Source organism: Lissotriton helveticus, chromosome 7 (genome assembly GCF_964261635.1).
Source record: "Lissotriton helveticus chromosome 7, aLisHel1.1, whole genome shotgun sequence".
Classification (NCBI taxonomy): Eukaryota; Metazoa; Chordata; class Amphibia; order Caudata; family Salamandridae; genus Lissotriton; species Lissotriton helveticus.
The window spans coordinates 803,388,624-803,460,712 of NC_136068.1; the positions used below are offsets into that span (position 1 = coordinate 803,388,624).

The following is a 72,089-nucleotide window of genomic DNA, read 5'->3' on the forward strand; positions in this document are numbered from 1 at the left end:
GCCACATTCTATCAATATCTGAGCACAGGCCTGCAGTACCACAGGCTGTTACTAGGTTTACAAAGCGAAAGCAGCAAAGCCTGTTTCCCCACACACTTTCACTAGCGGTCTTCAGAGTGGAGTGAGCAGCACAAGCCTGAAATCTCCTAGGTTGTTTCTACAGGTCCTGAGATTTAAAAAGAACAGCGTTAGAATGTCAAGCATTCTTTTAAAGATGAGTTCTCCATTCACTAAATAGTCGCTGAAAACAATCCAAATTAAGTATTACAATTAAAGCAGTTGCTAAGAGATGGCATGAGGCACTGAACAGCCAATAGGATGAGATGAGAAACATTTACTTCTCTGAAGCCTACAGTGTGTGCACTTTAGAAGCATAGGTATTGTTGACCTCAGTTGGACTGCTGAGCTGACAAGCCAGAGCTAAAAAGGAAATCCTGCAAACTCTCAACCACAAGTAGGTGAACTTGGCCATCAGCAAGAAATTGGATGTTGGGACAATTTAGTAGTCAATGTGCCTCTGATAAAGTGTTGAATATGAATAAAGTAAAAGGGGGACATGTTTAGAAGATGTACCCACAAGTTATGACACTACAGTGGTATTTAACCGACCACTGATCACCAGAACAAAATGGTCAAAATCGCCATTGATCTATCAAAACTGGTGAGGTGGACTTTCTTCTAAGCAGGTCAAACCTATGATAATATCCGATCAGTTCCAGGATTAAAAAGTATAAAATACAGGGAATTCAAGTGAGTTGCCATTAGAGACTCCCTAGTAATGCCCTGAAGGGATGATCAGAGAGATTTTCAGACGATTGGTTACAGTGACATAATTGTAACGAGTGAAAACGAGTTCAGACTTTTTGAATTGTTAGTGGGGAGCTTATTGAACCATTAAGGGTGCCCTCCTCCTCTTCCTCCTGCTGCCACCTCTGTTAAGTCGTTCCACTCGTTGTGACCTGCTTCTCTTTGATGAGCCTGGGTACTTGAAACAGGCCACTCTGACCTGTGGTCCAGTCCAGTCGATCTCTGTAGAACTCCACATATGATCTTCACTGCACCCATATGAATGTGTTTTCATCGTCTCACACAGACACACACTCTCTCTCCTGCTCTCTCTCTTGCAGAAGTTATTGTGGAATGCAGTTGAAGAGGTAAATTGTGTGATTTAGATGTGGTGATCTTTGTTTCTCGCTGTAACATAATTTGAGTGTGGGAAACGTGATGCTTACGGGACATTTAGTAGATATTGCTTCTACAAACATATAGTCAAGGGAGTGAGTTGCAGCACATGAGGTCTGAGCTGTGAACATCCATGTACCTGAGGCTTTGTCAAAAACTGCTGGCCCCAAAGAAGAATGGCTCAGCATTTACATGTCTGCTAAGTATGGTTTTTATATATTCCCCAACACAATGTCTATAATCCGTAATGCATATATTTTGTGTCACACACATTCGAGATCCGTCCCCGCAGACCCCTTTCCTTTCGAGAGTAGATGGGAAAATAAATATTGAACGTGCCTGCTTAATTCACCGACTGCTCACTCAGCGCCAGAAATGTCAGTTCACAGATATCACCAGAAATGTGCAATTAGCCTCCAACCATGGACATACTCGCAAATAATATGCCCTACGTCCCTAATTTCAGTTTTCGCTCCGTCAAGAAGGAACGAATAACAAAGTGCGCAGGTTGTCTATTTTACCACGTGGCGTTAATATTTGAAAGTTTATTCGGTAAACTGTTCGCGTGACGCGTCCTGGGTAGAAAATGCGACCAACGTTTGTTTTTTTAGCTCGATGGAAATCTTTGGAAAAAACTGTTAGGTCGCAGCGACCATAACTACTGTTGACTTCTTGCCCTTTGACACACTGGGCTGGACGCGCTGCTTCATATGGGGCGATGCTCTCGTGACGAAAGACAAACTAATCCTTACCAGCCCTGTGGAAATAGCTTTGTTCCTGTACAAAAGGGGGTGCCAGTTTAAATATGCCGGATATGGGATGTCCTCCTAATATGGCTCTTTGTCTAACACGGTTTTGACGCCATAAAGCAAATATGAGATATTTTCTGCTAAGTAGGTGAGTGGGCGGCTTTGTTTGATGGCCGCAGGGCACAACCGCAAATCGGCCTCTCCTAAGAACTTCAGGCTTCCACGCAATCCACAAGCTTGGCACATTCTGCCCCCTGCAGGCACAACATGAGAACACAAGTGTATACTGTGTTAAGAAGCGGGAGTGCGACTGTAAAGAAGCGCACTTTTCTGCAAGAAATATATATAGGTCGAATGAATAGACTCCTTTCAAGATTACAGAGGTGCTATGGCAGATAAGAGACGAAAAAGGTTAGCCAACAATAAAGTGTTCTGTTTTCATGGGAGGGCATTCAAAATAGTCGGGTGCGTCTTTAGTTCCCCCCTCATAAAAGATCGATGGTTTCCATTTTTATAAGTGAGTGAATTGATGGTTGCGTCACTTTTCCTCGCTTTATGAAATATTCAGCCTCGTCACGCAGTAATGCCCGAAGTCCCCTCCCCTCCCTTCCTCCTGTATTGGGAAATTGGGAGTCGCTGAGTAGCTCTGCATAGTAATGAGCTGGTGCCCAGGGCAGCCAGAGCTGTTTTAAAAGAGAACAGGAGCGAGTGGGAGAAATCAGACGGGAGCCGAGGCGCACAAGCAAGCAACAGCTCCACTAGCAGCACGCGCACAACCAGCAGCACCACAGTCGGCACAGCCAGCAAGGACATCACAGCTGGGACCCGCACTCTCAGCAGCAGCTCCAAACCAGCTCCTGAAGTTAAAAAGTTATTAGTTCGACATTTACCTGCAAAGACGGAAGAGCACTTCCTCTGAGCCCAGCTAACCGCGGGACCCACGCAGAGGGATTTTAAGGCGTACAGAGGGAAGACCGTTTGTACCCAGGTCTGGCCATGAAGCCCGCCCTGGTGGCGTTACTACTCCTCGTCATTGCGATCTACTCCGTCAATGTGGAAGGTAAGTTGATGACCTCACTCTCCGATTCTTTGACCACATGCATTACACTGCGAGAAAACCTCATAGCCTGGAAGGTTATAGTTTGTTTCGAGTTTAACCTGCCCGGGCTGAAGCTAGGGCTGCCCTTACTGGTGCACTAAAGATTGGCATAAGCCAGTGCTTTAAATGGGCCGGTACTGTCCGGTTCGGAGTACCGGCACTTTTTTGTTTTGGGAGGTAGAGTACCGCGTAACGTAAAATGATGCCCCCATTAGGATATGATGCGGGGCCCCGAGGCTCCGACATCTCTCGGATATGTATTTGCCTTGAGCTGAGTGGGACCTTCTTTACGCCCCCTGCAATAAACAAAAACCTGAATGACAGTGATTTCTGATAATTGAAAGCCAGTGTAATGCACGTTCTTCCAGATTCTGTTTTCTTAAAACTACTGCAAATTTGATTTTATGTTCTTAAATGTGAGCTGTAGCCCGGTCGCACATGCTTGGTTTTAGGGTAGAACTTTGCAGAATTAGTGGTTGTGTAGTTGTGTGTGCACCTCTGAATTAATCGTGTTGGGGTTGTTAATTGCTACCACGACTTGTTGCGTTAAAGCCCCGATAGCACATACACGTTCTGGGATTGAAGGAATTTATCCGTAAAAATAAGTAAATTGGCTCTGAGCATTTTGAACAAGCAAGTGAAACTGGAAACCAACACAAACTTCCTTGTCGCCTTTATCCTCAGGTTCAAAATGCAAGTGTTCCAGAAAGGGGCCAAAGATACGATTTTCAGATGTGCAGAAGCTGGAAATAAAGCCCAAGCACCCCTACTGCGAGGAGAAGATGATCATGTGCGTATTTCCTATCTTTCGTGTGTGTGCGGGACTGCGCGCTTGATATGTTTGCAGTGTTGTCTACTTAAAGTTTGCTTGCTTGGCTTTAGTGCATATGCCTCGCTCACGTGACCTGTCCTGCCGAGCAGCTGGTTATGTCACTAGTCGATGCTGACCTATTTACATGGTCACGCGCTCCAAACGAGACCTCGCTCTCCAAATCCAGGGCGCAGCTCACGGTTTGCTGAAAATTAATGTGCTCCTTACTTAACCATTCCGGGCTAATATTAGCTACCTAATTATTAAACTCAGCGGAATGAAAATCGTAGTTTGGCACGTTGTTCCTTGCTTTTTTAGTATAGTCGTTTTTCATTCAGTTTTAGACCATCGTGCACGTTTCTGAACTCTCGCTGTCACTTCAGGTGCTTTTACAGTTTCTCTGGATAGGTCTCAACAGGTGGGAAGAGCAACTCTCTCAAAAGAAAGGGGGGGGGGGAAGAGGAAAAAAGACTGGAGGGGCCGCCCTCCTACACGTTCACTTCACGTCCGTGTTCAGTGCACAGGATAGAGAGAAAACCTTTTTTTTTCTTCTATAACCCTCTCCCACCAGGTTTGCCCCTTGGTGGCATGCTTCATCATAGGGTTCCTCCTGTTCGCTGCAAACGGGGTGAAATACGCAGGTAGGGGAGTACCTGCCGGGGCGGTGACGTGGGGAGGGGGAGGGGCAGTGTGGGGGTTAGTAATGTATGGATAATGGAGGTTTGCAGGTAAGTAAACATATAAATGAATCAAACGAATTTCGCTGCGTGCCCTGCATCCCCAAATGCAATACAGTGCGCGCAACAAAATTTGTTTGATTTATTTAAATGTTTACGTACCTGCAAATCTCCATTATCCATACATTACTAACCCCCACCCTGCCCCTCCCCAAATCACCGCCCCGGCAGGTACTCCCCTACCGACCGCGGCTGGTACTAAGCAGTATATTACTAATGATAGACGGAATAGGAGTAGGAGGGGCCTTACCTGAGAAGTGAAAAATACCTGCAAGGTAAGTAAGTGATATTTGGATCTGTCCTCCAGGCAGTATGGTTAAAAGACGGGGAGGGAGCAGAACGTGTAGATGATAATGTACCTGCCCTTCTAATGGTCTTCATGGTTCAAGCCAAACCCCAAGGCTTTTCTTCAGGACCAAATATCTAACTCCCTGATTCCACTCCTAAAGTAGTGCTGAGGCAAAGGGGATGCACACACTCTACTTGCAAATGATAACAAAAAGATTAATAGGCCAGGTGATGCTCCATAGGTGATTGGGCCAAGGGGACGCTTTGGAAAAAGTGTGACTACAAGCTTGCCTTACCACCGGAGGACTCATGATGCAAAAGTTTTGCCTTATGTATTATCAAGCAGGAACACCAAGTAGCTGCTATTCACCTGTTGTATCATTAGCATGCTGAATATGTGCAGTCACGTTGCATCAACATTACTTCAGGAGTGAAATCTGGGAGTTAGTTCCTTGGTCCCGAAGAGAAGCCGGGGGGTTGGTTTGAAACATGTAGACATGTAGACCACGTAAAACCCCTCACATTCCTATTCCTTCCATCATTTGGAGTATACCACTGTGTGCTCCAGCATGTTTTGCAGGTTGCAGCCCCCCCCCTTTCTGCAGCAGAACTGGAGGAACCCCATGATGAAGCATGCCACTAAGGGGCAACCCTGGTGGGTGGGGGTTATATAAGAAAACTTAAGGTTTTCTCTCTAGCCTGAAGAGGGACTAATGGGTCAACATGATACATCAGGTTAAAGTCTATATAGAGGAAACACAAGGCTGTGTCTGCCTGTAAGTGTGCAGTTGCGTGGCGTTTGAATATGTAATGGACATGATGGGCACGAGGGGCAACAGGAAGAGGTGTTTGTGTGAGTGTAATTTTGCTGTATAAATACAGTGATTCACAGTGTGTTGTTCTGTGTAATGTGTGTGCTTTTGTGTACAGTGCTTGTATGTGTGATAAGCATGATGTGTATAGATACAGTATGAAGAGGGGCAGCATGAGCAGGCGTCTGTCCCTGTGAGTGCATTTGCATGTACACTTTTCTGAGAGTGTGTTGTTCTGTGGAATGTGTGTGCATTTGTGTGTCATATCTATATGTATGCTGGGCAAGATGTGTACAGTTAGAGTAAATAGAGGGGCCACACAAGGATAGGTGTTTATATCCATGTGTGTGCTTGGTAGGAGTTTTTGATTTATGTGGCTAGTGTATATAAGTGTGTGCTGTGTACGTGTATGACCGCACGACTGATGAGTGTGTTTGTGCTGTATGTTCCTGTAATGTGTATTACTTTATCCCTCCTATGTATATATTTATATATACACACACACATATACACACATACACTCACACACAGATTGAATTAGGCATTCACCCAGGGCATTTCCATTTGGGTGATTTGTAGCATACATAATCTTAGCCCAGAAGTGTACCTGCATCAGAGCAGAAGCTTCTGTTTTTATTCACTTAGTTTTTAGGTCTGGCTTGATAGCCCAGCTGACTGCAAACTATTGTTGCCAACTGTTTGACCTTCACATAGAGTGGGCTTATGTTCCACCTAGAGAAGTATCACTCTCTTACCATATGCTGTTGGACGTTTGGTGTATAAGTCCTCTTCCTTTTGGTTCTTTTTTGGATCTGCTGAAAACATTTTCATGTTTTTTTGCCATGATTCAAAAAGTAAGCGAGATCTATTGGCTTTACCAATCCGTCTTCCTGGTGCTGCCATGCCAGTTTCAGATTAGGAAGACACAGCCCTCTGCTTCTCTGAGCTGCCCACGCTGACATAAGGGTACGAGGCAGCATCACTGCTTAAAATCAAAATACACAAGTGCAGCTTCTCACTATTTAGAGAACCTGTTTCCTACCGAGAAGTTACAATGATATCCTAGCTGGCATTCTTTAGGTAAAGTGCTCTATTATTCTCAGGGGCTATTTCTGCAACCTCTGTCTCTCTCCCCCTCTCTCTCACTCTTGCTCACCCTCACAAATAGACACAAAAAACACTTACACAAACCCACACTGTTCGTCTCCTCAAACGTCAGCCTGCTTGCTGGGTTATAGTCTTTGTAACCGAATGTCAAATACCTTTATGCAGCTGGAAGCTTGGAAACGTCTGCTGCACTTTTAAGTCACATACACGGTCAGTGGCGTAGCTTCACGGGGAGGATGTTTTGGGTTTTTCGCCATTTAATAAATGTTTTTTCTGATAAATAGTTGGGTACATGTGGGTCAGTCAGGTATGGTGAGTGATATGTCTGTCAGATTTCACCCGGATTTATTAACTCGGACACAGACAAAAATGCACACACACACACACTCTCTGTTTCGAAAGTTCTCAAAATGTTATTTATTTGACAAAATATTGTGTTTTCTCTCTTAGTACTCCTACCAATCCGCATTCCTCTCCCTTCCCACCGCTCCTTAGGCCCCTCTCATGCACTTTGATTGCCGTATAATGCACTTTAACATTTCAAGCCAGAGTTAGTGTTGGTAATTCTGAAGCTCAACCCCCACCCCCCAATATTACTGACCAATCTACGCCCCTACACACGGTTTTAAAAACATACACAACTAAGAGTTCAATATTTTAAAGTTACAAGAAATACACAAATAAGTCAGACTGCAAAACATGTATATACATTGGCACCCAGGGTAGCAGAAAATGATCTGAACCAGGTCTTCAGCTGACCGTAAAATGTGCTGGATGTGCCTTTGTATACATTTCTAAATTTATTTACAAGATCTCCTCATTAGTTAACATCCACTGCTTTATCATTTCCACTCCCATCTTCTTGACATTCATTTTTCACATCCTCTTTCCCATCTCAAGCACTTTTTCAAAATGTGATAGATGCTTTACGTTGTCAAATCATCAAATCAAATCAAAGATAGCTTTATTCGGTATTTGTAAATAAAAACCATAAAAGCACATTAAAATATAAAAACATTACATCCATATCATACATTAATTCACGTTAATACTCTAAATTTCTTAATTTTAAGAAATGTTTAAAAATTAGGTGAAACATGTAGAGGGACAATTCATGAAGTAGTTAAAATAAGGGACCTAGGTTGTTGTAATGTACTATTGAGTGTAATAAGGTACAATATAATACAAACATACAAGAAATTTTTTAACATTAGACCAACCTCCCTCTGCATCTTACTACATATTTCAAGAAAGTTATGGCTGCATGGATGGTAAGTTCATCTTGCAACAAGTAGAGTCTAAGCAAGGCTGGTTTACATTGCCTCAGTCCCCACGTCTTAAGAATGGGTAACAGATAGCGCTTTCTACCCCACTCGTAAAATTTGCATAAGAAAATGCAATGAATGTTTGACTGGGTTGATATGTCATCACAAGGACATTTAATTAGAGTAGCAGACCAGTCATTTGGGGCGGGGAATGATATCAACCTATAAAAACAATCTGTTCTCATCCGTGTCATTAGCATTCTGTGGTAGCTAGAGAATGCCGGATCCAGGTAAGGATGTAAGCCCGGCCCATGAAGGATGAGACGGTGGAAAATGACCGTAGATTTGTTACCATCCAGATACCACCGCCTGTCTTCTAATAACGTAAGACAAGTTTCCTTTAATACTTTTTTGGAAATTAGCGTGCATGAACTAGGTGTTGTGTAAAGTTCTGGATGACCAATGGAGTATACATTTTTTTTGACATAGGAAAGCCAAATGAACTTACTAGCAGCTGTTTGGTTCATGCAGTCTTGAATAACACCCCTTTTAAAAGCTGTGTCCTTTGAAGACCATATTTTGTGCCACAACATAACTGGAGTTATCTTTATAATATCAGTGATGTGGGCTCGATCTAATTCTTTATGGCATATGGTCGTGGAGACAGATCTTGGGACTGCAAGCAGAAACCTGAAGAAAGCGTTTTCCGCTATTTGAATTTGAGTGCAGTCGGCAGTCCCCCATATACCTGCACCATATGTTGCAGTAGAGACACACTTCGCTGCATAGATCTTGAGCAGAGTATCGATTGGTTTCCCGCCCAGTCTCTTGGCGAATTGTTTTATAGCGCCTATGGTGCGGGTAAAGGCCAGACTGCGAGTGGTGATAGCTGTAGACCATGTTCCCCTATTGTTAAAAGTAATACCTAGATATGAGAAGGTGGTTAACGGTACCACGTTAATCTTCAGCCCTCTAGTACTCATGAAAGTTGAAAACCCAGTTTGAGCCTTCTGGAGGCCTATCTGGGTTCGTGACATAATAACGGCGTCGTCTGCATATAAAAGTAGTAGTACCGATTCGCCGTTTATTTTTGGATAATCAACTACCAAGTTTGTTAAAAAATCTGCAACTTCGTTGATGTATAAATTAAAAAGAAAAGGGGCAAGCATACAGCCCTGCCGTACGCCCTTTTCAATGGGAAACTTTTTAGTTCGTTCTCCATTTTTACCGTATCGTACCGTTGCTCCTGTGTCTCTGTAGAGTTCCTTGATAAAATTCAGAACGTGTGAGTTTATCCCCATCTTGGTCAGGGTGTTCCATAACACTTTGTGATCTAAACAATCAAAAGCCGAGCTTAGGTCGACGAACGTCAAAAACATGTTCCCTTTTTTGACTGTCATATATTTATTCATAATTAATGTCAAATTGAGGCCCTGCTCGACCGTGCCCAGGCCGCTCTTAAAACCATATTGGAGTTTAGAAAGAACCCCTTTACGTTTGGCCCAGGTTTGCAATTTTGTCAATAATACCCTGCCTGCTACCTTCATCAGGGAGTCAAGCAAAGAAATGGGTCTGTAACATTTAGGATCCTGCCTATCGCCTTTTTTATAGATAGGGATTACAATGGCTTCATGCCATGTGGCAGGAAAGCCTGTTTGACTATAAGTATTTAATACGTTTGTCAAAAGTGGGGCCCAGAGTTCTAGATTTTCTTTAAATAAATCAATAGGTATTCCGTCTGGCCCTGGGGCTTTTGAATTGGCACTCTCTCGAATGGCTTGTTCAACCTCTAGTGGGGAGAAAACAATATTCAAAGGAAAGAAGTTCAGAGTAGTTGGTACTTCAGGCTGTGATGCAAAGTCAGGATGATGCGGAATCACATAGAGGTTTGACGTTGCTAGGTCATCATTTATTTTGTACAAGGCCGTGAAGTAACTGACCCAAACATCTTCGGGTATGGCGATCTCCAAGGAATCGGTCTTATTTTCAGTAAAGAAAGGGGCGTTAACTTCTCTCCAAAATGAGATATTATCTCTAAGGGCACTAGCCTTAATTAGAGCCTCCCAAGCTAGAGTTTTGAGTTCATTCTTCCTTTGCTGTAATGTCCGTTTATAAAGTGATCTAGCCGCTCTGACCAGGCTGGTGTCCTTCGGTAAGGTCTTTATTGCCTGTATAAGAGCTTTATGGGCTTTGGTACAAGCCGAATCGAACCAGCCCGCTAATCTGGATTTCTCTCCAGCTTTTTGTTTCCTCGTTAATTTATTGTTTATAGTGGCGGCTATCTTATCATATGCCACTCTAACCAGATGAGGATTAGGATTTTGCTCTAAGCACGTTATGAAATGCTCATGATCTTTGTTAATTACCTCTTCTAGGAATTTTTTGGGGTCGACCTTGGCCCATTTAATAGCATACCCATTTTTTCTAGACAGGAAAATGGTATGACGGTATAGTCTTTCAGATGTTCTTATTTCATGGCTGTCGTGACTGCCTGCATTGAGACTGACACTTATTGGAAAATGGTCACTCGTAGCTAGTTCTTTAATTTCAAACCCTTTTACAGAACCCTGGTTATTGTTGGACATCAACACAAAGTCAATCACGGTACCTGCCCCTCGGCCGTGAAAGGTAGGTTGGAATGCAACCGTGGGCTCACACAGTTCGTTAGCATGTCCTAGGTCCCAATCATGCATACGTTGGTTAAACATATTGCCCAGTACAGTGTGTTCAAAGTGCGTGCAGGGTTCCCCTTTTAAATTTGTTAAACCGCAGATTTTTGAATCATCGTAAGGGCATAAATGGCAATTAAAGTCTCCAACTATGAGAATGCAATCAGCCTCCCCCACTCCTTTATTTAGGATAGAAGTCAGCTCACTTATAAATGCTTTGGCGTCTTCTTTCTTAATATTATTGTATAGATTAATCAAAAGAAGACGCCGCCCTTTCCCTTTTACCAAAAAGCCCTGCAGTGGTTTACACTCCCTGTTTTTAAACCCCTCCACTTCATATGTCTTCACTGTCAGGTTAGCCAGGTTGGAGATATACGTACATAGACCTCCAGATCCCCTACCTCGATTTCCCTGAGTGGCAGGGGTAAAGAAGGAACCAAAGCCCTCTACATGGGTCACCTCTTGGTCCCAACACTCCTGTAGACATATGATGTCATGTTTATCTACGAAAGCTAAGAAGGTTTGGTCCTTAGATTTTTTGGAGAGACCAGCGATGTTCCACGATGTTATTGTCACGCTGGCTCTCCTCTCGGTCTGTGATGGACCATCTTTCGATTGAAGTGAACTCGTCGTGGACACTATATTTTGCCATGACTTATTCAGAGTATCAGTGGTTATGTTGTCACGGGACAATGTGTCATTGATCTCATTTACGTTTATGGCTATAGTGAGGGGACCCTCCGGAGTTGGTTCTATAACTAAACATTGGGAAAGAAACTGGGCCTGGGGTGCTGATGCTCGACTCGAGGTGGTAATAATGTTTGTCGCTGTGGAACTAGTATGAAAGGGAGTCTGTTTATTATTATGCGGGAAATGTACTAAATCAGGGGCTAGGAAAACGGGCGAGGTACAAGGTGCCTGATATACCCCTTGTATATACCCAGTTTGTCAATCAACCATATCTAAACAGTCAAATCTATTTTTTGTAGGAAACCCCCCTCAGCCTTCCAGGTTAAGATGTTCTCTTCTGGGAAACCATGACCGTGGTTCCCAGTCTCTGGTCCAGTTTCTATTTCTATGTCTATTCCAATGGCCCACCTCGTTCCATGACCAGTCTGGACCCTCATCCCAGCTCGGGGGTTCTCCATACTCATATAGATTCGAAGGTGGATAAAAGGACAGGCGATGTGCGTCAATCCCTCCCTTCTTTGCCAGGGCAGGCCAGGAGCAAATATAGTCAACTGTGGAAGGATCATCATAATTGACGATAACGCAATCGCCCTGTATGCTTTTTTTAGATTCTCCAACCCAGGACACTCTTCGAACCGAGGAGATTCTGCTAAAATTTGGTGATTGAAGAGGTCTATTTTGGCTCAGCCACTGCAGAACCTTATTACGAAGGGACCAGGATCGTTCGTCTGTGTTATCCGACAACTCTGGGACCCCAGTAAGGATGACGGTGTATGGGGCCGCCTCAGGTGGCAAGTGTGTCGGACGCCTGAACATCCCTCCCTTTCTCCCTACGCCCGATGGTTGTGGAGCCAGCCCTTTCGGAGGAATGGGTGGTGTCGCTTTCGACTTGGCTGCCTGAGTTGGGCCTTTAGATACACCCGTGGATGCTTGGGGGGTCTGTAAAGCATGGTTTGATTTTGCCTTCCCATCTCCTATTATAGTCTGCGATGTGTCTTGTGCGGATATCAGCTGCGTACTTGCAGTTTTTGGAGCTAGTGTGGATTTTGCTCGAGTGTCAGGTTGCGCTGATTGAACTAATATGCTAGTGGCTTTTGGTTCCCCCCCCCCTGTTGTAGGCGGGCCTAATGATTTCTGGGAAAACGGTGGTGTGTTCAATTTTGCCAATTGTTTCTCGATGTTCATAAGACTTTTTTCAACTGGGTGTAGGTAACGTTTAAAGAGTTCCCCCACACTCTTTAAAAGCAATTGATTATTTGCTGCGCATGTATTGCACATATTGCGTGCATTACATGTGCCCCCCGTTGCCCCCAAACCAGTTAAGTTCTCGACTCCTCCTGTGATGTTAATTGGGGGAGTATTGTTGTCATTTGTAGAACTTGGAAGAGGATGATTTGGAACAGATGTTTGAATGTTTATAGGGGATGCAGGTTTATTTAGATTAGAATTGATCTTTTTTTTCCTAACCCTTTTTGCAATCGCTCCCTCCCTTTTACCCTTAGCATTTTTAATTGGGGTCTCAGCATGGGAGTGTGTCAGATGTAGATCGTTTTTTTTTCCAAGTCTACACTTGATTGCAAATCAAGAGACAACTGGGTAGCAGAGATGTCCACTACACTGGGGACCGTATGTATCTCTGCAGTGGTTTCTGATGGAAGTAGTAACGGGGTAATCACCCCCTGATGGATGGGGGTTTGGGCAGAAGCAAGGGGCCCCATAGAAGATCTTCTAGCTATTTCTAGTTCGTGGGATACTCGACGCTCCAGCAAAATTATGCTCTGGTCTATCACCTCATTTGTCCGGGCGATGAAGAGATCTATAGGGCCTGTTACTGTACAGCGCTTGACGCCGTTTTGCTTCTAGTGCCTCTATTCATGGTTAAACAATATTTACAATAGTTTACAAATATAATGTCATGAATAACAGAGTGCACCAGTTGAATGACGTGACGTAGTAAGAGTCAATACTGTTACACTAACAGGGTATCCAGGAAATAAGAAAGGCAAAGGACGTGGCCCAGTCCAGTCTTACCCTGTCTTTAACGGGCTTTACATTGTCAATCATGGAGTCTTGTGATCTGTGAACACGACGACGAGACTCCTTATGCATGACTGCAGGAGTCCTGTTGGGTCCTTGCATGAGCTTAGAGAGATGGCGCGGTGAGCTCCACTGGGTGGGTGCCTGTAGGAGTTCCATTAGGTGCTTGCATGAGCTCAGAGAGATGGCACTGTGAGCTCCACTGGGTGGGTGCCTGTAGGAGTTCCATTAGGTGCTTGCATGAGCTTAGAGAGATGGCACTGTGAGCTCCACTGGGTGGGTGCCTGTAGGAGTTCCATTGGGTGCTTGCATGAGCTTCGAGCGATGGCGCCGTGAGCTCCACTGGGTGCCTGTAGGAGTTCCATTGGGTACTTGCCTGAACTTAGAGAGATGGTGCCGTAAGCTCCACTGGGTGGGTGCCTGTAGGAGTTCCATTGGTTGCTTGCATGAGCTTAGAGAGATGGCGCGGTGAGCTCCACTGGGTGGGTGCCTGTAGGAGTTCCATTGGGTGCTTGCATGAGCTCAGAGCGATGGTGCCGTGAGCTCCACTGGGTGCCTGTAGGAGTTCCATTGGGTGCTTGCATGAGCTTGGAGAGATGGCACTGTGAGCTCCACTGGGTGGGTGCTGTAGGAGTTCCATTGGGTGCTTGCATGAGCTTAGAGAGATGGCACTGTGAGCTCCACTGGGTGGGTGCCTGTAGGAGTTCCATTGGGTGCTTGCATGAGCTTAGAGCGATGGCACTGTGAGCTCCACTGAGTGGCTGCCTGTAGGAGTTCCATTGGGTGCTTGCATGAGCTTGGAGAGATGGCACTGTGAGCTCCACTGGGTGGGTGCTGTATGAGTTCCATTGGGTGCTTGCATGAGCTTAGAGAGATGGCACTGTGAGCTCCAATGGGTGGGTGCCTGTAGGAGTTCCATTGGGTGCTTGCATGAGCTTAGAGCGATGGTGCCATGAGCTCCACTGGGTGCCTGTAGGAGTTCCACTGGGTGCTTGCATGAGCTTAGAGCGATGGCACTGTGAGCTCCACTGGGTGGGTGCCTGTAGGAGTTCCATTGGGTGCTTGCATGAACTTAGAGAGATGGTGCCGTGAGCTCCACTGGGTGCCTGTAGGAGTTCCATTGGTTGCTTGCATGAGCTTAGAGAGATGGCACTGTGAGCTCCACTGGGTGGGTGCCAATAGGAGTTCCATTGGGTGCTTGAATGAGCTTAGAGAGATGGCACTGTGAGCTCCACTGGGTGGGTGCCTGTAGGAGTTCCATTGGGCGCTTGCATGAGCTTAGAGCGATGGCACTGTGAGCTCCACTGGGTGGGTGCCTGTAGGAGTTCCATTGGGTGCTTACATGAGCTTAGAGAGATGGTGCCGTGAGCTCCACTGGGTGGGTGCCAATAGGAGTTCCATTGGGTGCTTGCATGAGCTTAGAGCGATGGCACTGTGAGCTCCACTGGGTGGGTGCCTGTAGGAGTTCCATTGGGTGCTTGCATGAGCTTCGAGAGATGGTGCCGTGAGCTCCACTGGGTGCCTGTAGGAGTTCCATTGGTTGCTTGCATGAGCTTAGAGAGATGGCACTGTGAGCTCCACTGGGTGGGTGCCAATAGGAGTTCCATTGGGTGCTTGCATGAGCTTAGAGATATGGCACTGTGAGCTCCACTGGGTGGGTGCCAATAGGAGTTCCATTGGTTGCTTGCATGAGTTTAGAGAGATGCCACTGTGAGCTCCACTGGGTGTCTGTAGGAGCTCTCTTCGGTACTCGCCGTAGCTTAGACATTGGCCACTGTGCACTCCACTGGATGCCTGTAAGGGTTCCATTGGGTGCTTGCATGAGCTTAGACTGATGCCACTGTGCCTTCCACCAGATGCCTGCAGGAGTTGTGTTGGGTGCTTGCATCAGCTTAGACTGATGCCACCATGAGCGCCACTGGGTGTCTGCAGGAGCTCTCCAGGGAGCTTGCCTAAGCTTAGACTGATGCCACTGAGTGCTCCACTGGATGCCTGCAGGAGTTCTGTTGGGTGCTTGCATGGGCTTAGACTGATGCAACTGTGCGCTCCACTAGATGCCTGCAGGAGTTCCTTTGGGTGCTTGCATGAGCTTAGACTGATGCCACTGTGGGCTCTACTGGATGCCTGCAGGAGTTCCGTTGGGTGCTTGCATGAGCTTAGACTTACGCCACTACAAGCTTCACTGGATGCCTGCAGGAGTTCAGTTGGGTGCTCAGATGAGCCTAGACTGATGCCACGGTGCTCTCCACCGGATGCCTGCAGGAGTTCCGTTGGGTGCTCAGATGAGCCTAGACTGATGCCACGGTGCTCTCCACCGGATGCCTGCAGGAGTTCCGTTGGGTGCTTGCATGAGCATAGACTTACGCCACTACAAGCTTCACTGGATGCCTGCAGGAGTTCCGTTGGGTGCTCGGATGAGCCTAGACTGATGCCACGGTGCTCTCCACCGGATGCCTGCAGGAGTTCCGTTGGGTGCTTGGATGAGCCTAGACTGATGCCACGGTGCTCTCCACCGGATGCCTGCAGGAGTTCCGTTGGGTGCTAGGATGAGCCTAGACTGATGCCACGGTGCTCTCCACCGGATGCCTGCAGGAGTTCCGTTGGGTGCTCAGATGAGCCTAGACTGATGCCACGGTGCTCTCCACCGGATGCCTGCAGGAGTTCCGTTGGGTGCTCAGATGAGCCTAGACTGATGCCACGGTGCTCTCCACCGGATACCTGCAGAAGTTCCGTTGGGTGCTCAGAAGAGCTTATGCTGACGCCACTGTTTGCTCCACCGGATGCCTGCAGGAGTTCCGTTGGGTGCTTGCATGAGCTTAGACTTACGCCACTACAAGCTTCACTGGATGCCTGCAGGAGTTCCGTTGTGTGCTCGGATGAGCCTAGACTGATGCCACGGTGCTCTCCACCGGATGCCTGCTGGAATTCCGTTGAGGGCTCAGAAGAGCTTATGCTGACGCCACTGTTTGCTTCACCGGATGCCTGCAGGAGTTCCGTTGGGTGCTCAGAAGAGCTTATGCTGACGCCACTGTTTGCTCCACCGGATGTCTGCAGGAGTTCCGTTGCGTGCTCAGAAGAGCTTATGCTGACACCACTGTTTGCTCCACCGGATGCCTGCAGGAGTTCCGTTGCGTGCTCAGAAGAGCTTATGCTGACACCACTGTTTGCTCCACCGGATGCCTGCAGGAGTTCCGTTGGGTGCTTGCGTGAGATTAGACTGGAGCCACCACAAGCTCTACTGGGTGCCTGCAGGATATTTGTTCAGGGTCTCAAGTAGGTCTTTTGGTTTTTTGTGTGAGGTGCGCCAGGTGCCTGCAGCACTCCAACATGGCTGCATGGGCTCAGATGCCACTGCAATCTATGTTGAGTGCCTACTAGAGCACTTTGGGGTGCCTTCAGGATCTTGATTGGCGCCTACTTGAGTTTGAGTACTTAATGACAGACGAAGCGCTGAGTGCCAGAAAGAGGCCAGTAGTGGACCAGCCCGAACTCAATCGAATGTATGTTGGAGCTTACAAAGAGGGCTCCTAAATTTCAGGGAATTGAGTAATTTCGTTACAAATGAATAAAGGCACCTTCTCTGCATTGGAATAATATACCATGTCTATGACCCTGGTAAGGTGCAATTCCTATAGAAGGTCCTTCCTAGTCGTGTAGGGATACAAGTTTGTCTTCGATAGCATTCCCTTGGTCATGCTTTATTGTTCGGAGGAAGCACATTTAGTCCCACTTCGACCCTATCACACCTACTATTTGCTAGGTCCTCTAAGCCTGCTTTTCATAGATTCGGCTGTAGAAGAACACCTGCTACAAAAGTAACTCGCAGATTACAACTGAGCCAGTACCTATGAGATGGGGCCCAGTACAGGTGTGCGTCACTAAACGCGCCCGCCGCCACTGAGGTACTCCTCATCTCACGTGACACCCGTGTCACGGGTGACCTTGAAGATCCTGCCAAACACTGAACGTGAGGTAACCCCTTGGAAAAATCAGGAGCGGATGTTTGCACACCTGCTGCTAATTTTAACAACGCCATTGAATGAGCGTTTGTGGCAGGAGGAACCGGATCCCACGTTTCAGATGCACTTTGCATAGACAACAGAAGAGCAGCTGCGGCTTCTGCCCTGCTTGGGTTGCTGCTTATGATCGGTTTCCGATTTTTGCTGGCCTCCCTGAAAAGTATATCCAAATTATCTGTTATACTTTCAACAATATTTAAGTGTGTCGCATGGGCACTCACGGCGTCCTTATACATCATCAAAAGTGTTATTTAAACGTCCAAATGCTGCTGAGTATTAGCTAAACTGAACAAATAATGGTGCATTATGGGCCTAGATTTCACAACACTGTATTCTGGTGTTAAAACCTGTCCTAGTGGCACACAGCTCAGTGCTTTGAATTTGCATAATGAAAGTAGATTGTTGACAATAATGTTTTGCACATGTAAGCAGATGGATTGCAGCTGAGGAACATTGACACAGTAGCCCCACAGCTGTAACAAACGACACAACTTATTGCAATAGGAGTATCACAATAACACAACAGCAGCATAGCACAAAACAACACCACACAACAGTACAATCTATGTAACAACGAAGACAGAACACATACACCAACCTCAAAAAAACAGCACAATATACCCACTCCACGCAGGAACATAACATAATGCAACATGACAGCATAAGAAAAGTCACCTAAACTTTAACACATAACACAGTACACAAAAAGAGCACAACAATGTAAAACACAACAGCCCAAAAGTGAGAAAAACACAACACAAAAATAAAGCAGCATATCACACAACAAAATAACAGAGCACACTAATCCACCAAAGTAAAACAATACAATGTAATACAACACAACAATACAATGCATCAATTATGCTCTGTTTTTGATTTTTTTTGTGTTGTATTTTGGTGTTGAGGTAGATTTTTTTCTGTTGTTTTGTTGTTTTGTGCCATTATTGTGTTTTATTTGGTTGTACTTTATTGTGCTTTAATTGTTTCTGTGGAGTGATGTGTAAATGTGTTATGTGTTGTCTTTTGTGCAATGTATTTTTGGGTATATTTTATTACTTTTGTAGATTGTTGAGTTGGTTTATTTTGTTTGTGTTGAACTATTGTTTTTGCGTGTTGCTGTATTGCATTGAGGTTGTGTTGTTTTTATTTGTGCTGCATTTAGTTGAGGGTTGTTTAGTTGTGTAGTGTCTTGTCAGATTTTTGTTGTGTTTTTTAATGTTTTATGTTATTGTGTTGTTTATTATGTTCTGTTATGTTGTGTTAGATAGTTCTTTATTGACGCTAAGAAATGCAACTGGGTTTGCAGTTGAAAGCACGACACTTATTAACGTTCAAGTACAAAGCACTTTCAAAGGGTGTAACATAACACCGCTTCGGCTATTCAACTATTAAAGACACAAATTAGTCGAAACAACACATGGGACAAGCCTTAAAAAAGCTCTGGCTTGATCACTTTAAATGATCTAGCCCTTTTCTAAACTGAAATTAGCCCGATTGTCACCTGCACACTAAGCTGGGGCTATGTAGGACACCCTAATGCTGCTTGGATAATTGGGAACATGAGCTGAGCGCTAAGGAATATATATCCCACTTTTAAAAAGTCTAAAAACTATTTATTTTTTGCATCTGGGTCACATGATTTCACTCTTGTAAAACCTAATTTTACTTTAATTGACACACATGTGAAGCGTCAGTTCATAAAGAGGTGTTACTTGCTTGTATTATTTTAAAATGTTCAGCTAAATGATCTTGACACGTCTGAAGAAGAAACAAAGGCTAACATTGCCTGAGTTACATATTTAAGAGTAAATGCAAGGAATGGTTTCTCGAGACCACGTGACTAATCCAACAGCGCACAATAGCCAATACCCTCTGTATTAACCACCTAACCTTAGGTTCTAGAGTACCGTGCTTATCGCTGTGAAGGGCTTCCATGTGTCGCAGGGTTAAAAAGCGCTATATAAATGCAATTCCAATACAATAAAGTGTGATCTTGGCTATGTGCAATATTTCTATGTACTTTTATGATCTATTTCTAATCAGACCGACTAAAGAAATTGATGATGATGATGAATTCAATAAAGTGATGGACTTTCTATCCTGTGCCACTTGAACCATCAACTTTTATCGCCTGTATATCTAACTCACTGTGTTTCCGTTTGTCACATTCTCTCTGTTTCACATTCTATTTCTCTCTCTATCTATTTCACTCGCACTCTCTCTTTTTCATTCGCTCAACATCTCACTTACACCCTCCCTCTCTACTTTGATATAACTGTTTTTCAAAACGTTCCCTAAAATTTGGTTTCAGTATGGTGATTAAACTAGCGACATTTAATTGTGCCATAAAAAAACACTCCATGTGTCAGTCTGCATTACGAAAGTCTACTTTTTAAAAATTATCCCGTAAGATTCTGAAACACCTGAACGCATTATCCCAATCACAATATAGTGATACGTACCATCACCCAAACGTCCAAGATAAAGTTTACATCACTGTTTGACAACACCAGAAGAAAGATGCATTGACAATGTGAATAGGTCTGGCTTGGGCAAGCTCGTGCAATGGATATTGTATTCCCAGCAAAAGCAGCAGAAATAAACAGGGGAAAGGAAAACATGTCTCCTCCTAAGTGTGGCTGCCACATACTTGCATTCTATTATTATGTGTTAAACATTCAAGAATTAATCACCACCTCGGCAATGATGAATTTACAGATTGCACATTAAACAAAGTTACAATGTCACTTAAAGAGTTTATAACAACAACTTTATAAATAGATAGCAAATAAATCACGATCAAACAGGGTGCCTCGATGTCAGGCGAAATAAATTGCTGGTATTTAAAGGTAGTGTAAAAATCTAAATGCCCTTTTTGAACACACTTTGTCACTGAGAAAAAATCAACTAATTTTAGGCGGGTGGGAACACTATGCACGGGCTTGATGCATTTACTCAATATAAAGTGAGTCAATGGAAAAAGTGGACTGGCCCCTTGCCCCAAGCTGGGAGCTGTGCTGGATGAAGCACAATGTGAATGACTATTTAACAGACAAATGGAAGAAGCTCACTCATCAAAAACCAGCACAACTTAATTTGCCTTATAACCCTCTTCATCGCTACAGGTTCACATAGATCAGATTTGAGGAGCTCTTGGAGCCTCATGGGTTACATTAACCACTTCCCACCCAGGCCAAACGTTAATCCCCACTCTAACAATTATGTGCAACTAACAGGATAGCCTGTTATCCAACAACCTCAAAAGAAAATCAGGACTACAACCAGGTTTCAAAGCGCTATACAAAACCTTCAAAACATTAAATATAATGCACTATAGAGTTAAAACGGATTTGAATGCTTGGAATCATGTCCGAAGCAGCCAGCCACAACAACTTCATTTTAGTTACACCAGAGACAAAATATGTTGAACAATGGAACTGTGCAATAGATCTAGTTCATGGAAGTCTCACAATTCCCTCACCATATGATATTACATCTGATCTCTATGTTAAATAGTTGTTCTTTGGTAGCTGAAGTGACTATTACCAACTTGTCTCAGCTATGTGTAGAGACCAAAGGACTGATTTTTGCCTTTGAACAAAAAGAAATAACACATTCAATTATTTGGCTAAGTCATTACACCATCATTGAAACCTGGCGCTGTGATGCTGAGTGCACTAGCCCAGGCCAATTACACAAAAAGGATGTTTGTTTCCTAAGGTACCATGATCAGGCAACGCCTATGTAAACTCACCATTGTTCAATGCTCATGCAATGTGAAAGTTGCTCATTCTTCACCCGCATTAGTGCAAACCCACGAATAATGCTTTTAACTAATTTTGTATTGGGCCAAAACAAATGATGGCACATAGTCAACTCAGCCGTCTCTGATCAGAATTCCAAAGCCCTTGGCCGGATATTCTTCATTGACTTCTGCACCATGAACTTCCTGTTGTAACTAGGCCTCCTCCTAAGAGGCTCCCAAAGCATTGCCTCATGGGCTCCAACACGCTTACCCTGATTATGATGGACGCCTGGGATAAGATCTGGGTTCCAGGCATCAATGAAAGTGTGGAACAAACACTTTATGCCTGTATTCTCTATAAAGCTACTAGCTTATGGGCTCCTTTGGCAATGACCATCAACATCACCCATCCACTATAGATGTCAATAGACGGCTTCACCAATTCACAGAAAAATGTTTGCTAATCGTTCTAGAAAGAGATGTCCGACATAGGCTGCTGTTGAATATACTAGTTCCTTTAGTTGAGTGTGCACTCCAAAAAATAGACTTACTTTGATAAAATGTGGAAGTTTCCCTGTTCAGACAAAACATCATATTTTAGCACCTCAAAGTGAAACCCCTTTTTGCCTCAAGCTAACAATAAAAGTAGAATTCTTGGTTGATTAGATCAAAAAGATTCTGGGGATGAAAAATGAGAACACCATCACATCCTTTCAATGAACACTAAGGTCCATCAGCATCTACCACACAACTCTCAGCCGAACGACCAGTGCGGCACCAGAAACCATGAGGTTCAAATATTTTGATCACCCCAAGATATATTATGTTCAGCACTCCACCAGAAACATTCTTGTGCCAGCATAACATGCATCAGCGCCAGACAGGCCGCAAGGCAGGGCCTGCATGAAACCTTGATGAACTATTATTGTCCATTAAGGGATGGAATTAAGTAATACTTTCATTGTCTGGCACCACAATGAACCAGCAAACAGTGTTCAAAGTGCTGCAACCAGTAATAGCTGCAATGGCACAGTGGTTGAGATTATTCAGGGGAACCACTCCATGAGACCTTTTCAACTTCTGTTATGGCGTCCTAAATGCCTGTGCCTTGCTTGAGGGAAAATTCAGGTGAGCCTTAGCAATACGAGTAACGTGTTGCACATGCTTCCATCTTCATCAGGCCGTCTCGCATCCAGTGTGTTACTAAGTTCGCAACGCTGCTGCCTGTTCTCGTCTTCGGTCCGAGGGAAGTGGTAGCAGACCAGCATGACATGTGCCACAGACCATTTAGCTTATCTTAGCTTATCAAACTATTGGACCTGTGCATAGTTAAGACACTTCTACACACTAATATTGTTGTTTTACTGCATGCAAAACAAATAATATATTTATGAAAAAAAATAACAACGGTGTGCATGCAGCAGACAACATACCTGGCTCAGCATCTACCAATTGCCCTGGAACCTTAAACCAGTTTTTTTACTCTGCAATTTGTTGTCATCTGACTTTGCCAAAATACGCAAATTTAAAATGAACCACAAAATGTTTTTTTATATTTTATTTGTGCATTTAACCCCTTCGCTGCTTCTGTCGGCCAAAGGACGTACAAGCACTACCTCCGTAGTGCTGCGCACGTCCGTTGTCCGACGCAGCCCCGCCCACTCAATAGAATGCCCCGCACTGCTGTGGAATGTCCTCCGCGGTTAAGGCGTTAACAAGAAAACACTGATATTTGATGTGTATTACTGGGAATGTTGTTGTTCGTTTTAAAAGTCAAGTCTGTGTAGTAATATCTCTGAAATTGCGTATTAACACAGCCCAATGTTGTTGAGTGTTATTATGTAGCCCCGCTGTTATCGCAGCCATTTTGTAGTCCTACGTCTCCATCTGTAGCCAGTTACATATTTTTGTTTTTCAAAATTGGGCTACCCTAAGCACTATACTGTTTCCTTAATAAAGAAAAAGAAAACAGCCTATGCAGTAGTTGTCTGGTCCACGGCTGCATTTTCCACAATACAAAAATCCCCTAATGTAACTATCAGACATGAAGCGCCATAACATTAAATCATTCAACAATGAAAAGTTCCCCTCCATCCTTTTCAACTACCTCGCCTGGCCTGCAACCATTTACATCCTCTTCTACAGCTCTCTGCACTTGCTAAAATAAATTCTCTTGGAAGTCTGTAGCCAAGGCATCAATATATTGTATGTGTACAGTGTGTTCTTACCCTATAAATGGGGATCTAGCCATCTCAGCAGGATTGCAGAACTATCTTCACTGTGTGTGAATTTACTTTCAGTGTGCCTGCTACCTATGCACAGTCAGGGTGCATTAATACTGTACAATGTTTGAAACCATGGGGCTGATTCACACAGGTAAACTTGCACTTAAGTGTAATTTGACAATTTTTTGCTATTCTCTAAGGGCCTCATTAATGAAAAGTGACGCATCGCTGCGAGAAAACAGCGATGCGTCACTTTTCATTGCACCCTCCTTGCAACACCAATGATGCGCCATATTTACACTATGACGCATCATGTCGCAAGGAGTTACAGATACGTCATTATTTCTGACGTATCTGTAGGCACAAAAATTAAGCATTGCTGGAGTGTGTAAGAAAAGTGACGCAACTCCAGCAATGGGTCATTACACATGGGCAAGTCCCCTGTTAAATGTGTCTGTGTCAGTCTTACACCTACCATGAGGCAGGAGTAAGATATTGACTTATTTGAGTCCTAGAAGTGGCGCAGAGAAATCTCATAGATTTCACTGATTCACTTCTACGACCCTTTCTTGCGTTGGAACACCCCAGTGCATACATTATACCTGGCGCAGGTATAATGCGGCGCAGGAGTATACAAATAGACACATCTCCCTAGATGCATCACTTTGTAAATATGACTCAACATGGTGAATTTTTTACACTCCTGGTGCATCACAAAAAGTGATACACCGGCGTCGTAAAAGTGTCGCAAGGCCTCATAAATAAGGCCCTAACTATTTTACGAGGAGTATATTTATGCTTGTGGTGTCCGGACACTCGTGGCAGAGACTCCATACATAAAAAGGTAGGAAGGAAGGGCAGACCTATCTTTTTAAGGGCAGAGTCTCTGCCAGAAGTGCAGAGGCTCTGTAGTCATAGAGATACTACTCGAAAGACTCTTTTGTGAATAGCAAAAAAATCGTAGAATTACACTAAATTGTAAGTTTAGCTTGGTGAATCAGGCCCCCCATAAATGCATCTTTGGTTTCGGTACCCAGTGAAGGATTGATGTTACTTTTTAAAATGAAATGGAGGCTTCTCATGTTCAGTGTAAAGATGTTTTATAATTGTACGCAAAGATGTTGGGATAAATGTAAATAGAATTGAGTTGCTGCGGCACCGAGTAAAGGATTTGTGGATTGGTTGACATAGCATGCTTTTTGTTCAGTATTTCATGTATTGAGAATTGATCATGCGTACTTTAAATTGGTTAATAGTCAAATCGTTATGTTCATTAGACCTGCACGGCTTCTTTTAATTGAAAGTCCATCTTAGCTTTGCTGAACTTTCTAGAATAATAGATCTTTTTGTTTTTAGTGTAACCATGCAAAGCACGTCGCGATTTAGAGGACAGCACTACTGCTTACACCCCAAGCTCCACAGCACCCAAAAATTAATCAAATGGTACACCTTGTGGAAGGAGAAGCGGAGGTATGTATGAGTAGTGGATTCTCATAAGTATAATCCTCCTCATTTTTCAGTGCTTTGATGACTCTTGTCTAACAACAAACTGCAAAATTCAAAACACATTCTCTTAAGGCAGCAATGAAGCAAAAATAGATCAGGGGGACATAAAAGCGTGATTTCATCTCCAGGTAATTTCCCTGAAATCAGAACTCATTTATTTGTGAAAGAGCTTCCTCAAAGCTGAGATTAACTTCACCCCAGCTGATTATATCATACAAACTCAACCACCAATAAAGTGTTAGACTGTACGTTGTCCATGGGCATTGCCTACACAGGCTATTACTTCAGAAAGTCAGATTTACCATTTAACATCAATCTAAGTGAATATGGGTGCCATGCCTGGCTTAATAAAGATAATGGCAACTTCATTTGTGTGTACCGTACTATTCTCCCTTGAAATCAGTTATGGTTTCCTTTCTCGTAGGAGATTTTTCTAATTGAGAAAATATCTCTGAGATGTACCTGATCACTACTAAAAAACGAACTACTCTTTATTCCATCACCAATTCAATGCCAAAAAACGGCAGCAATGTACACATCTGTGCCATGTCGTGGTATAGCACCTATACATATCATACAGCCAGGGGCGAATTTCGTTGCGCTCACTGCATCGCATTTTGTGATGCAGTGAGCGCAACAAAATTAGTTTTATTTATTTAAATGTTTACTTACCTCTAAAACTCCGTAATCCATACATTACTACCCCCCACCCTGCCCCTCCCCCTGCCCACGTCACCGCCCTACAGAAACACCTACTGCCGACCGCTACTGCTTGGTATCTTCTGGATAAACCAATGACTATGTCCCTTTTCCAGGGTCAAATCTTCTTTCCCAAACCTTTTCCGTGGAATGTTACATCGTCTCCCAAAAATATTTACAGAACTAAATCATTCATCAGACGTTGACAAAATGGCGCTCCATTGCTTGAATTTCAGTTTTTAATAGGAAGTTTTCAATTCCAGCAAATCTTCACATAATGATTTCAGGGGGAACAAACCGCATTCAGCGTTTGACATTAAGATAAAAACTAAATGGGAGCATACAAAAATAACATCTATTATTCTATTTGCAAAAGAAGAACGTAAAAAAAATAGGACCCAGAGCGTCTTAACTATGTAAACAATATATCATTTGAAAATATTTCCATTCAAATGTACATAGTAAACGAAAAATGCGCGGACTTTTGATCACAGTGTTTATATAACTTTTCAGTCCCATTTTTGCTTTTCTTCGTCACTGAAATTGTATCTCTGTAAGTAAATCAATCACAGACACTTTGCTGTGTCAACTTTAATTAGATTTTCATGGTGTAGTCTGAGCTTTCAGCTCGAGGGCAGCTGATGTGAAACATTAGTATAGCCTTTTATCACGAACATTTAGCTCTAAATATGTATTTCAAGTGAGAAATATCACAACTAGTTGTTTGACTACAGCTATTTGATGAAGGAAACACAAAATTAGCAACAATGCGAGATTCGAGGCATGGTCATTTCAATCAATCATTTTGAAAACGTTGAAGTTCGTTCGATGCACGTTGAAACAACCATTTGTAAAGTCAATACGTCTGCATTGTCCATCGACCTTTTGGATTTGTTAATGCTTTGCTGTTTGTGCCATGATTTTTGCAAAACTTTACTGTTGTAAAATTTGTCTGGAACTCATCATTCTAAGACAAAATAGAGGCCAAAAACAAAAACAAAAATTGCTCCCAAAAGCACACAATGCCATGGTGGTCCGTGGCACTTAAGGGAAACACTGTGTGTGTATATGTAATCCTTGGGAAAGGGCAGAAAGCCATCTCTCACAGTGAATGTAGCCAAAAGCTGAAGTTGGCTGACCTACTGACCCACATTGTATGCTGTAGTTGGTACTAGAAAAATGTGAATGACACGACAACAAACCAGTGGATGAAAAGGGATGGCTCAAAGCCCCTTCCTCTAATCAAGAATATTATACATATAACTTTAGTACAATTAAAGGTCTTGTCTAATGCAGACCTAAATAGTAACAGAGTCCATTGACCCAAGTGATCCTTCTGCACATGAAACACAATAAACAAATAGCATTGGAAATACTGTAGAAAACACATTATGGCATTATAACCACAGTGAAGCTGAGACATACTATTGCACTGAGTAGTGGAATAACAGGCATACCATAAAGCTAAATGTGGGATGGCCCCCCAGTAAATACACACATATGTCAATACAGACTTCAGCCCAATGTAGAAGATGGCTGTTAGAAATAGAATATTAGCAAGACGTACCCGGAGTCATGACAATATGTAGGAATCAAAAGAGTTTTGATGGCATCTTCTCTGGATGCCACCTACAACTCCCAGCTAAAGACAGGAAGGCAAATAACGTGGCCAAAAGCCAACCCAAAAGAATTGAGGATGACTGTGAGCACTGGACCGCAAAATGGCATAGGTTTAGAGAAAGCCTGTGGTTGACGCACTACTACACATTGAATGTAGTGTGCACTCAATTATTTTTTTTATCAAATACTGCATAAACAGAGACAGAGCTGTGCATTATATATATATATATATATATATAAGCATGACAGAAGGAAGATGTACACGCAATGGAGCTACACCAGAAAACTAAAGACAGAAAAGAGCAAAGACGATTGACATCTCTGAACCAACAAATAACACACCAGGCTTCGTTCTCTTTTTCCTCATTTGTAAAAGATCGAAACAAATGCAGTAGTCTCAAATCTTTGAAACCAAAATGAAACACTCTGGTCTGTGGCAAGAAAAAGAGGAAACTGATCTAGAAAACTGGGGCAACCCAAATGAAAGGGGGTATTCATTTTTAAGGATGGTTTCCCCCATCCACAAGGGGTGGTGTGCTTCAGTATTGGGAACCTCCTCATACCGTGAAACCTAGTCATGGTACAGGCTATAACCCCTCCACTCAGGAGGGAAGCTGAACAGATGTTCTCAAGAGATAGGGTGGATGCCCAACTATGAGCTATAGGGTGGTGAGGTGAGCAGAGTGTACAAGTAATGATGTGATAGTTAAAACTAGCTACAGGTTACCCATTTCGCTTTATTTGGGAGTCCTTGGGTCAGAATTCAAAACAAGGGATGTTGCAGTAGTGGATTAAACCTGTTGGAGTGTGTGTCTTAGTGGGCATGTCTTTTTGGCTGGCTGTCTTGAGATCGCCAGCCACACATGCACACTTTAATCATCTCTAACCCAGCTGTCTAAAGACAGCAGGGTTAGAGTCAGTGCAGGACTCCAGGGTGCTGTGGCGCACCGAGTGCGGCCACTCCTTCCAATCATAGTGCTGCTCTCACAGCATGAAAGCAGTGCCCTGATTGGTCAAGGGAGTTCCAGGCTCCAGCTTCCAATTCCTGCGGCGGTCCTGAGCAGAGGACTTTGTGTTTGCCTGGTAAATATATATTTTTTTCTTTTGCACACGCCCCCACCTCACCTTTTCCTGTAGATGCCAGCTGCTACTGCTAAAATCTGGGGATACGTATTTATGGGAAGTGTCTGTAATGTGGTAATAACCTGTTGAAATATGGACACAATCACTAATATCTGAGGTAGACCCCTCTTCCAGTCCCCTTTCTTGTGATGAGTCGGTATGTATATTACCTCACCCAGCAACATTGGAATTTCAGAGAGCTATATTACCATATCTTTCCAACTTATAATGAATGCCTCTCTGTGCACACTGATTTCTTCTGTAACGCAGCTGTGTACAGAAACGCGACTTTCTTATTCTCACAAATCAAAAAATGTATTCCTCTATGGCCCCTGTTTCAGGGGCTTATTAGGTAGCAAGGTCATGGTCACAGATAGAGTTACCACTAGCTCTTGTAGCCTGCTTTAATGAGAGAATGTGACACATAGCAGCGCTTAGGTAGGAAGGTAAGTGTAACAAAAACAAATTAGAAATGTGAGCGACATGGTGCAGGTAGGATAAGATAGATGATGAGAGGGAGAGGGGATTAGTTGAAAGATAGCAGATTTTAGATGGTTCACTGTCATCCAGCAGCACAAGTGAAATGATTACGTTTAAAGACTACAGAATTTCATTCTTAAACAACATAAGACACCTTTAACTGATAAAAATGTAATCAAATAATCAATGTGTAAACAATTGTGGCAAGGAGTGGAACTATACAATAGTAAATGCACAAATAGTAGAGCTGAGTTCCAGAAAGCCACTCCCCATTTCAACCTCTACATTTTCAACAAATACACTTTTATGAGTATTTGCCAAAGAAGAGTGTGTTTCTAGACTAACTTTCTCTCTGTGTATCTGAAGTGGAATCATGGGACATCTTATAGGAATATGGCTGTGTGTTCTGCAATGTTCAAATCGTTAAGTTGATCATTCCCTAAAACTGAAAGGCAGTGGATGCTTTCACCTCCTAGGAAGGAGGCAGATAAATAATTCATGTGGCACCTGCAAATAGGATTTCCGTATGGAAAATATAAAAATTGTGCTTGTGTCAAATTCATAAACAAAAACATCTAAGTTATGATGGTATAAATACTACTCTGCTTTGCCTGTCTGACATGCATACAATAATTGTGTAACGCATGCCATTGTCGATTGTAGGGAGCGGCGAGTGTTCTTACGTGCCTCTACAAGAAAAAGTGGTACTACCACACACAGTATAGTGGACTTCAGAATTAATAAAAGTTTAGCATGTTACTTGATTGTTTAAAGGGACACAACAAAAATCTAAGTGGGGATGGCATAAATTGAATGAACATTTGGCAACATATCTCATATCTACAATGGCAAGAAACATGTGGAGGTAATGTGCATTATAAGAGCATTTCATAACATAGGATAGCACAAAAAACATACATACGAAAATGTGGCAGAGTAAACCATAATATACCAAAGTAACATAATTTGGCAAAATATAGCAGAACAAATCATAACAGCATACCAAAACATAACCTAATATAGGAATAACACATCAACACATAACATATAGCATAGGTTAGCAATATACAAGGGCCTCACTATTTCCTAAAACCAAAAGATGTGTGAATAAAGTGGTTTCGTGTATTGGACAACATTTTTTCACTGAGAAATGAATACAATAATAAAAAGCCGTGAAATTACATTTTCTGTAACCACTCTCATGCATATTTTGGGTAGCAATAATATTTTGCATGAACATAGTAAAAAAATCTGAAAAATTCAGCTTTCATTTTGAGCCCCCAGTGTATAATTTCTGGGTGTTTAATTGAGACCCCCAAGGTAAGGTTTGTGAATTTACTAAAAGACATTATTTATTCACGTGAGCATTTGTGACATACACTTTTGGTAACTAACAATATTTTCTGCGAATACAGACTGACTAAAATGTGATCAGGTCTGATAGCATACTCTAAGAAGATGTTCTAGGAAACTCAAGTTGTTACAAAGTCTATTTGAGTATAGGTTTATTTTACCTAAATTGTGCTAAGCCATAGACAGTAAGTGTGGTAATAATAACTGGGTTTCAATTTATGTTTCCATTTATACATGACCGACCTATGCATTATACTGAGCTGATATATGTCTTGGCAAAGAGTGCCATGTTTAAGCAATGTTTGAAAATGGGAAGGAAGGAAAGATACATTCGCAGTAACAGGTTATTCGACACCTCTGCACCTCTCATAATAAATAATATATCATATCATTTCAACTGTGTCTCCTGTTTCTTTACAGGGTTTATGCAGAGTAACACCGAATGTCGCGACAAAAGGTTCAGTGACGTGCAGTCTTGCTGAATGGAGCCGGCAGTCCAGTAATACTTGCTTCGAAATAGATCTGTCAGACTGTTGATGTTAATGTATGCACTTTTTTACTGATGGTCAGTTACACATTTATACCAATGTTACAAAGGCTTTTAGAGTCCATAACTGCATCATGAACGCCGGTTCTCTTTTTTTTAATTGTGTGCTTTGTTATTGGACCTTGGAAGACGTGGGTGATTTCTTTGTAAGATGTCTGCGTGTGCTTTGCTGCATGGCGACAGCCATTAGACATTTACCTTTTTATCTTTCTGTTCAACATTAAGCAGAGTGAAGCAAAGGAAACTCCACTTGTCATCGCCAGCTTTCAAACTTTTGCCCACATTGCATCTGTTTTCATTGTTTGTGCAGGGTGAGACATAAGTAGCATGCAATTTGTTAATGTTTTATATACTGAGTAGCTAAGTTTGGTGTTGATCTGATCCTGCTTTTACTACCATTTCCCTCACAAAGGCCATGTGTTCAAAACATTGTAAATGAGACTTTAGCGTGTTCCAGGGGTTGTCCTTTGCACAGTAGCAAGAAATTAACATTTTCTCCAGTTTACTTACTGCCACAGCTTGTTTTCACGCTGACTCAACTTGCAGTTATATCCACATAATTGCTATTTCTAAAGGCCCAGGCGCGGTTTTCATTGGACCAACAGTGAAGCCCTTGGTAAGAGGGAATTTCGTGCCACACCCAGTGCTCGAAGTGATCCCATTCTCCCACTAGGATTCTACTACCCTACCAGCCAACATGTGTGTTATCAACAGCATGCTGAAAGCGGATGGAACAGAAAAGGCACGCCAAACATAAGGAACGCAGTCAGAAAATGGAAGCTAAATGTGGCATAAAATTGTACAGCAACACAAAATGTAGCTGAGCGTCTAGTGGCCATAGTGTAATTGTGGGAAAGAGACTAGTAATCAGGCGGACTCCCAAATAAGGCCGACTACTTCATGCAGTGGTTGCAACGGCTGTACACGCCTCTTGTTAGTGGAATCATATAACAACTGGTCCCTTGAAGATGGAGGAACAAAGACATTCACACAATACTCGCATTATGTATTGATGAGATAAGCCCAATGACAATCCCAAGTTCTGGGCTCACTTAAAAAGCAGCATGAATTATGCAATTTCTTTGCCACAAAGCAATAATTGTACGTGCTTGAAGAGTGTAACTATCGCTGAATATTGCTTCTGTCTTGGCAAGCATATGTTAGTGAGCAAATAACCTAGACGATATTTAGTTGGGAGTTCAGAACAAACAGACACAGGTTATGTTTTTTTTTAAACTTCAATATATAAAGTACAATTGTATTTGTGGTTCCATTTTGACACACAATTCTAGGTCAGGTTAAGGGATGAAGGTTAAGGGCTCCACAGTTTACCCTCTGTAGGTTTGTTCACTTTACTCAAAAGATCTGAATATGTTCTTCCTTGGGCTCAGTGGCACTGTATGTTCTGTTAGCTCAGGTAGAATAGAAGTGTGAATAAATCCTGCCCAGTACTGGTCAATTATATGGTTCCCCAATCGTTATTTTGATTCTTCTTTACTGCCACTGTCGTCAGGTGTGGTAGAGTTTGATAGTTTAATTTTACAAAACGAAAGGCACCTAAATACCTAACCACATTGCAAACAGTAGCCTATTCTTATGCAGTGTATTGTCACACAAAACACTGTTATTAAAAAGTACAAACCTAGGAGTCTGGGCTCCCTTTCTAAACAGGTTTGCCACTAGTTTCATTGTTAACATTTGCCATTTTATTGGTTTACCATACATGTTTAGCCAATTTCAGAATCCTGGTCAAAGGCAAGCACAATAAACACCAAGGGGCAAGCTGATGAGAGTGGTCTTATCCTGGATAGATTCTGAAAGTATAAAGATAGGTATTAGATATCAATTTTAAATGTAGAGAAGGATTGTACTCGATCACCGAGTTACACACTCTAAGACTACACACAAACATAATAGATTATTAAAATAAAAGTCCACTGAGGCCTTTTTTGACGCTTCTAAGGCCCACATACCCACACGTGTTTATTGTAGGACATTAATTTTGGTCTGGTTGCTTTTCCCGAAGTAACATGTGTAGTAGCAAATACATGATTCTTTTTTGCTCTGTGACACCCTATGGCACCTTCTATAGCAGCCCTGACATACTTTTTAGGATGTCACATTCTTCGTCATTTTAATTGTCAGAAAATGAATTCCACGGCTACATTCCGTACAATGTTCAGCCCACATACTTCACTGATTGGAAAACAATCTTCATAATCTTAAAGTTGAGTCCTGCTTCTTTACCCTGTTGGACATTTTTTGCCTTCTGTTGACTTTTATTACTACACTGTAGGCACTCTCTGAAGAAGATAAGAGCATTTTGAAGAAGCCATTAGCAACCCTAATCATCTGTGTTTGGGTTCACAAGTTACTTAAAATGAGAGAATCAAGGACGAGGCACATCTTTACTTACAAAAACACACAAGGATTGATTTTTTGACAAATTGCCTGCGTTTAAAATTTTGGTTCAATGTAGATGACATTTCAGAGATTAAGAAGCAAACTACAATTCTTGTCAACATTTAATTTGCCTCTTCTGCATATAGCAGTGTTCAAATTAGGCATCCACCCCTCTTCCAGGTGACAAGTACTGCACTGTGCTAATATCATCACAAAATATCTGCCATTGAGCAAAGTCAAAGTGGATCATGGCCTTCTGATATGTGCTCAGTAAAGATTCCACACATTCTTGCTTGCTGTCATATATTCAAGAGTGTCACAGTGTCCACACCTTGGCATAGGTTGACATTATGCAAGGAGATATATGCCTTGTCTTCTCCACACAAGAAGTTGCTACCATAATCCTGAATCACATTTTGCAAAGAAATGCTTACAAAAAATATTTTTTCACCATGAAATATTATAAATGATCTATTTCTTTAAAATAAAAAAAGATTGAGGAAACACAAGTACAGATTCTTAGATCGTGAGCTGAAATATTGTAGGGTTTCATTTTTATATCAAAACTGTAAAATGATAAAGACACTAAAAAGATATAACATAGTACTCAATAAATTCCAGGTAGAACTGAAAATAGCAATAATTTTGAATCCTTAATTTATATGCATTCGCTTTATGGTAATCATTTAATTTCTCTTTTATGAACTGAGAAATAGTAATTTTTTATTGTACATAGAGTGTCATAAAATATTCGCGTAGATGACTGTATATATGTATATAGAACCATATTATTGAAAAGTATGTTATGATATTAAATTATCGATATAATAAAATGTTTTCAATATTTACAATTCAGCATGTCTTTTTTTACGTGGCTTACTTTCATATAAATTGTTTAGGCAATAAACAATAGGAATTTTATTTATGAATGCTTCCAAATATCGCAATGCCATCAAATGGGTTCATTTAGTCTTGGCAGAAGTGTATGATGCAATAAAATAAAATATGTGCCATATGAAATGTTTCACATAACTGACGGCCTTCCATTTACTTTCTTTGTAATACGCAAACCCCCAAAATAGTCCAGACAGATTTTCTGATATAATCCAAATTCTATCCAAGCACATTTTGTATGACTCATTTTAGTGCACTTCGACATTTCACTAGACACTATGTGCAATATTGAAAAGAGAAAATAAATTGGATTAATGAGAGATTACCGAATAAGGGACTTGGTGCTGGGGAAGATGGAGTGAAATTGTTATTTTGTTCATTTTTGCAGCATTAAAATAGTCCAAGTGTTTCAGTGAACATTTATGTCCAATTAAAAATCAGGCGTCCTGTATATCTGGGTTCCTGTATTTCTTTATGAACTGCCCAGAATTTTAATCTGTGATTTCAGTCTCCTGAAAAGAAATTACTAAATATTAACACATCCAATGTTTTGATTGAATTTCAGCAGAAAATCCCAGATTTACAATCAGTTATGAAAAAGGCAACGCGCCTCACAGCCTGCACAATATAGTGCTTCATAGAATTCCATCCAAGCATCGAAAGCCAAATTGTAACAATTCTGCATGTGAAGGAAATTTATCAAAGAGTACTTTGACCAAAAGGGCTCTGCATACTCATGTTTATGTTGATGCCTGCCAGACAACACAGCTGTCTGGTTGAGAAAGACGTATTTGGTACATATTTATAGCTGGCCTGGAAAGCAACTCTGTCCATTGCTCTCCATTGACTTTTGTTTTGTCTCTCTAATGTTCTTGCTTTCTGCTCAATGGATTCATTTGTTTTAGCCCATCCATCTAGTCTTTGTCCGTATTGCCGGATTACCATCTCTCTGACTAGCTCCCTTTATCCTTTCACAGTGTCTGTTTCTGGAACCTTTTTCATCTCTTTAGGAGTAGTCTGTGCAAACATGGGATATTGGTAGGGGGGAGGATGGGTGAAAACCCTACTCAAGCAGCAACCACCATCCCTCTCGGGGTGAACCACAAAAAGTCACTAAGTTAACCAGTGATTAACCCTCTGTCACAAAAGCTAGAAGGATTAACTTTGAGGCATTGTGTTAGGTATTTAAACAGCACTCAAACAGTCATAAAGCAAAAACGCAACACAATGAGAGAGAATGACAAAAATTCAATCATTAGACCTAGAAATAGTCAATTTAAAACTTTTCGGAAAGTATAGCGCCTAAAAGCACAAAACGCATCTTGCAGTCCTCTGGTTATGCTAGACCAAGGGAAAGTCACAATTTAGTTCATGCCAACCATGATGGAGCGTAGACTGGATTCAGGGACTAGGTTAGTGCCTCTGAAAAAGTTACTTTCTCAAAGTCCGAAATGGTGTAGGAGATGCAAGGAGCAGGGAAAGCATCACAGATGGTTGTCGATGTGACACAAAGAGTAGGCCTGGTATCACGGACAGTCGTTGATGTAGCAAAAAGATCCAATTGGGTGTCATGGAAGGTTGCTGCTAGAGCTTGGCATTGGCAGTCACATCGGTCTGTTGTTGCTGCAGAGCAAAGTGTAGATCTCGGTTACAGGTTGTTGCTGGCAGTCCCTATAGTGCGAAAAGTCATGTTCATGGGAGCTTCGCTTTGGCATTCATCGTGGGCCAAAAGATTTCAGCACAAACGGGTCCGTTTGCCGTTGCGAGAAGCCCAAAATCTCAGGATTTCTACTTTTCCTCACAATGTTTAGGACCTCGGGAGGCACGACTTGGGGATCAGGAATTCACTCCAGCAAAGGCCAGTAGGCTCAAGCAGGTCCAGTTGCAGGTCCAGCGTGGCAGGTCTGCTGGGGAGTTGCTGAGAGGCCTCTGTAGCTTGCTGTGTAACTGTAGCTCAGAACAGACTCCTTGTGTCACTCTGGTAGCCCTAGGATCTAGCAGCAAGGCAGGACTCAAGCAGCAGGTAGTTCCACTAAAGGTGCGAGGCAAGCTTCAAACAGCAGGGTGTGCCTCTGGTAACAGCAGGGCAGTCCTCTGAGATACAAAGCAAGCCTCAAGCAGCAGGTCAGTACTCTGAAGTACAAGACAGTCCTTCTGGGACCATGACCACAGGTCCAGGAGTGAAGTGCATAGTTGGTCTGAGGATCCAATATTTAAACTGGGGCCAACCTTTGAAGTGGGAGAAACTTCTAAACTTTCCACACACCTGGTCCTGGAAATTCCATCACCCCCTGCTCAGGCTCTAAGAGGTCTAGGATGAAAATAGACTACAGTCAAGTTCTTTGTGAGTGCGCTTAAGTGTGGCATGGTCTGGGAGGACTACACAAAGGCCAACTGCCAACTATTCAAAGTCATGTGACCCAGGACACAGGTTGCAGGACCCAAATGGTAAGGCAAGAAAATACGAACTGTCTAAGAGTGACATTTTCAGAATTGTGACTTGAAATCCGACTTTACCGTTAAAGAGGATTCTAAATTACAATTCTTTTGAGACGAAACTTGACTTTGACTATTCCAAATCAAAAGTGAGTACTTATTAAATGTAATAATGTAACCCAATGTTATCCTATTGAAGAGGTAAGCCTCACAGTAGTGTAAAGGAATTTGGGAGTTTTTTACCACCAGGACATATGAAACTTCAAAGTACAGGTCCAACTTTTTAAATACATTGCACTCCGCCCTTTGTTAGGGCCCGCCTTAGGGGAAACCTATATGTATTAAAAAGGGAGGGTTAGGCCTGGCAAATAGTTGATTTTGCTAGGTGGAATTGGCAGTTTAAACCTGCACACAGGATACAATGGAAGACCTGCAACCTGTTTTAAAGACCTACTTCAGTTGGGTGGCACAATAAGTGTGGCAGGCCAACTAGTAGCATTTAATTTACAGGTCCTGGGTACATGTTGTATCACTATACCGGGAATGTATAAGTACGTTAAATTTGCCAGTCAGGTTTAGGTCACTATTACCATGTTTTAAGGGATGAGCACATGCACTTTAGGACTGGTAAGCCGGGTTAAAGTGTACAGAATCCTAAAGTCAACAAAAACTAATTTCAAAAACAGGAGCAGAGTAGGCAAAATGTTTGGGGGAAGGACGCCCTAAGGGCTGTCAGGTCTACACACATGAGAGCGTATGGGTCTCTCCTGTTCTCTGTGTTTTCCCACTACTCCCTACACATTTGTTTTCATAACACCATAGGAATTCAGTGTTCCACGACATAGTCCTTCAAGCTTCTCTTAAGTATGCTTTCACTTTTACACAGCCTTGCTTTTCAAGTATCTCTCTTGAGTGCTATAAGTTCATGTTCCAATCTCTCGTATTCATTCACTTCCACCAATTTCAATGTTGCCCTGTCCCATTGGAACATACATTGGGGAGTGTACTCTGGGAAAAACGCTTTGATCTCATCATATATAACACCTCTTATGTACCAATATAGGGCACAGTACAGAGATGCAGGTATTTGAGTTATTAAGAAACAGCACAATAAAATACATATCTCGAGAAATGCAAGCAAATTCTATTGATGACTAAAAGAACATGATGTCCAAATAGAAGTGCACATTGAGATAAGAAGAAAAAGATAAGAAAGAAGAACAAACAAAAGGGGAAGGCAGGAGAGGAAAGGGGGGGGTAAGTGAATATATATTCATGAGCAAGACTGCCAGGATCCTATGTCAGATGAATTCTACGCAATCCTCTTATTTAGCTAGTGGGTATTATGTGTGTATTATAGTTTTAACTGCAGGGGTTTTCATTCTGTAAGTACTCATCAAACGTATCCCATAGATGTCTTGAGCTGAGATCTATGTGTAACTTTGTGTACATTATGCTATCCTCACTGCTGGTTGCACAAAGCATGGACCACTATTTTTTTTTAAATGGATGTTGATTTCCGCTCCATAAAACCCCCTTTAGTACCTAAGGTTAAAAGTAGGTTAAGAAATAATGAGTTTTATGCTGATAGGGACGATGACCTTGGAACAGCTGAGATTTCTAATTCAGTTGTCAGAAGGTCTATCCTAAAAGGTTTTTTAGAAAATATCTTGGATCGGAGATTGTATTCATAGCCAAAATGGTTGGACATGTTTACAGGAGTAAAACGTGTTCCAAATAATTCACCGCCTCCATGAATTTACAGTAGATGTTTGTCCTAGATAAGCCCAATTTGTAGAGTTTGGCAGGAGTCCAGTAAGTTTTATGAATGGACCAGATTCTGGATTGTGCAAAAGCCGGGTTGATTTCAGCCAAAAATGAGGACTGCCAGATCTTTACTCATGTTGAATAGTTCAAGGGGTTAGTATGAATAGGTTGCAAGTATGTGGACCATCTCTTTCTCAGACCCTTTCTTAGGTTGTCTTTAGTGAGTTCAAGCTGTTTGTAGATATGTGATGCTGAGTGACCGGTCTTCCTAAAGGTAGGGCGCAACCTCAGAAGATCAAGAGTATGGGGTTGGACCAGTTTGCTAAGTGCACTTTTCAATTTCAAAATGTTATAGAATTGTGTCTCAGCAAGAGAAAATTTCATGTGTAATGTGGAGAAAGAAATAGAGTTATCTTGTGTTCCAAAATCCCCTTGATGTTAATGCCTGCATTAGCCCAGTGCTCCCAATGTATCGTTTTCTTCTCTATCGTGATTCTATTGCTATGCCAGTAAGAGGAATGTGAGGAGCGGATGGATTTATCCTTGTCAAGGATATTTTAAATAGTATGATGTTTTCAACGGCCAATCTACCTTTGAGGAACCCTGTCTGGGAGGAGTATAACTATCCCAATTCTCAACACCATAATTTTAGTATATATTTTATATTCAAGATTTATTAATCTTCCCATCCAAATGATCTTTCTCCTCCCTCGGAATGACCACTGTTGGAACTTCGGTGGCTGAACCTGAGATAGTACCGGAATCTGCATTATGATGGAAAATGGCTTTCAGAGGGTCTACCTCAAGATATGCAAATGATTCATAGAATTTACCCGAGTAGTCATCGGGTCCTGGGCCTTTCTGGTCTTAAGACTGTGGATGGCTTTCAGAATGTCTGCATTTTCAATAGGTGCATTAAGACATAGCCATTCTTTGTGATTTATGTGTGGAAAAACACAGGAATCTAAGTACTCAGCACATTGTTTTGTGTAAACTGGTTTAATAGAATTGTAGAGGTTGGAATAAACCTCTCGAAAAGAGTCAAGAATGCCCTGGGTTGAGGTTACACCCTCCTCGGTGTCATTGCTGATGGCTGATATGAGCGACGTAGTTTTAGTATATTTCAAGTAATTTGCCAGATATTTCCCAGCTCTGTTCCTGGTATACGTTTTGTATGCTAAGGAAACATGGACCCTTTTTGGACTTCTTTACCAAGTATTTCATTGCCCTCCTATTGTTAGCTAGATAGTTTTGTTAGATCTGCAGAGCCTTTCGTGTATTTCGTTTTTTGTCTACATGTTTCATTTTAGATTCTAGGCATGTCAATTGTTTGGATATCATTTTCTTTGTGATATTCATACTTGAGCATATTTTCTGCACTAATATTGCTAATAATTTTTGTTGTTAATTAATGTTTAATGGATATGAACATTGTGTTTTTTCCTGTTTCCTCTGTGTTGTACCAGAACTCTGAGATTGTGTTCTACCTTCCTAGACCTTCTTGCTAACCAGCCTCCTGCAGGAGGCCACATTTCAAACTTTATTCCCTTCTCCCAAGGGTCACTGCCAGGCACACATATCATGGTGACTTGAGCAGCGAAACAGTGCTTTAAAAGGTGACTGCATCAGCTTTACAGGAGGAGAAGCAGCCACTTCCTCCTATGTTTCCAATGATGTCTGCTTCCAACATAGTTACTTCTTAACTCAGTCAGCTAGAGGATTGCCAACTTCTTGGGTGGATGGCTGATGAAGTTGCACATATTTGAATCATTATATAGCCACTTACGGGGCAGGAATTTGGGATTTTACCCACGTTAACTCATTACAAACGAGAGAAAACACGTTCCTTAAATATCTTTTGTCTGTACCAGACAGCTCGTCTAATTCTATCTGTCATGTCGAACTCGGTTTACCCTATCTGGAGGACGTGATTAAGATCCAGCCAGTCCTCCTATGGCATAGGGTTTGGACAACAGATGAGTCGGATTTTAATTGCCACATATTAAGATGCCATGGGGCTCGATGAGGTGAAATGTATGAGATGGATAGAATATGTTAAAACATTCTTAGGTGAATTAGGCCACCAAGAATAATAAATATTCTAAAACAACAAGGGAACCAAAAAAAGTCGACCGGGGATCATGGGAGTCAATTATTTTAAACAACTGTGGTCCCCAGAGAAGTGAAATATGTAAGCAATTAATAACTATAGACGCAATCTTTGCTATATTAAGTGGACATGCCCAGCCGGACAGAGGTCAATTCTTTACATGTTAGGCAATGTAGATGATAGTACACAGAAATGCATAAAGTGGGGCACAAGCCTGTGCCCTACTTAGCTGATAGAGTACAGAACAAGGGGGAAAACAAGAACAACAAAGGGCTCAGGCAAAGCTTTGGGTTTGTTACACACAAGGAATAAACAGTATCACAAGAACAAATGCACCTTTACAGCAAGATAAACAGAAGTTTTTGGCGTATATACTGTTTTTACAATGTCGACGACGTTTTGATCCAGAGGAAGAATGAGCGAATCATCATCAGTACATAAATATCATGCCTGTTTAGATAGAACCTCGTATGCCTGCGGGAGCAAGTTAAGGAGGGAAAATACAAAAAATGCAAAATTAGGAAATGTACAGTATATACAAGGGAGTCAGTGAAGACAATACATGCAACTCAGTAAGAGGACATGCATATCTCTGTGACAAAGTACACATCGGTACAGGGCCTTTGTGGGTATCCGAAGGGATATGGTGATGAGGACTGCAAGGGTGACAGGTTCTGGTCTATGAGAATGTGCGCTCGATATGAGTAACTAGTATTGGGACACTGGCTCTGTGAAGCCCGTTGGTAAGCATGCTGAGCAGTCATAAGCAACTATCTATAATGAAGCAGATAAGGAGAAAGGTGGCATTTATATATCTAAATAGGGAGTTAATAAGGCATGTGAATCAAGGTGAGGATTCGCTGTGGGCGGTATGAGCATTGTAGACCAGCATCAATAGCAATAATTAACCAATTCAGTAGCGATTGATAACCAGGTTTAGCCAAGGGGATGAAAAGGCACAGTTGTGTGGTACATTGTTAGCAGTGGCGTATAAGTAGTAAACAGCAACCGTAGTTATTGCACATAATCAGTTGGGCAACGGGTTGGTCTAATCTTATTTGCTTCAACTATGATGCTTAGGATAAAGAATTCATATATTTGTAGTATCGTCGGCTTTACCGGTACAATAATATCATCAATATCGACGCAATCGTGAGTGAATATAGAGTTTGTGCAGAGCTTGGAGTCACTACATGAGATCAAGTGAAGAGGCATGCAAGACGAGCATGTACAGCATTGCTTAACGAAGATTAAGATTAAACAAGTGCTTGGGCGAGGAATGGTAATGTTGCTGAATTTGCGGCTCCTGTAGGAGTAAGATAAGGTGAGTTAAATGATAAATGTAACGGGTCCTACGGGCGGTTTCGCCGAGTGTCGGCAGGGCGACTTACCAATTAAGGAGGGATTCACGTGCAGTGTAGATGGAGGGAGAGTCGCATTTGCATACTTGACCGGCACGACCGCCTGAGGGGAACGAGGAGTGAGGGCAAGGTTAGAAGCCATCTACAGAGTTTACGCAGCGTGAATTGTGCCCGAGGCGCTAGTGCTTACCGTGTTTTTTGGACAGAGGCTGAGTAGCGGTATTTTGCCGGTTCGAGTTGAAGTTCTCGACAGTAACTCCTCTACATCATTTAAGGGGGCGGAGCTGGGGCTCGTATTGGCCAAATGGTGCAGGTGGGGCGGTGAGGGAGAGTGAAGAAGAACTTAGCGGTGCGAGTCCCTGGCTGTCGTGATGATAGAAAAGGTACTACCGGTTGGTGAATTCCCGGGTGCCATCGTAGAGAGTGTTTAGAAAATGCACAGGAAGAGTGAATAGGCAGTGTGACACATCATACAGTTAAAATGCTGAGGAACAGTCTGAGCATAGATCACATTTATAAGAAGATGCTATGTTAATGATGTCCAGTCCTCGAGATGGTTCAGCCCTGTATTCAGACTGTCTGTTTTCAGTATCCATTTTAGTTCTTCTTTGTTCAGTATTCTTGAGATGTCCCCTCCTCTAGGGGGTAGTGTTATCACAGTGATAATGGTCCAGCGAATGTCATTTTCAGAATGTCCATTCTGTTCAAAGTGTACCACCAAGGGTGCATTTGGTGTTTTGCACCTAATCCTGCTCCGATGTTGGGAAATTCGTAGACGGATCTTTTGAGTCATTTGTGCAACGTATATTTTGTCACAGGGACAGAAAATTGCGTACACAACATTGCACGTATTGCAGTTTGAAAACATTCTCAATTCAGTCTTGATATCTTTAAACACAAATTCTTTGCATTCAATTGTGAACTCACATACCAACAATTACCACATTTGGAATGCCCCTTTAGCGGTGCAAGGGACCAGAGATCATGCAATGTGGGGTTGCGAATTTTGTTTCTTGGTATTGCTGCACGCACCAAATGATCTTTAATGTTTTTGCTTCTCTTGAAGGCAAACATACGGCGTTCTAAATTAAGGGAGCCAGCATTGAGAACATGCCAATTTTTTATGATAATCTTGCGTATTGCATTGGAGACTGGGGAGAAGGTCCTGCGAGGCCCTTCTAGAACCTAAAACAGAGCCCAACACGAACCGTCTGGTATGCGTAACTACCTTCTCGCCAGTCTCCAATGCAATATGCAAGACTGTCATAAAAAATTGGCCTGTTCTCAATGCTGGCTCCCTTAATGTCCACTTAATATAGCAATGATTGAGTCTATATATATATTAATTGCTTACATATTTCCCTTCTCTGGGGACCACTATTGTTTAAAATACCAGGGATAATACAACAATCCCCATACCTTATGCAACGTGCCTAGAAAGGACCGAAAGTCTGGCTTCATGCGACATTTGAGTGAAAAAATGAATAAAACGACGCTTCAGTCTCATCATCTCACTCTGGCCTTTGAGAACATCCAGCCATATATCTTGATGGTCACTAGTGACTGCGATAGATTTTTGCTAACACGCTTCAGATTAAACATTATATTTAGGTCACTAAGTTTCCCAAAATTGAATGAATGGTCGAAAATACTATGTAAATGCCCGTGCATTGATGTCTCAACACAATCCTCTATACATATAATGTTCTTTTTTAAATTTGATCTTATTCCTAGAAAAAGATGGATTGTACCAGTGCTTAAAAAACTAGGATTGAGGCAATGTTGCCCTGCATACCTGGCTCTACAATTTCTGGACAGTGAATTTATAATTGCTTCTATTACTGCTTTTGTAAAAAATGTTTTTAAACTGCGGAAATCAATTGTGATAGGATATATTTGTGTTATAAATTGTTTTTAAATTGTATAAATCATGATCTGTGCTTTTATGATATACTTTATCAAGTATCCGAATAAAGTAATTTGAAATTGAATTGACCTAGTATTTCTTGCAAGGCAGTGGTCAGCATATCAAGGACCTCACCCACATAGCTGATGCCATAGTATAGGGAGAAGGGAGAACCTGAAATCACTACAACTGAAGCAGTTGCACATATTTGAATCATTGTAGGGGATCTGATATTAATTGCAAGGCAATGGTCAGCATATCAAGAACCTCACCCACGCAGCTGGGGCCATAGTAAGGTAAGAAAGGAGAATCTGAAATCACTATTGCTGCATGATTATTGGTCTTCCGTCAAGGTCAGGAATTTCTTCAAAAGGAAGGAGCTAACAGTAAAAGGGCAAATATTTTAGTTCCCTTTTACTCGTTGATGGTCAGTGGTCAAGCTATATTCTTCTGCGTGGACCAGCAGGTGACAAAGGGTTGTGTGAAGGTACATTGGTGGACTGTATATGGTACTGTTACAGATCTAGCAACAGAAATAGACCACTTAGAGAAGGTTCATCGTTTTTTTAATGAGCAGTATATTTACCAGTAACCAACCTCAGTTGTCGTTTGTCAAAAGATAGGCAAATACTATCTAGACAGTTTGGCTCATTGAGCAATGCCCTGCTGGCTAGTCTCTGCTGTCAGAGCCCCTCATCGATGGCTTGAAGGGTGCTCTTTCATTCCATCAGATATCAGGTTGCTGTTCACCTTCCCATCATTTTCCATACTTCCTGTTCTCGTTCTCAAGATTCAAGCCGAGCAGAAGGCAGTGATTTCCCTGTCTTCTATGTGAGTGCCCAGGCAATTGTTTCTTCTGGTTAGGCATCATCCTATAGGAGTAAGTTCTTACTGTCCATTTCCCCATCCACCATCTGCTGTCACCCTCTTATTTTGGTACCATCTATAGGCTGCACCTGGCAGATTGAAGAATGAGCAACTATGATTATGGAGATAGGGATGTTGTGTAAAGTGTTGGCTTGAAGTTTCTTTTTTTTTTAGGTGTCAACATTTCTTTTATATACAAACGTGAGGCTAGAGGGTCTCTAGTCTCATCCTGTGTAGGCACACACATACTCGTCTTTCCTCTGGTCAAGAAGAACGACTTTAATTCAATGTTCTTTATAATTTGTTGATTTATTTTCTATGTTGTTTCATTAGAGCAGATTGAATCAAATGTAGTTTACATGATTTACAACAATCCAGTTAAGGCACTGTCTGTTAAGCGTGTCCAATGCATTTCGGGCATTAAGGGTGTGCCCTTCCTCAGGGAATTGACACTAGAAGCAAATAAATATAAACAGACTTTTAGTACAAAAGGATTAACTAAATAGGTAAACAAAGCAAAATCAATGACCTTATGTCATAACATTTGTGCAAAAATAAGGAGTCTTCCAACATGGTGTACGAGAAAACGTCTTCCAAACTGTTGACATATTAGAAAAACGGGGTGAAAAGGAAATGTGTCAAAGTGTCACTTACGTGCCTGTTGTCAAAGAGTTAAGTGCAATCTAAAAAGAAAAGAGTTAAAAAAAAACGCGATTAGGACTTTATGGCCAAAGTGTGGGGTGGTTCGCTAGCGGTAATCCGGATGGACAGGGGAATGTAAACCAACCTGCTTCAAATCGGTGAATAGCTTCTATCCGGTACTCGTCTCCGCAGAACGCCGGCTACAATTATGTATGTTCCTATCACAACACACATTGACACCACCTTTTTTACACATTCTCAATCACTCTCCCCTTAGCGAGTTGAGCAGCGCACTGATCTTCCCAACCGTATATATCACAGTTCGATCCCTCTCTAATATTGTTTTCATGTTAACCCTAGCGTACCAAATCACCATGTTATTTTTATTTTTGCACGGCATAAAAGAATTATATATTCTTAGAATATTTCTTAAGTATAGTGCATTTTTAGTTAGTTATATAACAATTGCCTGGCCGTGGACATATCAGCCGCCACCATAGTCTTTTTACAGTTTCTGACACTCACGTGATCAAGCACATGACCCAGTAGTTTTCAAACAAAAGAACGCGGCAATTTTAACTTTGTAGCCGGCGTTCTGCGGAGACGAGTACCGGATAGAAGCTATTCACCGATTTGAAGCAGGTTAGTTTACATTCCCCTGTCCATCCGGATTACCGCTAGCGAACCACCCCACACTTTGGCCATAAAGTCCTAATCGCTGTTTTTTTTAACTCTTTTCTTTTTAGATTGCACTTAACTCTTTGACAACAGGCACGTAAGTGACACTTTGACACATTTCCTTTTCACCCCGTTTTTCTAATATGTCAACAGTTTGGAAGACGTTTTCTCGTACACCATGTTGGAAGGCTCCTTATTTTTGCACAAATGTTATGACATAAGGTCATTGATTTTGCTTTGTTTACCTATTTAGTTAATCCTTTTGTACTAAAAGTCTGTTTATATTTATTTGCTTCTAGTGTCAATTCCCTGAGGAAGGGCACACCCTTAATGCCCGAAATGCATTGGACACGCTTAACAGACAGTGCCTTAACTGGATTGTTGTAAATCATGTAAACTACATTTGATTCAATCTGCTCTAATGAAACAACATAGAAAATAAATCAACAAAATATAAAGAACATTGAATTAAAGTCGTTCTTCTTGACCAGAGGAAAGACGAGTATGTGTGTGCCTACACAGGGATGAGACTAGAGACCCTCTAGCCTCACGTTTGTATATTACTTGTGACGTCGGTGGACCCTCGACGCCTCCTGGTAGAGCACCATCAAACTATTAAGAAACAATTTTGAATTGAATTGTATATAAACTCAGCTGTGCATCAACCTCATATCAGTAACATTTCTTTTATGCCTTTGTCAGTTTCTAATTCACTGTCAGTGCCCTAGCACGTGCATAATCTACTGCTAATAACATGCAGCTGTATCACAACAGAACACCATAGATATCAAGCACAGATACAAAACCATAAGTAATTAACTGCATAAGAAAAACACAACCAATTACCAATGGAAGTGCTTTATAACTACTAACGGAGTTAGAAACACAAATTTTACAGAAAGTCCTGTTGTTTGTCCCCTTGACTCTCACAGATCCGGTGAATACAAAAACCGAAGTCCTTCAGTTCCTTAGGAAAATAAGGTTAAAAGTATTTTTTTCAGAAAATACAGTAACTAATGAACCTAATGCGAGTGGCTTATATAATAAATCTTCTTTTTGCCCCGACAAAACATCTATGCATGATGAGATTGTTCTTTTTGAAAATCAAGTTCTTAGGGAAGTTGACGAATATAACAAAAAAAGAGCTTTCTTTAAACCCAATTTTACCAGAGCAGAAAAAGCTGCATTGACTGAACTCTCGAATAACCCCCTGACTATTATAAAACCCGTGGATAAGGGGGGCGGCATAGTGCTTTGGGTCACAAGTGAATACGATAATGTGGTTCTGAATCAACTCAGGAATCCTCAACATTACTGCCAAATTGTTGATAACCCTACTGCGAGTTTGAAGGCTCAGATTTTGCAATTAACTACTAGAGGCCTGGAAGATGGATTTATTTATAAGAAAGAATATGAATATTTGAATATAGAAAACATCTAAAATTCCTAAGATGTATGTTCTACCAAAAATACATAAGAACACCCAACACCCCCCCGGGCGACACATTATTGCTGCTTGTGGAACCCTTTTGGAACCCCTTGCCAAATACATTGACGTATTTTTTAAACCTTTTGTTCCCTTGACCCAAGCGTATATTAGGGACACAATGGATTTTATTTCCAAAGTAGAGTACTCGACATTTAATAGTGACCACCAGTTGTTGGTCATTTTCGATGTCGAGAGCCTCTACACAAACATACCACAGGAGGAAGTGTTACTGGTAATGAGGAAAGTGCTGGATGAAAGGCCTAAACCTCACGTGGTCCCTACTGAGTTTATCTGTGACTTGGCCAAGATTTGCTTAAAAAGCTATTTCTTCTCTTTCAAGGACAAATTATATACCCAGGTCAAAGGAGTGGCCATGGGTTGTTGTTTTGCCCCCGAAATTGCTAATTTGGTTATGGACACCTTCGAAACCAATTTTATTTTTAATGATGCTACACCTTTTCCTTTGAATATCGCCTGATGGACTCGTTTCATCGACGATATTTTTATGATTTGGTCGGGAACACAGGAACAACTTTCAGTGTTCCATGAATGGTTGAACAATCGCTCAACTGACCTCAACTTTACCATCACATATAGTAACTCGAGGATTAATTTCTTGGATGTGTCTGTATGTAACAATGAGGGGTTCCTAGATGTATGCTTATTCACTAAACCAACTGACCGCAATACTTTATTGCATTTCAATAGTGGGCATCCCAGATCCTTGAAGGAGAACCTGCCGTACGGACAATTTCTAAGAATTCGTAGAAATTGTACCAATAAGACCGACCACTTTGAGAACGCAGAGAAACTCCAAGTTAAGCTTTGCAATAGGGGGTACCTTAGGAAAATGGTCAGAGCAGCATTAAAACGAGCATGTGCCTCGTGAGACCCTTTTAACAACAAAAGAAAAGATGTAATCTGATAAACTCATGTGTGTACTAACATACAACCCCAAATCAAATAAAATCAAAAAAATCATTTTGCACAATTGCAGGCTCATTGAACAGTTCAATGTTCCGAAACCTTTATTTGCATTTCGTAAAGGTAAACACATACGTCAATACCTTGTCAAAGCAACCAGGGATCTTCCACCCAAGGGTGGACTTAGAAATATGTTGGGGTTACCACCAGTTAGTGGGCACTTTATATGTACCAGCTGTGGGGTATGTACATACACCACCAACTCTAAATTTGTGTGGCTGAACAATATGAAATATGTTCAGAATAATTTTTCTAATTGTAACACTAAGAACGTTATTTATTGCTTGACATGCCCGTGTGAAAAAGTCTATATAGGGCAGACTATTCAAGCAGTAAAACAGAGAGTGATGCAACACCAATCAAGAATTCGGTGCACAATGCAGGGGGCTCACTTAGTTCAACATTTCTTGGAACATGGGCATAACGAAAATGACATCAGATGGTCGGTGTTGCTGGTGGTTAAACCCCAGAATAAAGTGACCCTTCAAATAACCCTGAACAAGCTTGAAGCAAGAATGATAGAGAAATACCATACTGCAACACTTGGTCTGAACTTCCACGATGAAAGATGGGCATTGATTGGCTGATGTTTTGGGTACTCCGGAGGTGAGGATTTAATGGATTCTGTCTAAACGGTTTATGGACCTTTTTCGCTTAAATGTGTACATAACTGAGCTGTTGATTGCGCGTGTTCACTTCAGTATTGATGTTATTTGCTTGTGTAGTTTATGTATTTAATGTTTGTATTTTTTGTTGTTTTGTGTGACGAAATGTATATATATATGTATATATGTACCTAGTTGTAACATTGTAATGTACATCCGTCTCTGTGCTGCCTCGTGTGGTCTGGCGATGCCACTTAGCACCATATTGGTCGGGGGACTTGGGGCCCTGGGATACGTATGATAGGGCCGTGTTAATTTCTTTTGTGTTATTTGAAACTGACACATCTGGTCAGCCATATGGAGTTTGTTGAACTGTTGCTAAGCTTTAGCTCACCTACCCATTTGGTTTTGTGGGAATTGAGTCCGTGTAAATTATGCCTCCCCCTTCCTCCACTCCCCTTCTGCGGTTCACTCCCCTTTTACCTCTCGATTCTCTCCTCTTCCTTCTTAACATCGTGGATATTTACGACCCCTTTATATATTTCTTGTGACATAGATTCCTTTCACATATAAATAGAGGGGTGTCTAGGTATTTATTTGAATTTGAGTCTTCGTTGTAGCCAGTTGTTGGTGCTTTGTAAGGGTCCTCCAGCAGTCTGTATCGGGGACGTCAGTCCCTTGTTTATTATTATGGCTCCGTAGGGGCCAACCACGTGACACGCTGGGCCTCGGTCACGTGTGACGCTGAGATCGGCTATATTCGAGCGCGGTTAGTCGCGCCTGGCATCTACTTGGACGACTGCAGCCGTGGATTGCAGGCGACCCTGTATCATTTGAAATTAGTGAAGGTATGTTTTGAGCAGTCCGTTGTCAGTACTTTTGTGTGCTTTGGGAGAGAACGTTGGAGGTCGCGATATTTCTTTAGTGCCGTGAGGTTGTGCCAGTAGCTTATTTACTTATGGGAGTGCCCTTCGTTTACAGGGAAAGCGGATTACTTAAGAAGTGCCTGAGCGGAGGGTGGTCCATGTCTCTATTGGCCACGTGTGAAATAATGACACTTGTTGATTAAGCACGGCCCAGGTAAGAGGATACAGTGGTCAGTGTGTTTACAGTGCTGTAACTATCGTTGTGTTTACATAGTGGGAAATGCCTCCGGGCTAACTAGCCCGTTGTTTGTTATCCTTCTGACACATAGATTGAGTGTGCTCTGGACAGCCATTGGAGAATAAGTTTTGGTTGAAATAGTAGTAAGTTGCCTGTCTTTCAACATCCTGGTGGTGGTGTCTTTCCCTTTCGTCCAATATAATTTAAGTTAGTTTTTTTCTTTAGTTTATTAGCCCTTTAGTGTTGGCTTGGCTCCCTTGGTTGATGTGTTTGTTTTTTCTTATTTTTCATTTTGTTTTTTAGTTATGGTGTGAAATTGCAATGGTGGTCATTCACTTCTTTCTGGGTAGGACCTGGTATTGTTTGCCCATGCGGTGAATGGCACTTATGTCGATGATGCACTCTCCGTGTTGGTGGTGGTCGCTTTACTCTGAGGTAGCACAGAGACGATTCCTAGTGAACCAGATAGGTTATTTTTATGTATTTTTAGGTTTCCTATGCACACTTGTCCTGAGGAGGCCAAGATTCCTGGAGGCCAAAACGCGTCCGCGTCGACAGTTGATTCTCGACAAGAGGAGTTTGTTGATATTATGTCCCTGAGTATTTGTTTGGTTAAACACAAGTTTTAAGTTAGGTTCATATATTTCTCTTGAACCCATTGTGTTTGTACACGACTTCCTCTTAGTGGACCTCCTGATTGAATAGGGGGACACTGCCCTTGATTCTAATAATAATTCCTGTGGGGTGAAAATAGAATTGTTTTATGTACTTATTTTATGATTTTTGTGACATATTTTATGCTGCTTGTCATTCCAAAATTGTAGATATAGGTTTGTCCTGTGTTTACAGATAAATATGTTTATATGTACACTTGATATATTATAGAATGTGATTTGGTTAAAAAATAGTACTATCAGTCTTGAAGTACAGATTACTATAAATAAAATTAGTAATCATGATGATGACCAGTTTTGTGATCATTGTACAGTAATGTGTTAAATAAATTGTAGAATTGCTTTCTGTTACTTTGGGAATTAACCAACCCTGACTTGTATTGATTGTTGGTATTAATCCCTCCCAACTACTTTGTGCTCCTTTAGAAGCTTTATAACTTCTATGAGCATAAGCTAGGACGGTCTGGGTGATCGGGTGGGAGCAGGGGTGAGAGCATGGGGCCTACATGCACCCATGGTGATCTCTTCCAAGTTCTGTAATGGGGTTTGCCATGTATAAGCAGTGGACGGCTGAGGGTTTAAGGGACAGCACTGCTTTCATGGTACTCCAGTACGGGTGTGTGGGGATCACTATCATGAAATAGAGAGAGACCGTGTGACAGGTTGGGAAGAGGACTTCATACTGAATATAAGCTGTCCCCCACCAACTCTCAAATGGTACCCGGTGGCATTAAAGGCAAGGGTTACAGAAGGGGCTCCCAGATGGCCTCAAATAATTTAATTTGGTCATTGAGTTTGTAGATCAGGTGCTCACAGTCCACTACCCATGCCAGTTCCACAAGCTATTCCAAGGAAGTTGGGAGAGAGGCTTGCATTGTTCGAATGGGGTCAGATAGTCCATAATGTCATGAAGGAGAGCCCAATGTATGGAGGGGTGTTTGGAGAGTTTCCCCTAGTGGCCAGCGTCGACCAGTCCATGGACTAGTAGAGCTCGAGTGCTAGTTAATGCCACAGGATATGCGCAACTGGCAGTCGCCAGTGCCATATCTCCAACATGAAGCCTGAGCTAAGAGGCCAACCTGTGCAGTTTTTGGGGCATCTGATGTCAGCCATTTACCACTTTGAAATAGTGGAATTTCAGTTTGGCTTCTTTCAAGAGAGTGTTGTGTCTATGGAGGACATTCTGCCAATCATCATCACTGTAGTCCCTGGCCACCAAGAGTTTCCATTCACCCTTCGTCCGTCCACTTTTAGGAGTTGAGAATTGATGATCTGTAAGCAGATTGTATAAACCCCTGATCACCCCTTTGTCCTATGATAGAATGTGGACTGTTGTGCCCAGGCAACCCCCGAGGCAGGGTGAAATAGTTGGACATAATGCGATTGTTGGGACGCAGTGACCAAATTCTGATTGTAATGCTAAAAACGACTTCAAGCCAAATTTGTGGATTAACTGATCAGTTGTCCCCACTCCCTCATCCAAGCTTTTCAGGATACAGTTTATCTTTCTGTGCATATGCATTGGTTATTACAGACAGAGGCTGCGGTATGGAGCCACAGGTTGATTAATAGAAGAGTGTGGGAGGCCCGCACATAGTCAGCTCAGTCTCAATTATCGGGTTGACCAGCAGTAGTATGCCCACCTTTTGTTGGTATAGAGCATAGACGGACCTGCTACAGTCCAGAATGCTTGCCTCTATGGTAACCCACATGGGCAGATCAGGGACTTGGGCTAACCAACATGTGAGCTGCGAGAAGTGGTGCGCCATATAGCATAAGGACATATGGGACAGGTGGAGTCTACCAGTCTCCTTATGGGCACAAAGTTTATCCAGTTTCAATCAAGGCTGTATCCCAATCCAGATAAAGGATTTGATGGCATTCTCAATTTGTGACAACAGTGTTCTGGGTAACTAGAGCATTCCAAACACATATTTAAAGTGGGGTCAATGCCCATTTTCATGGGCTGCAGTCTGTCCCAATGGGAGACCTGGAGAGTTGACCAGTTGGCAAAATTAGTCCTGGTCTTTACTTGGGGAGGGCTGAAGACTCCACTCCACCGGAGGAGTTCGCAGAATGTTGCCCACTTTGCTTGGCCTGGAACAAGCCCGGAGTTCCGGAAGAACTCCATGTATCTCAGTGTGGCAGAGTCTTTCTCACATGCTTTTCGCCAATGTTAAGTTAAATTGAGAGCTAGCATTGTCCAGCACGATTTCTCAATGGAGGTTGTTGTAGCAAGTCACTACAGTTTGCATTGAGAATGCTGCAGCTCGAGTAGGAAATCTACTCCAGCAGCAGAAACAAGCAGCTCAATCTGCTGATTTTACAGCGCAGAACAAGATCCCTGCACTAAAAATCTACCCGGCAGGGTGTACAACAGCGGTCCCCCTCTCCAACCGCGGGCCACTGTGACACGGGGGAATCAGGATACATGCGCAATCCCCAACGCGGTTAGTTCTTCCCAGGCCAGAGACACCGATTTTCACCTCACAGGCCCGACCAGGTCCAGGACTCCAGCGCGATGTTACTGCACTTCGCGGCAGTCGTGGCGTGCCTCAACATCACCCACAGATGCAGACGAGTCCCAGAGTTACTTTAGTAGTGACAATGACCCTCCATGTAGCGGATTTTAGAAGGATTCATTTCCCGACCGGCAGGGCCTGCTCTTCAAGTGTCCATCTTGCCACGCGGCAAAACTACGCCCCCTTAATAGTACATTTTTAAGGTATTTGTAACAAATCTGACTAGATCAATGAATTGTATTTTTTGATAAATATTGTAGGAAGTCAAATAAGTAAGTCAAATGATTAATTCTTCATTGGTTCTGGTTCCCAAGCTAGCGGGTTGCAGCTTCCAACGGCAGCTGCAGGAGCAAGTTGTACACGCCACCAAAAAATTGACATTCGATTATACCTGGGTTGATTATACCGAGACCGGTGCGGCACTCAGAGTCCGCCGTTGGTTCTTTGTTCCTAAAGTAAGTCAAATATGTACATTTTTATCTGGTTCCTAGGCGCAAATACAATTCTGTAAAATTAACTCCCAAATCTTTCCTATGGAACTGCTAACTCTGCTCCTATGAAATATAGTTTAGTCCTTTTCACTGTAAGAACATTTTACTTCAAAAAGTTACATGTCCTACTCTTAAATGCCATGCACCCTGCCTTATGGGCACTTATTTCGGTGTGGCTTATTATTATTTAAAAGAAGGGATTTGGCCTGGTAAAGGGGTTATGTTGATGGGCTAACTTTCCAGTTTAAACCTGCATAGTCAAGTTACTGGTGGCCGGTCTGCAGGCATGTTTAGTATTGTTATTTTAGTGTGACACAACATGTGCTGCAGTTGACTAGTGACATTTAACTTACAGACCCTTGGGACATTTACTACCATATACCAGGGACTTATAGGTAAATTTAATAGGCCAGTTAGGAGTATAGCCAAATTCAACATTTCCAGGGGTCAGAGGACATGCACCTCAGACCATATTAGAATGAGGGCGGACCGATGCTTCTCAACGGCGGAGCATGCGGTCTTTACTTTGGGGGCCCGTTGCAGGCCCCCATGGTGAAGGCGAGGTGGGGGTGCACATGGGGGGTACCTGTGGTACCCCCCTGCATTTGCATACACAATGCGGCAGGCACCGCACGGTGCCTGCCGCTTTGTGAATGCAAATGCACAACATGCATTTGTAACATTGCGGTGGGTGTTGGTAAACACCGCCCGCCGCAATGTTACAAATGCATGATGTGCCCGCCAGTGTGGTCGGCGCAACATAAATTGCATGGCGGGACCGCCGCTCAGGTCGCGGGCGGTCCAGTTTTCCTCGTCCACCATCCTAATGTGCCCCATAGTTTGTGACATGCAATGCACCCTACAAATGAAACCTTCTGTACAGCACATGGACTCCATACTTATGACACATAAGTAGAATTACACAGCCAGTAGTGGCTTCTGGAGGGAGTGCTGCTGAGCGGTAATGCAGGGTGGGGGTAGTAAACTAGCCTGATTATGGCCGAATGGAGGTAAGATACAAATAAATAAATAAAACATATTTCATTGCACAGGCAGCATTGCATTTGGCAATGCCTTGCACGCAACAACATTTGTTTTATTTATTTGTATATTTACCTCTATTCGGCCATAATCCGGAGTTTACTTCCCCCCACTCTGCCCTCACCCTGCCCTGTGTCACCACACGGCAGCAGTCCTTCCAGGAGCCGCTACTGTACACAGCATACACTCGGAGGCAAGTTAATCATTCCATTTTTGGATATTGAATAAACTTTCCAGGAGGTAGCCAGTAGAACATCTACCAGGGAGTACAGCTATGAAAGGCTGTGTCCCAGCATAACAATCATATGCCACCAACCACATCCATGAAAAGAATATATCCAGACAGTGATCTGGAATGACTACACAAGGCGTAAAGGACGCTTCAACAATTATAAGCTATGGTAATAAATACAGTTTTTAGCTCAATATATCATGGTAGGAACAGCATCAAATGAAACAAGAACAGTGCACAAAATAATTCACAAAATAGCACGTCTTGGTGTCTTGTATCCGAAGAAGTTTAATTCACATTCTTCAAGATCAGATGAGTAGAACATAAACGCAGTGCTTCACAACACCATCCAAATGTTTAAAAATCCCAATCCATTTCGGGCATAACGGGATAGCCTTTCATCAGGGGATTCTACCAACAATAGAAATCATAATCTTAGTAGGAATCTATAATAGTACACAGAACTCAGCAAAAAGAGTAGAGGACCCTGCTCAATGTCAAAGCAAAGTGGCCAAAGCGCAAAGGGTGTAAAACCGCAAAGATAAAAAGTGCAAATAATCAAAGTAGAAAAATGTGCAATGAAACAACATGCAGTGCTTGAAGAATGTGAATTAAACTTCTTTGGATACAAGACACCAAGACGTGCTATCATTCCAGATCACTGTCTGGATATATTCTTTTTGTGTCATGTCATAGAAGGCTTGCAGGGCCTCTCACCCGTTGCACACTTTGTCGTGAAACTGTTGATTTATTGTGTTGAGTTTATTGTATGCTGATTACTGTTGACTACTGAGTGCATTAAGGCTGCTATTACTTTGACAACCACATCCATGACAGGATATCACAGAAAAAAATATTCCATTACTAAATATCACCCAAAAATATTGCGGACACAAATATCAACTTTATCTTTGTAAAGTACAATAAAGATTGACTACCAAAATGTAGTGGACCAAAATGTCGTGGACCAAAATGTCATTAAGGGCCTGAATATGAGTTTGGCAGTGCGGCACCGAGACCTCCATGCAGCTGCACCGCCAAACCCGTGGTTGGGCCACCTATCAGCTTACTAGTATTTTTCGTGTGTGGCAAGATTTTGTTTACGTTCCCACGGCAGTGCCTTTGAAATTGGCCACATCAATGGGAACACAAAAAACAGTTCCTGCAATGCATGCCCTGTAAAGTCCATGCCGCGCAGGAACTGGTGTGCATGCACACAGACAGGCACATGTTGTGCCCCCCTGTGTGCATCCACATTTTGTGAGGTATCAGGGGCTTCTGTAGAGCCCTCTTTGTTTCCTATGTGCCACGGTTTTCATGGCTGTGAAACCGCCATGAAAACCATGGAGGAGAGGAAACTTGTAATATGCTTGGTGGGACCGCAGTGGGACCACGGCTGTCCCGCCAAGCATATTAATTCATCTACACTTCCACAACATTGCCAGGGAGTGGCGGGTCCCTGGCGGCTAGGGTGAGGCAATGGCCCTCCGACCGCCCCAATTGTAATAGGGTGTTCGGGAGACTGCCACTGCCCTGCCCCCTCAAGTCTGGCAGTCCATGAATCTCAAGACTCGTAATCAAGCCATAAGTGGACAGGTATATTGAATTTAAGATATTTGACATTATACTAACTTATACAAATATATTAACTTTGAAGACATTACTAAAAATATACCTTTTTAATAGAACATATATGAATACCTTTCATAACTTTTAAATATGAAATAAATATATATGCTTTAAAACACATGGAAGAACTAAAATGCAATATATGGAAAAAAACTATTCTTTATTAACATTAAAAAATTACTAAGAATAATTAAGAATAACTAAACAACACTGTATATTAACAAGCATAATCAATACACTTACAATAAAACAAAAAACTAAGAAAAATAATGTTACTTCAAACAAAATAAAAACATAATAAAAAATAACAACAAAACTAAAATGACATAAAATGAATCTCAAAAAGTGTTCAAAAATTAAACAAATGAAACAAAATCGAATTAAAAAAATAATTCAATTTTGGAAAGATTAAATTCACTACTCCCACATAAACTAAGCAACAGTAGGGAAATTGTCAAACTTTGAAGGGCTCAGATGTATTAGTTTCATTCCAAACTGAGCAACAGTAGGGAAAGTGTTGGACTTTGGAAGGGTCCAATTTACTATTTCCATTCCAACCTGCTCAACCATATGGAAAGTGTTGGGCTCTGAAGTGGACAGATTCACTATTCCAACTCCAAAAAGAGCAACAGTTTTAAAAATGTTAGACTTCTGAGAGGTCAAATGTACTCTTTGCACTGCAGCACAAGGTACAGCAGGGAACATTTTGGATTTTGGAGGTGTCAGATGTACTATTCCCACTCTTAAATTAAAAAAAGAAATATACATAAAAACATAGAATATATTTACCAAATATATAAAAAATATATAATTGCTTTAGCATTATATCTTTTATATAAATAAATAAAAGTTAAGAGAGCAACATCAAAAATTAAGATTATATATCGCAATAATATTAAAAATGATATACTAATCAAAAACATTAAAATACATATTTAAAACAGTACCCACAACGTATCACTAAAAATACAAAATGCACAAACAAAATAAAAATAATACTAGAAAAAACATGGCACAGAATAATTAACAAAATACTATGCAATGTATTTTATTTTATTTTAAATATTTATATAGCGCAACATATACCTGAATGCGTCAAGGCGCTTAATAATGCAATGAATTATTATATGTAAATATTAAAACTGAATGAATGTAAAAATATTTAAAACAAATAAATCACTTACATATTCATCTAATTATTCAATAGTTTAAAAAAATCATTACAATTTGGATAAAAATTATATATTAAATAATGTATTAATACAATTATTCACATAATTAATAATCAAATGAACAAATAAAATGCGTAAAACAAATGACCTATTAATAAATAAGTATAAGAAATGTATTTAAAAAAGTGCTTCCTACTCCCTAACAAACCTAACAATCCCCCAAAAAAGAAATAACTGTAAATAAAATGTTTAAAAAACCTTGAACTACATTACCAAAGCAAAAATAAAATAAACAATACTAAAAATATTTACACATAATTTGCATTCAAATAATAATAACTTATAACAAAAAAGTAAGAAAACAAAATAAGTTTAAAACTATACTACATACATATATATCAAAACAATGGATTTTAAACACTTTGATATTTTTATGTGCAATTCTGTGCCACAATATTCTTGCATTGCAAGTTTTTGACGCAGTATTTGTTTCCAGTGATATTTTCCAATTATACTATGGTTTGCACCCTTCAACCAACAGCCCCCGCCTACCTTGTGAACAGCAGTAGCCAACTTCCAGAATGAATGGTTCTAAACGTTATGGTGAATGCCAGAGCTCAGCAGAATGCGTTCCTGATATGGAATAATACAAACTAACATGGAGCACCTCCACAGAGTTTGAAACTATTAATTCCCAAATCACGTAAGCTAAAAGGGACAGGGTGGCATAGGTGGAAGCACAAAGCAAACACATATTCACATTCATTACTAACATCATTCACACTCTGTTCCTACATACAGCATAAACATGAACACTGCTCTAAATAAAAAGGCATGCCGTTCACACACACACACACAAACAGATACACACATACATACATCCACACACACACATGCACACATACAAACACATCAGATGGGACAATATGCTTGGAAAAATAAAATATTTCTATTTTTAAGGTTAAAGCAATCAACTACAACCCTTTTCTAACTTTTTGCTCAATTGTTGTCTTATTTCAGCATTTATTCTCTGCTTTTTGTTTGCATGTATGCATGTGCTGTTTGTGTAGTCTGAAAAAAGCCGAATGGCAATGGAGTGTTGAACACGATCACAGGCAAAGATGCAGTCAACATGTGCTTGGATGTAACTTGTTTCCAAAATCAAAATTGTACTCTGGTTGCATTGTAATGTGACATTGTTCAAAAATATGTGCCTTCGGCTCTTTCCTAAACTGAAGCAAGGTTGGGACCGTCCTGATAGATATGGAGATGTTTTTCCAGATCATATGTGCATAGTTCGGAGATGGTCTGTCACCTTCTTTTTTTTGCACTTCTTCATCTCCAATCAGATGCTGAGCCTGTAAAGCCAGGTAGGCAGGAGCTTTATAGATGATGCAATGGCTGGTTGGGAACATAGTACAGGCCTACAAGCCAGTGGACATCAATCAGAATTGGGAGGATAAGGTCATATTTATTCGGGATTTTGATGAAACATGCTTCTATATGTGGTATGCCCTTGTGGGGGATAATGTGGAGTTTGAGATGCAAAGGAGAAGGTCATTACCACCATCCAGACGAAAGGGTATGAGGGCTTGAACAGAAGCTCTGCGGCAAATTGCTATTGGCTTTTCCTAATTAATATTTTCTAAAAGTATTTTCGACCTGGGAGTGTGATATGTTGGAAATGTACAACTTAGCTAATGTTTGCTACAAACCAGTTCCCAGTGCAAGAGAAAACAAACCAATCTCCCATCTCTCAAAAGTAACTATTAGATATGAATTGTGGCAAAAATGAATCTTAGAGGCTTTACTAAAGAATTTTTTCACCAATTCCTGAAAGATCATAATTTCATTGCAGATTAATTATTGATGCTCGCACTATTGACAGGTCCTCTGGACCACCTCATATAACCTTCCTTTGTGTGCATCTAGCTGGCTGCATAAGAGCCAGCCACCCAAGCGTTTTAGGTGCTCAACACCTAGTACAACATTAACAGTATGGGACTACTCAATGGCAGGACACATTAAAATCAGCATGAAGTTTAGACAGAACGAATTGGAAACCACAAAAAGCAGAATCAGCTTGCCATTTCCGACTTGCTCTTTCTAAAGTTCCTGCATTAACTCAGAAAAATTCCAAGTTACATATATGAACTTTGAAACCCTAAGACACAAAAAACAGGCTCTCAGCTCTGTGCTGAGCCTGTTCACTTGATCATGATATAGCCCATGGAAAGTCATTTTTCTTGCTTTTGATGAGGGCATTTGAATGTTGGGAAGGATGTGATGGTGTCTACAAGGTATATGTGAATACCCTCCAACTACTTGTTCAATTACCTCTGCAGGCCTCTCCTTTAAGAAATAACCAGATTGTCAGTCCTTCTGACACCTTCATGAAGGCAATGTTTCCAGCATTTTGGTGTTTTTTTCGGATCCCATAAAGCTTTTTTGCTAATCTGATACTTAACCGTCTTGCATCAGAAGATGTATGTTCTCAAAGGACTTTGCACCTCTCAAATGAACTCAGGTGAGAAAAAATGATAGGCCCGGTTATGACTATTAGTGGCGCAGGCAGACCACCATTGCCGTGCACCCACAATGCCAAGAATCACTGCCACCCACCAGATTACAAGTAATTTTGTTTTCTGGCAGCGTGGCGGTTCCTGCAGCAGTGCCTCTTTCAAAGGTGGCGGTGCCTTTGAAAAAGGCACCTCAATGGGAATGCCACACATGTTCCTGCACAGCATGAATTGTAAAGTCCATGCTGTGCAGGAACTGGAGAGCACGCACACAGAGATGCAAATGATGTTCCCCCCTACATGCATCCCAGCCTGAGGAGGCACAAGGGGCCCTGTAGGGCCCCCTTTGTTTCAGCACTGCCAGCCTTTTCATGGAGGAAAGACCTCCATGAGAACGCTGTTGTCATGAAACTTGTAACATGCATGGCAATGCCACAGCGGCACTACCTGTCTCTTACAATGGCCCTGGTTGCCACGTCACTGCCAGGGAATGGCAGTTCCCCCTGTGGAGCCAGAGGCCCAATTGCTGTCCGACCACCCAACTCGTAATAGAGCGGTCGGACCACCAGTGCGGCTATGGCTGGACTGCCCCTGCCGCACCACCACAAGTTTGGCTGTCCTCGGACAGATTAAACAAAACCATTTAAAATAGGGTCCAAGGGATATATATTTTAAAGACCCACACCTGATTTTAACCCAGCACCAACTGAATGTATAACACACGAAACACAGGGGGTCTAACAGCCAAATTGTGAGGCTACACTGTCGATACTGAGTCAACAAGATCTCAAAATATCTTTATCGCACACACATAACGTATTAATAAGGATAAAGAAGGAAAAAAGGCTAACACTACATGCATACAGGAGACCGGTACATCATCGATTATTCGTAAAATGGCTGATTAATCCACAACAGATTGTAAAGGGTTTCCATCAAATTAGACTCAATGATCAGTCCTATCATTTGGCCAAACCCATGTGGGACAATCAGCTCCGCACCTTATTGTTGTATCAGGATTTGGTCCACCAAATACACAAACCGTCCATGATGACTGATCTTTTGATGGTAAAGTAAGAAGAAATAGTGCAACGAACAAGAAAGTGATTTAAAATAGGATGGAATGTCCTCCTTCTAAATACTTTATTCTGCGGACTGGACAAGCCTCCTAATTAAAAAATAGAACAGTGCAAGAGAAGACAGTGACAATTATCTGTCTACATAAGGGCCAACATGTTTCTGCCTAACGAGTATTTAATCCCTTGGCATTCGTCAGGGCCTCTGCTCGTATAATAGTTGCACTCCTAATAGTGAAATATAGAATTCACCACCATCACCAAAACAAATTGTATTAAACTGGTTAGAAACGGTACAACCTGTAACAACCATGGACATTAACCCTCCGATTCACAATGGTTACTGTGAATTCTGTGAAGGAAAACGTTATATCATTAGTACTGTATTTGATGCATCAGTCTTATGTGCATAGTGTGTCACCAAGCCAACCAATAATGTGTGTCAGAAAATTAATTTTTATGCTTACCCTTTGTGGTAGGGCAATAGACCTCACCTCTTAGAAAGGCGAATCCTGGGGGAGGCAGAAGATGTCTGACTGACCACCCCTAGGTTCACCCCTCCGTCGAGAAGTAGCCGAGCGTTATCGAGAGGCCTCCTGGGTGAGGGTCCTCTCCTAGGATCGGACAGCAGGGTAACCACAACACTACAAACGGACACCACACAAGAGGTTAAGTTCTTAGGCTTTATCAAGAATAAAGGTTGCTGGGTCTCAGCGGTATATACAGGCAGATCGAGGGATCTGTAGAGTCTCGTAAAAGGGACAGGGTAGTGGGACAGTCTCGGTATGGATACAGGAAGGGATACCCTGCGCACAGCTCTCAATCCTCGAGCCGGGGGTTCTGAGAGGTCGAGCCGCGGCAGCGCCAGCAGGACTCGACAGGTGGTCTTAACGGAGAGGAGGCCGCGGCAGCGCAAGCAGGCTCTCAAGATGGTTCAGCTGCGGCAGCGCCTGCAGGCTCTCAAGATGGTTCAGCCGCGGCAGCGCCAGCAGGCTCTCAGGTGGTTCAGCCGCGGCAGCGCCAGCAGGCTCCTAGGATGGTACAGCAAAGGTGGGCCGCGGCAGCGCCAGCAGGCTCTCAGGGTCTCTTCAGGTTACAGGCAATGAGTTCTTCTGGTGTCGGCCGTGACAGCGTCAGCAGGGCTTCCAGTCCAGGATACAACTGGCGTCCTACTCCGGGGCTGGCCCAGATATAGGACTGGAGTCCTTTGATGTCCAGACCCTCGCGCCTGGGGGTCAGAGGGGCCGGGATGATGGTGTCCAGACCCCCAGCAGGGGGGTAGAGCCAGTGCCCAGGGAGGCCGGAGGGCGATCGAAACCAGGCGTCCGGGGACAGCTGGAGGGCCATCGAAACTTCCTTTTCTCCAGGATCTGTCGAGTGGCCACTCGACCACCTGGGTGGATCTTGGTGCCTCAATGTCTGGGCTTCGCTGGACCTGGGCCGGGGCCGAGGCCACGTGGTCGGGACGTGGTGGGCCCAAGATGGAGTCGGGACGTGGTGGGCCCAAGATGGAGTCGGGCTCGGCCTTGTGCTTAGGTCTCTCCTCCTTCTCAGGGCTCATTAGTTGTTAGCGCCGGGACACCCCCTCGGGGGTAGCCGTGCGCTCTATAAAATTCAAAAATAAATAAATAAATAAATAAATAGGTCGTGAGGGGCCCATGATGGCGCCAGGCCGGTAGTGGGGGTCCGGGATGGTGACCGGACCAACAATGTTGGGGCATGCAGTGTCGGGCAAAAGGGCTGCCCGATGCTGGGTGGAGGGCCGATGTCGTCCTGGGCTCACCATGTGGGAGGGGTAGGACCACGCCATGAGGCCGGGTCCAACATCACCTCACCTGGACACTGCTCAGGTACTAAGAGGCCCGCACTACAAAGATATAGGGAAAACAAAAGAATGTGGCAAAGTACTGTAAAGAAATTTTTCCGCTTTACACCCTGCCTATAATCATTCCTATAACCAAATGCCCTATATCTAGAGGCAAAACATGTGAGGTAGATAAACACCCCAAACTCAGTGTACTAAGCCTCAAAATGACCCAGAAACTCGACTAAGACACCAAACTTTAAGGAAGATTAAAACTCCTTTGTATGCTTATTCAGGAATTTTACAACATTCTGATCTTCAAAACCTGTGATTAGCTAAAGTTTACAACATAGTATAGCTAAAAGTATTCTGTGGTAGCTGCTCACCTTTCCGTCGGTACCTCAAGCTCCCATCTGAGACTTGGGGGAGGCACCGATCTGTAGGAGATGCTAGTATAAGTAGTCTAGTGAGGGTTTGTTAGTGAAGTATACCTCCACCTTTAAGATGTATACTAGGTAGTGGCAATCTTATCATGTGTCCCTTCAATTGGTATATATTACTGGCAAGGACACTATTATCAGACATTTATTGTGAAGTAAGCCTTATTGGTCTTTATTTTCATAAGAAAACTAAGCGCACTACTTTACGTTCGAAATCTCGCGAGATCTCGCGAGAGGACGTGCTCAGAACTACCATATGATGTCATATCGGCCATCTTTGTAGTTCCTAACACTATAATCTGGTAATCATTAGACCATGATTATTCCTCACGTGCATATGATGTTAGAATGCCCCCAGTGTTGTGAGTCACTGCCTATTTTTCTACAAAGTAAGCCTAGTTGAGCTTGTTTTCTTAGGAACAAGAACGTACTACTTAGCGCTCGAAATCACGCGGGAAGATGCGCTCAAAACTACCTGATGACATCATATCGGCCATCTTTGTAGTTCTGAAGGCTCCAACCTGTATCTCATAGAATTACGATTGACCATGTGTTGTTTTTGAAAAAAGTACCAGTCATTGGGCAATCACAGCTGCCCAATGATGTCATTTCGGACATCTTTGTAGTGCGATGACTGCAACCTATTGGTCCGTGATATTCCAATGTTGTGTTTGGGAACGCAAGTGCTCTGAGTAGTGTGCCATGAGTGGCCTCAGAGTATATTCAATGGGCATAACTATGCAGATGCTCCAAAATCTTACAATGTGGGAACCATCCTAATGATTGTGCATAGCTATATGTCACCCTCCAGTGTATGTCAGAAAACTCCCATAATCAAACCTATTTGTGATATTATGAGAAGAGTGTGAGCAAAGTAATTCAGGCATGAATCAATATGTACAACATGTTTATATAGACACACCCTATTACAGTCAGTATATCCCAGTTATTGCTCACTAGTGCCAAGGCTACAGGGAGGTCCAAGGAATATCATCATTTAATCCTCCTGTATCAGTCGAAGTGTCCTCGGACAACCTGACTTGTAATTAGACCCTATGTGACGTATTTCTTTTGGGAGCTCCCAGTAAAGCCGCATACTATTTTGCTGAAGTTCCAAATATCCCTGGAGACAGAACACCTGTAAAAGAGTTTATATATTCTTAAAATAAGCCCAATCAAAACGTTACCTGATTGTGGTTACATTCGTAACAAGCACGGCCTCAGGTAGTGCTATTGCCATAGCAATCACTGGTACAGCAGTGCAGTGGCTAATGGGTCCAAGGATGTGAGTAGTCCAGAAAATCCCAAATAGTGCCTTTTTTAGGTCTCGCGTGGCGTGGCGTACTGCGTCCCTCTTCTCCATTGGCTATGCCTCCTTAACAGTGGTCAGCCATTGGAAAACAGGTCGCCATGACATATTTCTTTCTCTTTAAGCCCCGTCCTTTTCAGACTGGCTGACTTGACTTCCTGCTGGCATAAAAGGTTTCTTATCTTCTTTATGGGGCCAACTGATAGCCCCATAGAGCAGATCAGCAAGCTTTTACGCCACCAGTAAGTCAGGCCAAGCCAGTCTGAAAAGGAAGGCTCTAAAAGCAGAAAGTTGACGTCATCCCGAGCGTTTGTTCCGAGCGCTTGTTTTCACCCTTCTTGTTACGGACAACACTGTCGTCCGGAGAAGGAAGCCTCTTCCTGGCCCATTAGGAGTTTGTGGAGCCTTCTTGAAACGGGGTTTAAGGGACGCTTGGGAGCCCCTCATCTGCCAAACCGACAGTCCTGTGTGTGGCCACACCCCGCCTGTGAGATGAAGGAACGGCTGAGGTGGACGTGAACGGTAAGTGGGTGACCACCGTCACTACCACCACCTCACCCTCTCACCCCCTCTGGCCCTCTCACCCCCTCTCACATTCTCACCTTCACCCACCCTCTCACCCTCTCACCCCCTCTCACCCTCTCACCCCCCTCACCCTCACACCTCACCTTCACACACTCACCCTCACACATCCTCACCCTCACACCCCCTCACCCTCAATCTCACCCCTTCACTCTCTCACCCTCACACCCCCTCACCCTCACTCAACCTCTCACCCTCACTCACCCTGTCACCCTCACACACCCTCACACTCATCCTATCACCTACCCTCACCCACCCTCTCACCCTCACCCACCATCTTACCCTCACTCACCCTCTCACCCTCACCCACCCTCTGACCCTCTCACCCCCTATCACCCTCTCACCCTCACACCCTCACACCCTCACCCTCTCACCCTCACCCTCACCAACCCTCACTCTCTCACCTTCACACACCCTCACACCCTCACACCCTCACCCTCACACCCTCATCCTCACACACCCTCACACACCCTCTCACCCTCACACCATCACACTCACACACCCTCACCCTCACACACCCTCACCCTCTCACCCTCACCCTCGCACCCCCTCACCCCCTCACCCTCTCCCCAACACACACCCTCACCTTCTCACACCCACTCACCCTCAATCACCCTCTCACCCTCACACACCCTCTTGCCCTCTCACCCTCACACACCATCTCACCCTCTCAACCCCTCTTACCCTCACACACCCTCTCACCCTCACACACCCTCACACACCCTCTCACCCTCACACACTCACCCTCACACCCTCTCATCCTCACACCATCTCACCCTCACACACCCTCTCACCCTCACCCTCACATCCTCATCCTCACACACCCTCTCACCCTCATACACCCTCTCATCCTCACACCCACACCCTCACCCTCCCTCACCCTCGCATCCCCTCATCCCCCTCACCCTCTCCCCCACACACCCCCTCACCCTCTCACACTCGCTCACCCTCTCACCCTCACTCACCCACCCTCTCACCCTCACCCACCCTCTCACCATCACCCACCCGCTCACCTTCACTCACCCTCTCACCCTCATCCACCCTCTCACCCTCACCCACCCTCTCACCCTCTCACCCTCACCCACCCTCACCCTCACCCACCCTCTCACCCTCACTCACCCTCTCACCCTCACTCACCCTCTCACTCACCCTCACACCCCCTCACCATCACACCCCCTCACCATCACCCACCCTCACCCTCACACCCCCTCACACCCCCTCACCACCACACACCCTCACCTTCACCCCCTCACCCTCACACCCCCTCACCCTCACCCTCACTCCCACTCACACACCCTCACTCACTCTCACACCCCCTCACCCTCACAACCCTCTCACCCAAACACACCCTCACTCACCCTCACAATCCCTCATCCTCACCCTCTCACCCTCACACACCCTTTCTCACACCCCCTCTCACCCTCACATACCCTCACACACCATCACTCACCCTCACTTACCCTCACACACCCTCTCACCCTCACACCCTCACTCACCCTTACACCCTCCACCTCACACCCTCACCCTCATACCCCCTCACCCTCACACCCCCTTACCCTCACATCCCGTCTCCCTCACACCCCCTAAACCTCCCCCTCACACCCTCACACTCACACCAACTCACACCCCCTCACCCACTCACACTCACACCCCATCACCCCATCACCCTCACACCCACTCACCCCTCACACTCACACCCACTCACACACCCTCATGCCCCTCACCCTCACACACCCCCTCACACTCACACAACCTCTCACCCTCACACCCTCACCCTCACACCCCCTCACACCACCTCACCCTCACACCCCCTCACCCTCACCCTCTCACCGTCACACCCCCTCACCCCCTCACCCTCTCACCCTCTCACCCTCACACACCCTCTCACCCTCACACCCTCACACCCTCCTCCTCACACACCCTCTCACCCTCACACACCCTCTCACCCTCACCCTCACTCACCCTCACACACCCTCACCCTCTCACCCTCACCCTCACACCCCCTCACCCCCCTCACCCTCTCCCCCACACCCCCTCACCCTCTCACAACCTCTCACCCTCATTCACCCTCTCACCCTCACACACCCTCTTGCCCTCTCAACCTCACACACCCTCTCACCCTCTCACTCCCTCTCACCCTCACACACCCTCTCACCCTCACACACCCTCACACACTCTCTCACTCTCACACACTCACACCCACTCACCCTGTCACCCTCACACCCTCTCATCCTCACACCCTCTCACCCTCACACACCCTCTCACCCTCACACACCCTCTCACCCTCACACCCCCACCCTCACATCCTCATCCTCACACACCCTCTCACCCTCACACCCACACCCTCACACACCCTCACACACCCTCACACACACTCACCCTCTCACCCTCACACCCCTACACCCCCCTCACCCTCTCCCCCACACACACCCTCACCTTCTCACCCTCACTCACCCTCTCACACTCACTCACCCTCTCACTCACCCTCTCACCCAACCTCACCCACCCTCTCACCATCAACCACCCGCTCACCCTCACTCACCCTCTCACCCTCATCCACACTCTCACCCTCACTCGCCCTCTCACCCTCACCCACCCTCTCACCCTCACCCTCACCCACCCTCTCACCCTCACCCACCCTCTCACCCTCACCCACCCTCTCACCCTCACTCACCCTCTCAACCTATCTCACCCTCTCACTCACCCTCACACCCCCTCACCATCACACCCCCTCACCCTCACCCACCCTCACCCTCACACCCCCTCACCCTCACCCTCACACATCCTCTAACCCTCACATACCCTCACACGACCTCACACACCCTCACTCAACCTCACACACCCTCTCACCCTCACACACTCTCACTCACCCTCACACCCTACCCCTCACACCCTCACCCTCATACCCCCTCACCCTCACCCTCACACCCCCTCACCCTCAAACCCTCTCACCATCACACACCCTAAACCTCTCCCTCACACCCTCACACTCACACCCCTTCACACCCCCTCACACTCACACAGCCTCACACCCCTCACCCTCACACACACCCTCACCCTCACACAACCTCTCACCCCCACACCCTCACACACTCTCACCCTCACCCCCTCACCCTCACACCCCCTCACCCTCACACCCTCTCACACTCACACCCGCTCAGCCTCACAACCCCTCACACCCTCACCCTCACACCCCCTCACCCTCACACTCACACCCCCTCACCCTCACACACCCTTACACCCCTCACCCTCACACACCCCCTCACCCAACCTCTCACCCCCACACCCTCACGCTCACACACTCTCACCCTCACCCCCTCACCCTCACACCCCCTCACCCTCACACCCTCTCACACTCACACCCGCTCAGCCTCACAACCCCTCATGCCCTCACCCTCACACCCCCTCACCCTCACATCTGCACAGTTACCCCCTCACCGTCATAACCCCTCACCTTCACACCCCCTCATCCTCACACCCCCTCAGCATCACACACCCTCACCCTCACACCCCCTCACACCCTCACCCTCATACCCTCACACACCCTCTCACTGTCACACGCCCTCACCCTCTCACCCTCACACCCCCTCACCTTCAAACCCTCACACCCCTTCACCCTCACACCCTCACCCTTGCCCTCACACCCCCTCACCCTCACACCCCACCACCCTCCCCCTTACCCTCACACCCTCACTGTCACACCCCTTACCCTCATACCCTCACCCTCACACACCCTCAAACACCCTCACCCTCACACCCCTAACCCTCACCCTGACACAACCTCACACACCCTCACTCACTCTCTCACCCTCACACCCCCTCACCCTCACAACCTTCTCACCCTCACACACCCTCACACACCCTCACTCACCCTCACCCTCACACCCTCTCACCCTCACACCCCCTCTCACCCTCACCCTCACACACCCTCACTCACCCTCACACACCCTCTCACCCTCACACACCCTCACTCACCCTCTCACCCTCACATACCCGCACTCACACTCACACCCTCACCCTCACACCCCTCACCCTCACATCCCCTCACCCTCACACCCCCTCACACTAACACCCTCACCCTCACACCCCTTCAACCTCACTCTCACACCCTCACCCTCACACACCCTCACCCTCGCACCCCTCACCCTCACACCCCCTCACCATCTCACCCCCTCACCCTCACAGCCCCTCACCCTCACACCCCCTCAGCCTCACCCTCACACACCCTCAAACCCCCTCACCCTCACATACCCTTTCACCCTCACACACCCCCTCACCCCCACACCCTCACCCTCACACACCCTTACTCTCACACACCTTCACCCTCATACCCTCACCCTCACCCCCTCCCACCCCCTCACTCTCACACCCCTTCACCCTCACCCTCACACCCCCTCACCCTCACACCCTATCACCCTCACACCCCCTCATCCTCCTCACACACCCCTTCACCCTCACACCCCTCATACCCCCTCACCCTCACACCCCCTCACCCTCACACCCCCTCACCCTCACACCTCTTCACCCTCACACCCCCTCACCCTCACACCCCCTTACCCTCACCCTCACACACCCTCCCACCCTCACACACACATCCTCACACCTCCTCACCCTCACCCCCCCACTCTCACACCCTCACCCCCACCCTCACACCCTCACTCTCACACCCTCACCCTCACACCTCCTCACCCTCACACCCCTTCACCCTCACACACCCTCACCCTCACACCCCTTCACCCTCACCCTCAAACCTCCTCACCCTCACACTCTCACTCTCACACCCCCTCACCCTCACACCCCATCACCCCCTCACACCCTCACCCTTGCACACCCTTTCACCCTCGCACACCCTCACAGCCCCTCACCTTCACACACCCTCACCCTCACACCCCTCACCCTCACTCTCACACCCCACCCCTCATCCTCACACCTTCACCCTCACATCCACTTACCCTCACTCCTTCACCCTCACCCCCCTCACACCCTCACCCTCACACCCCTCACCCTCACACACCCTCACACACCCTCACTCACCCTCACACACCCTCACACACCCTCACCCTCACAACCCTCTCACCCTCAAACACCCTCAGTCACCCTCACACCCCCACCCTCACACCCCTTCACCCTCACCCTCAGATACCCTCAGTCACCCTCACACCCCCACCCTCACACCCCCTCACCCGCACCCTCACACACCCTCTCACCCTCACCCTCACACACCCTCACTTACCCTCACACACCCTCTCACCCTCACACACCCTCCCCTCACCCTCACATCCCCTCACCCTCACATCCCCTCACACCCTCACCCTCACACCCCCTCACCCTCACCCCCTCAAACACCCTCACACCCTCTCACCCTCTCACCCCCTCACCCTCACACCCCCTCACCCTCACAACCCCTCACCCTCACATCCCCTCACCCTCACACCCCCTGACCCTCACACCCCTCACCCTCACACACCCTCACCCTCCCACACCTTCACACCCCCTCACCCTCACTCTCACACACCCCCTCACCCTCACACCCTCTCACCCTCACCCTCCCTCACACACCCTCTCACACCCTCACTCAACCCCTCACCCACACTCACACACCCTCCCACCCCCTCACCCTCACACACCATCACTCTAACATCCCCTCACCCTCACACCCTCACCCTCACACCCCCTCACCCTCACACATCCTCAATCACCCTCACACACCCTCACTCACCCTCACACACCCTCTCACCCTCACACACCCTCACTCACCCTCACACACCCTCACTCACCCTCACACACACTCACTTACCCTCTCACCCTCACCCTCACACACCCTCACTCACCCTCTCACACCCTCTCACACCCTCACTCACCCTCTAAGCCTCACCCACCCTCTCACCCTCACACACCCTCACTCACCCTCACCCACCCTCACACACCCTCTCACCCTCACAACCCCTCACTCACCCTCACACACCCTCTCACCGATATGGTTTGCCTGGGGTGACTACTTCCCTTGTAATTTCCTGGCTTGTGTGGGGAGAGTTGGGCTCGCAAGAAAGATTTACAGCTTTCTGAAAACGCTGCGTATTTCACTTGGAGAGCATGGGTGTGTTTATGATTTCACTTGGAGAGTGCAGGTGTGTTTTGTTCCCACGGACTCTTAAGTCGCATCTAGGTGCTGCAGCTGGTCCATTCTGCAGAGCCGTAGGGGCGCTGTATGACCCGGTCACGCCCACTTCCTAATCTGCCACAAGGTTTTCTCCCACTGAAGCGTGTGGTCTTCCTTTGACACCCCACCCCCACTCTCATATGTTCCAAGTCTTTACCTCTCCCCCCAAAACAGCAACGGGATCACTATTCACAGAGTTGCAAATATGCAGAAGGTGGTCAACACCTTGTCCCCTCCAAGGTGAGCCGGTGGGGTCTCAGCCCTAGGCTTATAAAGGGCTCGGGGTCTCCTTCAGTGTAGGGACCACAATAACCCAGAAGGGTAGCGGAGTATGCCGGGATACCCAGAGAATGTAACCAGTGATGCTCCCTACTAAGGGGGTGTAAACTTAGACGTCTGTCCTCACGGGGGACAGTGCCAAGAGGCCTGT

At 44.0% G+C, this 72,089-nt stretch overlaps 1 protein-coding gene across 1 annotated transcript; it reads left to right on the plus strand.

Moving 5' to 3' along the window:
* Positions 1–2,640: 2,640 nt before the first annotated feature.
* Positions 2,641–34,016, plus strand: CXCL14 (C-X-C motif chemokine ligand 14). The gene is made up of 4 exons (XM_078653234.1): positions 2,641–2,991; positions 3,715–3,820; positions 24,792–24,905; positions 30,636–34,016. Exons 1-4 carry the CDS (start codon positions 2,928–2,930, stop codon positions 30,649–30,651), a joined length of 300 nt encoding a protein of 99 aa, XP_078509360.1. The 5' UTR covers positions 2,641–2,927; the 3' UTR covers positions 30,652–34,016.
* The last annotated feature ends 38,073 nt before the right edge of the window (positions 34,017–72,089 follow it).

Excerpts from the sequence above, each read along its gene's own strand:
- CXCL14 (XM_078653234.1), top strand. The coding sequence starts at position 2,928 with ATGAAGCCCGCCCTGGTGGCGTTACTACTCCTCGTCATTGCGATCTAC. Across the intron at positions 2,992-3,714 it reads CTACTCCGTCAATGTGGAAG|GTTCAAAATGCAAGTGTTCC; the intron begins GTAAGTTGATGA and ends CTTTATCCTCAG. Across the intron at positions 3,821-24,791 it reads TGCGAGGAGAAGATGATCAT|TGTAACCATGCAAAGCACGT; the intron begins GTGCGTATTTCC and ends TTTTGTTTTTAG.